Here is a 72,089-nt window from a genome sequence, read left to right on the forward strand (position 1 = left end):
CTTCAGATTTCAGATATTTTCTTGGGTCTAATTTACCTTTTTAAATTAGTAGATTAATTTTATAAATCAGTCTCTTCTAACTCAGTAAATGGCATCACTCTGCACCCAGTTGCTCAAGTCATCCTTAAGTTACTAATGGACTAGTAAATCCTTAAAAATCTCCTAGTCCATTAGTAAATTCTGTTGTCTCTACTGCATGTGCCTGTCTTTTTCTCTATCTCTATCTAAATCCATTTCTATTTCTGTATCATCTCTCTTTCCCTATCTGTTTGTAAATGTATATATCTCTATCTCGATGTCACTCTTTAGATATCCATCTATTTCTATATCTTTACCTATATCTATGTCTATGTCTATATCTATTTAAATATCTATCCCCATTTAACTCTGTCTGTATCTATATACTTCTATTTCTAAACCTTATATATCAATATCCATATGCATAATTCTATCTAAATCTATATCAATATAGCTCTCTCCCTAAATCTCTTGTCTACATCTATACTTATGCCCATACCTGTACCTACATCTACACTTATATCTGTAGCTACAGTCATCCCAAATCATCTCCATTAGAACCAGTCCAACCCAAGTCATCATTGTCTCGTATTTAGATTACTGTAATAGCTCCCAAATTTCTCTTCCATCTTCTTTTCTTGGAATCCTATAATCCTTTAAATGTGTAAATTAGTTCATTTTCTTCTCTTTCAAAACACTTCACACTAAAACAAATATCCCAATTCCTGTCCTATCAGACTTTACTTCCTACCTCATCTTCCTAAGGTCTCTCTCTCAGTCATCAGAGCCAACCACACTGGTCTTCTTTTCCAAAATACATCAATCATTTGTGTACCAGGGATTTGTACTTGCTATTTTCTATGCCTGGTATGGCCTACTTTCAAAAGTTAGCATTTTAGAATTTTCCTGTCTTTCAGACTTCAGTACAAATATCACCTCCTGAGTAAAACTACCATCTCTCACTCTATATTATATCAGAAACCCTGTGGTAATTTAAATATGGCTACACTCTCCTCCCATTGCAAAGTGGGGTCTATGTCCCAGGCTTTGAATCTGGGTAGGCTCCGTGAGGCTCACACCACGACAACATGGGAGAGTGAAGCTATGCCCTGGGTCTGGCCTTAAGAGACTGGCAATTTTCACTTCTGGGAATATTCATAAAGCGAGATGCCCTGGATGAAAGGTAACTACCTGAGACCACCACACTGTAAGAAGCCCAAGACACAAGGAGAGGTCCTGGAGGATGAAATGCCTTGTGGAGAGAAAGTCAGAGACCAAGAGACTGAGACAAGTAGATGGGGAGAAGGAGTGAGAGGAAAACTCAAGCAACTCAGAGGTTCCAGACCTGTGAATGAAAAAGCTTTTTCTGGAAGTGGATCCTCCTATCCCAACAAACAATGTGTGGATCATAGAGAAATTACCCAAATGAACCTTTCCAGAATTCCTGACCCACAAAATATTTGAAAAAAATATAACGTTTTTTAAACCACTAAGTTTTGGAGTAGTGCATTACACAGAAATAGTTAACCAGAGCACCACCCTCTACGGTCTATCATTCAACCTTTTAATTTTCCTATTTATAACTGCCTGAAATTTCCTCCCTCCCTCCCTTACCCCTCCCCTCCTCCCTCTCTGATTCCTTTGCTCCTCCTTCCTTCCCTCTCTCCTCTTTCCCTCCCTCTCTTTCTTCTTTTCCCCCTTCCTACCTTTCATTCTTTTCTTTTCCTTTGTTATTTCCTTACTATCCTAAATCTGTAGAATATACCTACAAGAGAAGGAATTTTGTGTATCTCTTTCCTCACAGCATTCCTAATACTTAGTGTGTGCCTGATAGATAGTTGGAATTAATAAATATTTATTGAAGGTTAAAAGAATGGAATAAGCCTATGTATATCATTATTCTATCTGAATGGGGTTTGGTAGTTGCACTATCAAAATTAGGACTTCTTTTAAACAATACCAAAGTAAAAGAATATAAAAATAATTCTAGGTATAAATGGGGAAGGAATACATGATATATTTTATTTTGTAGTTTTGCAGTAAGATGGGTTTCAGCAAAGCTTGAATTGGCTGGAAAATTAGATCTCTCTATAGCTCTTCGCTATTAGACTTTTTTTGGTTGTATTACTTATGGTAACCTCAGTGCTTTAATGAACTCCAAAGGAAAAAAAAACATTCACAGATTTCAAAGTTGCTCTGAACACACCCTGTGGCTCCTCAGGATCAAACATGTAGTTGGCAGAGTTCCAACCCCCTTTCCATCATCTACATGACAACATGAGCCAGGCCACATGGGAGCTGGCTCCCCAACTCTCTCTGATCCAAGGAGCTGACATAGAAATAACTTCCACTGCTCATAGATGACTCCTCATGGGGGCAGAGTTAGTACTGCTCTCCAAACACCAACCCAGGGCCATTTGAAAAACTCCTGCTGTGGATAAGATGAGCTTTCCAAGATATAAGAGCACCTTTGGCAACCTTAAACTTTGTGCTTCACACAAAGACAGAAAAGGTGGCAGAGGGTTAGAGAAAGGCTCCTGTCACCCATAAAGTAACTAAACTGAGCTAGCCACCTTAGTAGAGACCTCCCAGGGTGCCTATCAAGACTGTAACCTGCATTCCATCTCTAAGAAATGCTCTCCCTTCTCTGAGATCACAGGTGTGAGCAGCTGGCCCTATCCAGACTCCGGTAACTATGGTCTTTCAACTGGCTCATTGTGTGATGTTACTTCTAGTCTCAGGGCTTTTGCACATGCTATTCACTCTGACTGGAATTTTCTTAACATTCTTCACCCCACTCAACATCAAGGTCTTAGTGTAAATGTCACTTCCCCTGGGAAAGCTTTACTTTTCCCTTAGATTAGGTTAAGTCTCTCTTCTGCACACTTTTATTACATCTTTCACAGCAAGGAACACCTCTGTAATTAAACAGTCAATCTACTGTTTTGTATATCTTTGTGATTGATCAGTCAATCCCTTGTGTTATATATTCACTGCTGTTAGATTATAAGCTAATAAAGGCATAAATCAAGCCTTCTTTTTTTCTATTATGTGCCTGAAGACTTAGCATGATACTAGGCATAGAGCAAACATTCAGTAATTAACCATTGAATGGATGGATGAATGAATGAGTGAATGAATGAATGGATGGTTGTTGGGTGGATGGATTGTGGGCATGCTATCTTTTATTGATTTTTATCCCTTGGATTTAGAACAATGTGTGTACTTAAATTCTTAATCTCTAGTCCTCATGGACCACTGATATTAGCAGTGGTAGACTTAGCTACACCATGAGTTCTGGGCCATTATTGAATGGAGGCAGGAAGTACTTAAGAAGGCACATTTTCTCTTGCTCGTGACTTTATTACACAACTGTACTCCTTAGCAAGGACTCTAAAGTATTTGGAGCTGAATGCTTGGACTCCAAGTACATCCTGTCAGGGTGCCCAATGTGATGAAGGAAATACAGTGCACTTATTTAAAGCCTGAGCTCCTGCTGCATGATCCAAATATTGAAATATATTTAAGTATCTAGCTCAGCCACTGGTATGTGGCAGGTACTCAATAATTGGTAGTCAAAATTATCAATATGATTGCCAATTTTGAGGTACTGTTCCAGTTACCTGGGCTGACTTCTCAGTTCCCAGTCCTTATAGTTCAGTCACTTTCTTTTAAACAGGTCCAGAAATCTTCACCCTGATCCTTAGTCCTTGAACTCAAGCTTTCCTCTCCCTGACTACTTTTCTCATTTTGAGTTTGCTTCACTGACAGCAGCTATAGAGCATTTCTGCTGGAATTTCATATTCTGAAGTTCAGCTCATCTGTTATAAACCCTAACTACTTTTCAAATCATCCCTTTAGCAGAATATTTGGACTGAGATCAGAGATTATTTTGGCACTTGAATGTTACTGCTTTTTTTTCACAGCCTAAAATGTTGATATTCATCTAATATCATCTGAGCCTCTCTATGTTCCAAACATTAAGTGTCCAGAGTCTAGAGTCAGATAGGCCAATGCTTAAATACTGAATCTGCCACTGATTAGCTGTAAGAAAGTAGGAAAATTATTTAGTCCCAAGTCTCTCTTTCCTCTTTTGTGAATGTAATGCAATAATTGTGACTAACTCCTGAGACAGTTGTCAGGATGAAATGGGATGACTATTGAATGGGTCGACTGGCAAGAAATTAAAAGACTATTGGCAAGCTTGTTTTCCTCTCAGATCTGTCTGCCTTCCTCTGACCACTATTCCTTGCTTGATCTCAAGCTCTGCCCCATGTGCTGGGTGTGTCCTCACGAAGGGTTACTTGTGTATAATTTTAATTGAAAACATACATACTTTATTGGTCATCTGGCTCATTGGGAGACGGAGATTGTCTGGATGCCAATATTTTAGGTCCTATTTAGATACATTTGCTTGGATAGACCATAATAACAAATATTTTCTCTATGTTTCTGTCACAATCTGGAAAAATCTCTTAAATGAACTGCACTGAGGATTTTTCAATGAAGGAAAAACTTAAAAAATAAGCTATAAAGGAAATTATATTACTGATTTTAAAAGCTTTGCTAATAAGACTTCTGCTTCCTAGGACTATGGAGTAGAGGTAATTATCCCTAATGATCCCACTAAGTACAACTAGGTACTTTACATTATACATAAAACAAAGATAAGAGGGCTCTCTGAGAGATGGTGAGGAGAAGAAAGTCTAGCTAGGGCCCTGGGAACATGAGGAAAGACATGGTTATGAGTTTTGTGGGTTTTCTTTTTGTTTCACGTATGCTGACATGGAAGTGAGGAACCCAGCAACCTTGAAACACCAATAAGCACAGACAAAAAATAAAGCCCCTCTGAAAGTCTTCTGTCTTCTGCCAAAGGAACAGAAGAGGGGGCACCTTAGAAATTCAGAAAACTTTTAGACAATTCCAACCAAACACCATAGAAAAATCTCTGCCTTTACTCATGTCAGCAAAGGCAGAGTACGGACCCACTGGAGGCTTAATAAGGAGCCCTGACATTCCTTTGACATCCCTTCTAGGATGATGACAGAGAAGGCCAAGTACTGAGCCAGGACTTTCATCTCCATTGATTGGTAGTGAGCCTCCCTAACCTGCCCGCCAAAGGTATCTTTTGAGGCCACAGGGGAGCCTGGACTCCACTCATACCTGGAAGTAACACCTCCACATTCCATTGAGATGGTGTCAGAGGAGACCTTGTGGAAAGTCAGTAGTTTCATCATTAACCAGTTTTAACAAAGCCACCACTATCATGTTGTCAATGGAGACTTCACGGGGAGCCATAACTCTCACCTTTGTTCATCAGTATTGAGGAGGCTTGATCACTTTTGTTCAACACTGAAATACCCTGGAATTCTACATTGACCTGGCAATAATGAGGTGGTGGCTCCTTTCTCTGTCAGAACAGCGTGAAAGAAAATCACCTAACAGAAAAGGTTTAAGTAAGATTCAGAATTTTATAACTTATTACAAAAGTGTCAAAGTTTTAATAGAAAATTACTTGTAATACCAAGAACTAGAAAGGCCTCCAATTGAATAAAAAGGACAATCGAGTATGCCAACACTGAAATAACTGACACTAAAATTATCTGACAAAGATTCAAAAGCAGCCCTTGATACAAAAGTAACTTAATAATCAATTATGAACACACTTGTAACAAACAAATGAACATCAAAAAACAGAAAGAAACAGCAAAGACATAGAAGATACAAAGAATTAGCAAATGAAATTTTAAAACTGGAATATACAATTACTAAAATAAAAAGTCCAGTGAGTATGTTCAGTGGAAGAATGGAGGGGAGAGTAGAAACAATCAGTGAACTGGAAGATGGAACAAAATAAATTATCCAGTTTGAATAGCAGAGAGAAAATAGACTGAAAGAAAAATAAACATACAGAACATTAGGGACCTGTGGAACTATAAAAACAGATCTAACATTTATATCATCAGAGTCCTAGAAAAAAGAGGAATAACTGTGTGTAGCTGAAAAAGTGTATGAAGAAATAATGTATGAAAATGCACCAAATTTGATGAGACATAAACTTACAGATTCAAGGAGATAAGCAATCACTTAACAGAATAAGCCCAACAAATTCATGCCAAAACACATTATAATTAAACATTTGAAAGCTAAAGGCAGCAAAAATCTTGAAAGCAACTGGTGGCTGGAGTGTGGACAAAACCTTATCTGAAGGGAAAAAAGAATTAGAACTACAGCTAAAATAATGGAGTCAGAATGAAATGGAACATATTTTAAAGAGCTGAAACTAAAGAACTGTCAACCCAGAAACCCTGAAAAAATATCCTTCAGGAAAAAAGGAGAAATCAAGATGTTCTCACATGAAGAAAACTAGGATAAGTTTTCACTAGCAGAAATGGCTAAAGGCAGTTAAATAAACAGAAAGGAAGAGATAAAACAAGAAACCTTGGTATATCAGGAAGGAAGAAGGAATAAGGTAAAAATATAGGAAAATGCAATAGGCTGTTCTCTTCTCCTCTTGAGTCTTTTAAATTATATTTGATGGCAGAATAAAAAATTATAACGTTGTGTAATGTGGTTTTAAATGTATATAGAGGAAATATTTAAGACAATTATATTATAAACAGGGGAGAGCAAAAGGACCTAGAAAGAGTTAAGTCACTCAAACTATTCACTCAAACTATTAAAAATGGCACCATTAGACTATATAACATAATAGAGTAACCATCAAAAAAGCTATACAAAGTGAAATACTAAAAAACATCTTAGATAAATCAAAATGAATGTATAAAAAAGTTCAAGTAACTCACAGGAAAAACATGGCAGAGAAACAAAAATAAGAGAGAACAAACAGTAAAATGGTAGACTGAAGCCCTAACATACCAATAATTATATTTAATTTAAATAATGTAAATATGCCTATTAAAAGACAAGAGATTGGTAGAATAGAATATAAAACATGGCCCAACCCTATGCTACTTCCTGGAACCTCACTTCAATTATAACGATATAGGGAAGTCAAAAGTAAATGGATGTTGTGGTAGTTTGAGACTTTTGTGGACCCCAGGAAATTATATCCTTAAATTAATCCATTCCTGTGGGTGTGAATCCATTGTAGGTGTGATCCTTTGATTATGTTAATCTGGTTAAGGCCCAATTGATCAGATTACTTCAGTAAGGTATAGTGCAGGGTGGGTCTTAATTTTTATTCTTTATACATGGGATGAATATACAGAGAAAAAAGCCACAGACACAGACAGAAATCCCCAGAAGCTGAGAGAGAAAGTCCTAGGATACAGAAGCTGAAATCAAAAAACTTGGAAAAGGTCCAGAGGAGAAGACAGACAAGTTTCACCTGATGGTATCTTGATTTGGACATTTTCATGGCCTCAGAACTGTAAGGTTTTAAGTTAATAAAGACCCATTATAAAAGCCAAACCATTTCTGGTGTATTACCTTGGAAGCCTTTAGCAAACTAAAAGAGATATAAAAAGATGCATTACAAAAGCATTAATCAAAGGAAAGATGTAGTGGCTATATTAATATCAGATTAAGTAGACCTCGGAGCAAGAGAATTACCAAAGATGGAGGACAATTTATAATAATATTTTAATATTTTAAGAAATGACTGCCTACCACAAGATCTTGATATATTTCCCTACATTTTCTTCTAAAAGTACTATGGTGTGGCTTTCATATCTAGGTCCTTGATACATTTTGCGTTAGTTTTTGTATAAGGTGTGAGATAGGGGTGCTCTTTCTTTTGGATGTGGATATCTAGTTCTCCTGGCACCATTTATTGAATAGACTGTCTGATCCAGCTGGGTGGGTTTGAGCCTTGACAAAAATCATCTTACCATAAATATGAGGGTCTATTTCTGAGCTCTCAACTTATTTACATTGGTCAATGTGTCTATCTTTATGCTAGTACCATGCTGTGGCTAAATAATATGGTTTAAAGTCAGAAGTGAGAGTCCTCCAACTTTGCTCTTTTTAAGACATTTTTGGCTATTTGGAGCCCCTTACCTTTCCAAATAAATTTGATAATTGACTTTTCCATTTCTGCAAAAAAAGATGTTGGGATTTTTATTGGAATTGAATTGAGTCTATAAATCAGTTTGGGTAGATTTGACATCTTAACTATATTTAATCTCACAATCCATGAACACAGTATGCCATTCCATTTATTTAGGTCTTCTTTGGTTTCTTTTAACAATGTTTTTGAATACAGGTTCTTTATGCCCTTGGTTAAGGTTACTCCTAAATATTTGATTCTTTTACTTAATATTACATATGGATTTTTCTTTTCTGAATTCATCCTCACATTGCTCATCAGTGGTATATAGAATCACCTCTGATTTTTGCATATTAATCTTTTATCCTGCCACTTTGCTGGACTCAAATATTAGTTCTAGTAGTTTTGTTGTGGATTTTTCAGAATTTCCTATATATAGACTCGTATCACCAGCAAATAATGAAAATTTTACTTCTTCCTTTCTTATTTCGATAACTTTAGTTCTTTTTCTTGCCTAATTTCTCTAAGAAGAACTTTTAGTACAATACTGAATAAGAGTGGAGACAGTAGATGTCCTTGTTTTGTTCCCTTTCCCAGCAGGAAAGCTTTCAGTCATTCTCCACTGCATACAATTTTACCTGTGGGTTTTTCATATATGCACTTTACCATGTTGTAAAATATTCCATATATTCCTATGCCTTGGAGTGCCTTTATCGTGAAAAGATGCTATATTTTGTCAAATGCCTTTTCTGCATCAATTGAGAGGATCATATGGTTTTTATTCTTCACTTTATTAAGATGGTTTATTATACTAATTGAATTATACTAACTGAATAACCCACCCTTGAATAACTGGGATATAACCCACTTGATCATGGTGTATAATTCTTTTATGTGATTTCAGATTCAGTTTGAAAGCATTTTGTTGAGGATTCTGGCATCTCTATTTGTTAGAGAAATTGGTCTGTAATTTTCTTTCTTCATGTGATCTTTACCTGGTTTTGGTATTAGATTGCTGTTTGTTTCATGGAATGAGTTTGGGAGCATTCGTTACTGTTCAATTTGTTAGAAGAGCTTCAGTGAAATTGGTATGAGATCATCTTTGAATGATTGGTAAAATTCACTTGCGAAGTCATCTGATCCTGGGTTTTTCATCTTTGGGAGGTTTTTGATGACTGCTTTGATGTCTTTACTTGTGATTGGTTTGCTGAGATATTCTATTTCGGCAAGGGTTAGGGTAGTCCATGTATTTCTAGGAATTTGTCAATTTTGTCTATGTTTTCTAGTTTGTTGATATACATTTGTTTATAGTATCCTCTTATGATCTCTCTTATTTCTGTGAGTCCAGTGGTAATGCCCCACTTTCATTTCTTATTTATTTGCATCTTATATCTTTTTCATTGTCAGTCTAGGTAAGTGTCAATTTTGTTGATCTCCTCAAAGAACCAACTTTTGGTTTCATTGATTCTCTCTATTGTTAAACTTTCTCAATTTTATTTATTTCTGCTCTGATCTTTATTATTTCTTTCTTTCTGCTTTGTTTGGGATTAGTTAGTAGTTCTTTTTCTAGTTCCTCCAGTTGTGTAGTTAGGTCTTTGCTTTTAGCTATTTCTTCTTTTTTAATGTAACCATTGAGGGCTATAAATTTCCCTCTCAGCACTGCCTTTGCTGTATCACATAGGTTTTGATATTTTGTGCTCTTATTTTCATTTGTCTGAAGATATTTACTTATTTCTCTTGAAATTTCTTCATTGACCCACTGATTATTTAAGAGTGCATGTTTAATTTCCTTGTATTTGTGAATTTTCCCTTTTTTCATTGGTTATTGATTTCCATTATGATTAGAAAAAGTGTTTTGTATAATTTTAATCTTTTCACATCTCTTGCTACCTCTCTTGTGACCACACATATGGTCTGTTCTGAAGAAGGATCGATGAGCACTTGAAAAGAATGTATGTCCTGCTGTTAGATATAGTTATTTATCATATTATTCAAGCTCTCTGTTTCTTTATTTATGGTCTGTCCAGATGTTTCATCTAATGCTGAGAGTGGTGTTTTGAAGACTCCAACTATTATTGTAGCAATGTCTATTTCTTCCTTCAGTTTTGGCAGTCTGTGCCTCATGTATCTTCAGGCAGTCAGGTTAGATTCATTAATATGCATTGTAGTTATTTCTTCTTGATGAATTGCCCCTTTTGTTAGTACATAATGGCTTTCTTCATCCCTTATAACAATTTTGTATTTAAAATCTCTTTTGTCTGGCATTGGTTTTGCTACTCCATGTCTTTTTAAATCACTTTTTCCAATCTTTCACTTTCAATGTGGTTGTATCCTTTGTTGGAGGTGAGTCTCTTATAGACAGAAATAGATGGCTCATATGTTTTTATCCATTTTGTCAGTCTATGTCTTTTTATTGGGGAGTTCCATCCATGAACACTTGATATTATTCTGTAAAGGCATTACTTATTTCATCCATTTTATCCTTTGGTTTTCTGTTGTCAAATTGTCTGTTTACCGTTTAAGTTGCCCTTACTAATAACCTTCATTTATATATTCTTCTCCAAGTCTCTCATTGTCAGTTTTACCTTTCAGGCTGTAGCAGTCCCTTTAGTATCTCTTGCAAATCTGGTCTTTTAGTAACATACTCTCTCAGTTTCTATTTGTATGTGAAGACTTCGAATCATCATTATTTTTGAAGGACAGTTTTGCTGGATAAAGAATTCTTGGCTGGCAATTTTTTCTTTTTCTGTACCTTAAATACATCATACCACTTTCTTCTCACTTTCATGGAATCTGATGAGAGATCAGCACTTAGTCTTATTGGGATTCCCTTGTATATGATGCATTGCCTTTTTCTTGCTGCTTTCAGATTCCTTTCTTTATCACTGGTATTTATCATTGTGAATAATAGGTTTCTCAGAATAAGTCTATTAAGATTTACTCTTTTGAGGGTTCATTGTCCTTCTTGGAAATTGCTATGTATGTCTTTCATAAGGTCTGGGAAGTTTTTGGTCATAATTTCCTCAAATAATCTTTCTCCCTGTTTTACATTATCTTCCCCTTCTGGAACACTGATAATGTATATGTTTGTGCATTTCACATTGCCATTCAATTTTCTGAAATGCTACCATTTTTTTCCTTTCTTTTCTCTTCTGTTCTTCTGTCTTTTCAAGTTCAGATCTTCTGACCTTGTTTTCACTCATTCTGTACTTCATAAATTCAAGTCTGCTGTTATATGCATCTAATGTATTTTTAATCTCATCTGTTGTCTTTCATCCCCATATTCCACAACTTTTCTTTGCAGGCTTTCCAATTGTTCTTTATGTTGATCCAGTGTCTTCTTAGTATGCTTTATATCTTTAGTCAGTTTCCTTCAACTTCTTGAATTGATTTAGGCATTGATTGAGTGTCTTAAATTCTGTGTCTCATCAGGATTTTTGGTTTGTTTCTTTTGCTGGGCCATATCTTCTGTTTCTTAGTATGGTTTGTAATTTTTTCCTTTTGTGCAAGCATCTTAATACATGGGTGAATTTACTCTAATGGTCAATTTCTCTCTCTTGTCTAGTGATTTTTTTTCATGGTTCTTCTTTGACTTTTGGTAAAACTTTTTCTAAGTCTTTAACATTGCCTAGCTTAAATTACCAATATAGGGCCAGCACCTCACTAATGGGGTGTAGACCAAATCAAAGGGACAAAAGACACCTAAAAGTGGTTTTTCTCCTTGAAGTTTCCCAGCTGGCCAGAAGATAGCACTTGTCTGAGAATTTTTCCACAAAGGTGACACTTTAGCCTCAACTTGCCCATGTTCCTGGCTTGGCCAAAGTTTAGATTCACAGCTGGCTCTGCTGGCCAGTTCCACTGAACAGAAACCACTATACATCCTCTGCTGTACCCTCTCCCCCTCTCAATTGGCTGGAGTGAACCATGGCTTTTATGCAGGCTCTTCACCTTGAGGGTGGGTGATTGGTGCTCTTCCCAGCCACAGCAGGTAGTAATTCATGGTATTCATTTTGGCTTTTTTGATCTCTCTGTCCCTCACCCTCCTGCGGCTTGTACCACACTCTCCTGGTGTGCAGATCTACAAAGCAGTTCCCTCCAACAGCTTCTTGCCCTATTGTTTTCAACACCATCTTCTGGAAAGTCTTGTTGGTTAGATGACTTTTAATTAGATCAGTTGAGTTAAGGGCCTTTGATTAGATTGTGGGACCTTTTTATTGGGTGATTTCAATTAGATGACTTTGACTGGAATACTTTAGTGAGTCATGATCTAAGGTGGATCTTTGGACCACTTGGTGGAGTCTTTTATAAACTGGAGAAACAGGAAGAGCCACACAGAGAAAATAAGCCAAAGAAAAATAGAGCTGCCATATTACCCTGCCATGTGAGAGAGGACTCCAGGATAGCCTGCAGCCACTGAAAGACAGAGAAACCCCAAGAGAATGAGAGAGGTGTCAGAGGCTGGAATCATCAAAGCAGCCCAAAGCTGAAGAAACATAGCCTGGGGAGAGATGGGCCATATGCCACTTACCCACAGCTGAGCTCAGGGAGAAAGTAAGCCTAGAGGAGAAAGTAGAATCTGACTACCATTTTACCTTGCCATATGGCAGGAGTCCAGTATCTATCTCTCAGCAGTCAGCCGTTGGTGGGACAGCATCTCTGGTGATTCCTTGATTTGGGAATTTACCCTAATAAATTTTCACTATGAAAGTCAACCCATTTCTAGTATTTTTGCCCTGGAAGCCTTTAACAAACTAAAACAGAAATTGTTATAGAGAGAGTGTGGTGCTGCTATGCAAATACCAAAAATTTTGGAATTGTTTTACAAATGGGTAAGGGGAAGAATCTGGAGGAATTATGAGATGCTAGATAGAGAAAGCCTAGATTTTTTGAGAGACTGTTGGTAGAAATATGCATGGTAAAGGTACTTATAAAGAGGCCTATGGCAGTTAGGATTGCTTATGAATTAAAAAAAATAGATACTGGATTGTGTTTGTAAACTGGTCTGTTCCTCTGGGCATATTAGATTGTATTAAATTCAGAGGCTTCACTTTTACTTGATTAAATTATGATCAGGGTTTTGATTTGGCCATGCCAGTAGGACATTGAGTCCCTGACTCCTTGGTGGGCAGGGGCTCACAGAAAAAAAATAACATGGCAGAAGAGAGAGTTTTGAATTTTGATGCTAGAGCCCCAGGTAGTAAATACACAGAAGAACACAGAGGAATTAAGATGACTCCATAGACACAGCATAGGCCCTGGGAAGAGAGAGACCCTGATAGTCTACAGCTGACCTTGTGGAGAGAAAAGAGTAGCTGAGCCCAGGAAGAAATGAGCCCCTGAGAGAGAGAGATGAGCCTTGTAATGCCTACAGCTGAGACCAGAAGAAGCTGGGACCACAGACCCTAAAGAGGAAGACTGAACCCTCACAGAGGCTAGCAGTCATCTTGCTCCAATACATTGCAACAAAATTTGCTGAGGGAAGTAACTTTCTATGGCCTTGTGACTGTAAGCTTCGACCCTAAATAAATACCTTTATAAAAACCAACCGATTTCTAGTATTTTGCATCAACTCCCCTTTGGCTAATACAAGGCCTCAGAAAGAAATGATTAGCTCATTATTGGAAGCTGGAGGAAAAGGTGATCCTTGTTTTAAAGCTGCGGAGAACTTGGCAAAGTTAATTCCTAATGTTGGAAGGCAGAGTTTGAAAGTGACAAGCTTGGATATTTAGGTGAGGTGATTTCCAAACTAAATATGGAAAATATGACCTGTCTTCTCCTTGCAGCTTATAGCAAAATGCGGGAGGAAAGGGATAAGCTGACAACTGAGCTCCTGGGCACAAAGAAGCCAGAAATTGATGGTTTTGGAAATTCCAAGTTTCCAGAAAACAAGCTCCCAGAGAATAGGGTCCCATGTAAAACTTGGAAGCAACCAGCCATTGTAGTGTAAGTCAAGATTGGAAATGCTGTTATCCAGAAAGGATCTGTGGAATGTCTTACTCTTTGAAAACTTGGACCCCTGTTTCCTGCATGCTAAACCAACAAGATTTTTGCAAGATCTACATGAGCAAAACCACAGCTAGTGTGGACGAAAAGGGACAGAAAAGGGAAAGATTGAAGGAAAAGCAACTTCAAGGGCAAAACCATGGAAGCTGAGACTGGGCTTAAGACATCTTCTCAGGCCTGAAAAGGGACTCTACCCATGTGTCCAGTAAGTGTGAATTTGCCCCAGCATTTGAAGAGGGTGGGCCTTCTACCCAGTTGTTCTAGGAGTGTTCTGTCACCCCAGGCTTTAGAGAGGGTGGAACATATTTCCCTGGGGTTGGAGAAAGTTAATTCACCACCCCACTATTCTGAGATGGGATTGAGCACATGCCCCAGAGATTGTGCCTGTCACCCCAGTGTTCTTGAAGGATGAAGCCTAGAGCTTACCTGCCACCGAGATGCATGATGAGGGTGGAAGCAAAACGATGGCCATTGGGCAAGCCCTTGGAAAGGGTGGGCTTCCATGAGGTCCTGAGGAGAAGGAAACATTATTCTGTAGAGCATCCAGACTTTGAAGTATAATGGAGTGTGCAGGTTTTAGGAAATGTTTAGGATACATGATGGCTGTTTTCCTTCCAATTTCTCCTACGGAAATTGTTAGAGGTTTGCAATAATTAACAAGCTGTACCTCAGTTTCCCCTGATATGCATTGGGAAAAAGGTAAATCCCCTTCCCCGGTGTCTGAGGGCAGGGCACTTTCCCACAGGTTAGACAAAGGAACCCTGTAGAGACAGGAGTAAAGGAGACAGAGATCTTCACCATTTGCACGTCAGAGGGAGATCTTCACTACCTCTACCTGCATATCAGAGGGAAATGGAAACCTTCATATTTACATATTGGAGGAAATAAAGAAAGCCCTTAAAACTCTAGAGATCAAAAGAAACATTTGCCCCTGCAGCATTTCAAGAGACCACAAACTCCCTAATCATTATCAGGAAAATTTTCTCACCTCTAAAGCTTCCTATTGGCCCCTGTACCTCACTCGAACCCTCAACCCCTTCCCACTAACTATCATTCCCCTGCCTAAAAATGTACTGTATAAATTCAAATTCCCCCTTTCTAGGAGTGGGCTGAAGTCTGTTCTTCAGACCCCCTCCATTGAGAGAGCTTCTCAATAAATAAATTCTTTGCTTATGGTCAATCAGTCTCTGTGTCTCAGTAAAAGCTGTATTTTCTCTAACAGAAATGGAAGTGTTTATCCTGTGAGTCTCTCCTTTGTATATTAGAAAGAGATAATTTGTTTTGTAAGTTCACAGGTTATTTACCAAGACAGACTGCATGCTTATAACTGATTTTGATGTGATTCTGTACTTAGTATTGTTACTGAAATGATTGAAGGGTTTGAAATATTGTGACAGAATAAATGTAATTTGCATATGGATCGAGTATGTATTTTTTGGGTCCAGAGGGTGGAATGTCCTGACCTGAGTCTTTTGTGGACTCCAGAAAACTAAAATTAAAACATACAGTGTGTTCTCCAACCATGATGAAATCAAAGTAGAAATCAATAAGAAGAAGATAACAAAATAATCTCTTAACACTTGGAAACTAAATATACATTTTTAAATAAATCATGATTCAAACAGGGAAACTTAAGAGAAATTAACTGAATGAAAGTGAAAATACAACAATATCAAAATTTTTAGGATGCAGATTCACCAATGCTACAAGAGAAATTCATAGCACTAAGTTCATACATTAAAAAAAAGTCTCAAATCAATAAACTAAGCACATCTGAAGAATCTAGAGAAAAGAATAGCAAAATAAACCCAAATGAAACAAAAGGATGGAAATAGTAAACATAAGAACAGAAATCAGCATCATTTAAAACAAAAACGATAGATGAAATTAATGAAACAAAGAACTGGTTCTTTTGAAGACTGACAAAGAAACAGTGAATATACACAAACTACCAGTATCAGAAATGAAGCAAAGGCCTGCCACTACAGACTTGAAGACATCCAAAAGAGAATTTTAATTCTATAGAATTTAAGATTTGGCTTTACTATTTCAATTATTACACCATGACCATGACCTCTAAAACAGGAGCCCAATAAAATGAGTCATGCTGTTGTGATGAAAAGAGCCCAGGATAATGACTCCTAACCTAATTTTGGTGTATTTATATCTAGTTATCTTTCTTACTTTGGACAAACCCTTAAACTCTTTGAGTTTATAATTGGAAAAAGTTACTTGAGATTACTTTATGGTATTTTCCTTTTAACTATAATTCCCGGACTCTGTGATTCAAATTGAGTGTGTCTCATCAAGACTAGATTAAAGAGGGGTAGAGGTCAGCTAGGGTACTTTTGGCAAATTGGATATCCCAAAGATGACCACACCATTACTGATGCCATCTCACATGCTCTTCCTGCAAAGTAATGTTGACAATCCTTTCATGAGAGATGAGGGCTATGGTCCATCCTATTGATGGATCATAGATTTTTTAACTGCCTCTACTAAAAGAGCATGCCAGAATTGACACTGTGTGACTTCTGAAGCCAGGTCATGAAAGGAAGTAGAGCTTGAAGCCTTCCACCTTCACCAGCACTCCCCCTTCCCAACACCACCCCATATACACAAACTGACAGGACTTGTGCCTTAGGGGATCTGAGCGGTGGTATAAAGAGTTCTGAAGATTTCCTTCTGGAGAGATCATGTGGACACCCACATAGAGCTCAAGAAATGTGCCCGAGGAGCCTGCTGTTCCCAGATGTTGAAGCTCTCCAAGCTGAGCACCAGACATATGAGTAAGGAAAACTTCAGGAGGTTAGTTTCAGACACCATTAAACTACCTGAACCAGAACTGCAGAGTTGAACTGCTCTTGAATTTCTGACTTATAGAGAACATGAGATATATGTTTTAAGCCACTGAATTTTGGGTTTATAATAGCATAACACTGTTGCTAGAACAATGTCCACCTAAGAATTCCTAAATCATAACCAGAAATATAGCAAGATGGAGAAAATTATATTTATGAAAATGTCTTTAGAGTATATAAGTGTATGAATGTATATCTAGGTCCCACTGATAGCCACAACATTTTAATAGCATCAACATTATCAAAATATGCTATTTTACATATTTGTAAAACCTAGAGTCACAGGGATGGGATGTTAAGTGTCAAAATGTCTGCTAACTCCCTGGCACGGAGGGATTATTATCAAACATCAACTAGCAATGCATCTGAAAAGGATCTTGACCAAAAGGGGAAAATGGTAAATACAAATGAGTTTTTATAGTTAAGAGATTTTAAAGTGAATCCAGAAGTCATTCCAGAGGTTACCCTTCTGCATGTCTCAGCAGGATCTCATTGACTGCCACAGTAATCAGTGCCTGAAACAGCAGAGCTCCTGAGGGCTCTAAAGACATCCAGACACTATAAGCAGGGCAGACAAGCTCAGGAATTAAGCATTCTGTCAGTGGGCCTTACTTCGGAATTTATGTTCCCCAGTGTAAAAGAGTTAGACTCATTTATAATTTCCCTACACATGGCTCTTCTGCCTCTTTTATTTGAACTATAATTAGCACTATACCTGTTCAATATATGTCCCAGAGACTTAAATCTTTGGTCCATCCATGTGCCAGCTGAGCCCTGAAACTCAGCACTGGCTCACCAGTTCATTGCACTCAGCCAGGACAACTAACTAAGAGTTCATGATAGACAATGCCCATCCCAAGGAATAGAAAGTATCTAAAACTGCAAGCAAGATTGATCCATCCATCTGCCCCAAGGAATCTAAGCCCCTCTCAATGAGAAGGAGAGTGGGAATCACCATCCCCAAATCCTCAAGTTTGGGGGATGAATAATGGACTAAAGTAGACTTATTATTATTCTATTATAGTCATTATTATTCTAGCAATGGAAGAACTTTTATCATTGATATAAAAGCAGGGACCGCCAGAGGCTCTGAGGAGAGGGAGAGGGAAGAATAGGTGTAAAATAAGGGCATTTTTGGAGCATTGGAATTGTCCTGCATGACAAGATACAGGCCATTATAGAGTTTGTCATAACCTACAAAATTGTGTGGGACACAGTGTAAACTATAATGTAAACTGTAATCCACAGTTAGCAACAATGCTTCAATATGAGTTCATCAATTGTAACAAATGTACCACCCTAATTTGGATGTTGTTAATGTGGGGAAGTGTGGGAGGGGGAGGAGGTGGAGCATATGGGAATTCCCTGTATTTTTTATGTAACCATTTAATAAATTCTTTATTTTAAAAAAATGTCTGCCTAGCAGGCCTAAGACCAACACAGCAGGGTTAGTTAGTTTTTTATATAGTCGACTGATTGAGATTGTGAAAAGCAACAACCTTAGGGGAGTCAATCATAGAAAAGGAGCTCCCCTTACCCTGCTACAGAGTGCAAGAACCTTGAACTATCATAGCTCAACGGCATGTACAGGCAATTCAGGAGCCATGGATTTTTTTTTCAAAATTTATTTATTTTAATCCCCACCCCCCACCTGTTGTCTGTTCTCTGTGTCTATTTGCTGCATCTTCTTTGTCTGCTTCTGTTGTTGTCAGCGGCACAGGAATCTGTTTCTTTTTGTTGCATCATCTTGTTTTGTAAGCTCTCCATGTGTGCGGCACTATTCCTGGGCAGGCTACACTTTCTTTCGTGCTGGGCAGCTCTCCTTACTGGGTGCACTCTTTGCGCGTGGGACTCCCCTACATGGGAACACCCCTGCTTGGCAGGGTACTCCTTGCACATCAACACTGCGCATGCGCCAGTTGTGCACAGGTCAAGGAGGCCCGGGGTTGGAACCGCGGACCTCCCATGTGGTAGACGGACGCCCTAACCACTGGGCCAAGTCTGCCGCTAGGGGTCATGGCTTTTTTCTATGCTAAGCCTTGTAGGTAAATTCTCTCATTAGAATCTGTGAAACTCCAATGGCATTCAGAGAACTTGATTTATGCTATAGTAGTAACTTAGCAGCAGCTAAGTAAGTGAAGGGATCTCTATCGTGGCAGGTTACATTATTATTCAAAACTATTCACTTTCATCTTTGTAAGAACTTTATATCCTTTCTTTTGCCATGTACCTTGCAGTGCTTGTTTGTAAGTGGTGTGTGTTTTCCTGTCTCATAAGACTTGTTCCTGTGACTTGCTTTGGCCAGTGGAATGTGAGTGAATATGATGTGTGCCATCTTGAAGCAGAATCTTAAATATGATTGCATGATTCAGTTTAGTCTCTTGCTTCTGCTTTCTGTCCTGAGAATGGCACAATCCACATAAAGGCTACTTTTTAAGCCTGGAAATTCCATTGAGTAGAGAGATGAAGCAGAACCAGAGCTAGAGCAGAATTCTAGCTAACTTGGAGCCTATATGTGACATGAGAAATAAACTTTTCCTTTTATGGCACTGAGATTTGGGGCTTGTTTGTTATTGCAGCAAAGCTACCCAATACACTTATCTGAGGACAGTAATAGATGATCCTGTTCATCATCTAGAGATCTCAGATACCATGACCTTTTACCTTTATTCTAAAAGAAAATGTGTGTGTGTGTGTAGTATTATTGAGAAGGAGGTTTAGTCTAAATAAATTAAATAATTTTATAGTATATAATTTGGTTAGTGCTGTTGAATAAAGCTTCCTGTGGTCAGTTTGCACTTATTACATTAATGCCAGTGAAGTGCATTTAATGCACTATTCTACTTTTGACAATGTTTTTCAGGGACAGTACTATACACAACTGGAGAAAGTACCTTGCTAATTTGTTTTGGGTTGAAAAGAAGCTGAATTAATAAATTCTGATTTCAGGGGATAGAAACCTAAATCATATCAACTTGAGCAAAATAGTAATAATAACAAAGAATAAATAAATAATAAGTTACTGCTAGTGTGTGTATGCGTGTGCCCATAAAGGTTGCGGCATGGCTGAATCCAAGGTCTCAAGCAATATTATCAGTGTTCCTTTTCTTTCTCTCTCTCCTCTTCCTTCCCTCTCTCCTTCCCCTTCTGTTCTCCTTCATCATTTTCTCTTCATTATCATCTCATTTCTGCTTACCCTTGTTTGGCTCTATTCTCAGAGTCAGGAGTAGGAAAGCCACTCCATTGGAAGCCAGAGAGAGTAAGAAAAGAGCAAAAGATCACATAAAGGGAAATTAGAGTGTTACTACTGGAAGAAGGAAGAGATGCTAGGCAGGCAAAATTTAAAAATAAAATTCTATTTTATTTAAGACCACACTGAAGATAGCATAGATGTTTGCTAAATTGCCTTCAAGGAAGAGTGGGAAGAGTTAAATACAGGGCGTTTTACTGAGCAGAGTATATCAGTTTGAAACCAGTGCTGAATTGCTGAGGATCACAAAGGAGAAGGAAGGCAAGCCATCACGTCCCAGTCACTGTACAAAGACTCTCCTCCTTAAACAACTATTTTTAAATATCAGTTTGAAGAATGGCCCATAAAAACTTAGGAACTTGCATGGAAAGGTGAGAGGCAGGGGCAGAACTTGCTTTAGCACTATTTCTAGGACCTCAGGTACTAAACTTTACATTATAAGGCCTATTCAAGATCTGCTGTGGGAAAATCAGAGAGCCCTCTATGAAAAGGTGGTATCAGGTCAGGAACCTTTTCCCACTTTAATTCTTTTGGTAGTGTTTTGTGTGCAGGTTTCAGTGTCTTTGTCTTTTTTTTTTTTTTTAATCAAATATGTAAAAAGCTGGTTAAATACAGTCTCCCAGGTGTCTGTTGCAGCCTCAAGCCCCCTTTCTTTCTTCTATTGTTCTCTTAATCGTTACTTCAAAACAATTAGTTGGGTATTCATATGCAAATTTTTTAAAATGAAAAGGGGCTCTATGTAAGAGAATCTCACCACTAGTTAATTTCTACTTTTGGATCTACTGATAAGATCTGTAAAAACTGCTTCTTTTTGTATCCCTATTCCTTGGAGGCATAAAAGCCACCCAAATATTTCAAAACCTCTGCTATTGTTAAGATCTTTCCTCCACTTGGAAAGTGTTTTTTAATTGTTTCCTTCCATTGTCTGACTTGCTCTCCCTCACAGAGAAGGCTGTGTTGAAACTTTCATTATTTGTTACTGACTAGATGAGATTTGTTATTCAGCATCCCAAATGGCATTTGGAACATTATATTCAACACCAAAATAAGCTGGGAAAGGAATAATTTTCAAAAAAATAAATAGAACTTGACTGAGGATTGATTGATTGCTGGCTGGAATGGAAGCCATCATTGTAAGACATTGTAAAATATTTATTAAATATCATGACCGGAGAGAGATTGGATGAATAAATTAAATAAATATATTTTAAGCTACTGTGAAACATCAGATAATTTGTGAGGTGGAGGAGGTAGTTTTAACCTAACAATTAAAAGTTTCCTTGAAATAAGAGTTTAAAGATGTCTGCAAAGTTTCTGATGCTCTATCATCAAGAGAGGGAGTTTATTTTGCCTCCCATAGAAATGGGGATGGACTTAGTGATTTGCCTGAGCAATGAATGCAGAGTGTGGCCTTCAGCGACTTTGGCAGCTAGGTCATAAGAAGTCTTGCAGCTTTTCACTAGGCTGTAGGAACACTGGCTCTTGGCACTCCTCTGTTCTGCCGTAAGGAAGTCCAAGCAGCCTGCAGGTAGGTCTTCTTGGGTATTGGAACCAAGGTCCCTACTCTACAGGCCACACTGAGCTCTTGGCCAATGGGCAGCACCAACTTATTTCCCATGTGGGAGAGGCATTGGGAAGTGCAAGCACCAGTCAAGCCACCCCAGCTAATGTCTCATGGATCAGAGATGAGACACCAGCTGAGCCCTTTCCAAACTCTTCATCCACAAAATCATTGTTGTTTTAATCCACTACATTTTGGGAAAATTTGCTATACATCAGTATTTAATCAGAACACTGGATGCAGATTTATTTTTTTTAAATTGGTTTTGTGAAAGTGGTTCTCCTAAATGTAAAACCACCTTTGCCAAGCTGAATACATAAATACACGATCTTTTTACAGGTGGTTTAAAAACAGGAAGCCATTAAATTCAGTTTAAAAATGCTAAAAGGAGTTTTCATTAGTAAGTCTCCCCTCCCACATTTTAAATGTGGCCACTTTGGATTCTGTTCACCAGTGGAACTCTGGAGGAGTGGGGGACATGCATTGGTGAGGATAAATGTGCTGGCCAAGACTTCAATGTCCTCTGTGCAACCTACAGATGCCTCAGTGACTAATCTTCATCTGCAGATAATTCAGAAACAGGGCAGATCCCTTGGATTTGAAAATGGGAACTAAACTCATCCATCTTCTCCTGATGGCTAAGCAGGCTATTATTAGCAGGGCAGATGATTTAATAGGCTGTGGATGGAAAGGCACATGTTGATAATTAAACACTCCAGAGTTCCATTCCAAAGCAAGTGTCCTTTAACTGCATGAGTAAGGTTTGTTTGCTTTTCAACCCTTCTCCTCTGCTTCAATGACTCTGGAATATGTTCATGTATCATTACAAACTTTTTTGATGGACAGAAATGAGTGTAAAACCAAATATCACTTATTTGGGTGACAAGTTACATGTATTACCTAGCCTGAATCAGCTTTGTAAATTCATAAATATATGAATTCTAAAAAGAAATGGAACCTCTCCTTTAGAAAATGTGAATTAAGATCAAATAGATTATGTAGAGTGACACAAGACTATGTCTTAGTACTGGCTCTTCCTGGTAGCTGTTTGACCTTGAACAAGGTAGAGCTTCTTCGGTGTTTTGTTTGGATCATCTGAAAGTGAGGAATACCAGATTCTAAGGTTCCTTCAAGCATTAGAATTTGTTTATTTTACAAAATTCATTGTGAAATCAAACCTTTATAAATTGGTTGAGTTCATAGAAAACTGATTTATTTTACTTAGGCATTTATACCTATTTTTTAGCCCTCTTTATTTACCATATTGCTTTCTTTTTCTTATTGATGACTAACTATGTGCCAAGTACTGTGCTCAATGCTTTACAAGTTTAATTTGATGCTTCCTTACAATAACTCCTTGAGGTAAGATATAATTAGCCTTCTTTTACATGTGAGATGATTGGGTCTTGGTGAAGCTTAGTATCTCGCACAGGATTGCTGAAGCTCACAGTCAAATCCAAGTCTGTCTGATGCCAGAGCTCATTAATTTCTTTGCTATCCAATTGTTTATTTTAATGCCTATATTCAGCCTGAAGAGGCCTAAAAAGCAGTGGTTTTTTAAAGGAACAATTTTAAATTATCCATATACTAAGATATACTATGATAGCCTATAAAACTGGAAGCAACAAAGGCAGCAAGCTTAGTAAGAAGTGTTTTTCTACATGGGATGATATTTGCATGGATCTCTTGGGTGATTCTCCATCCTCAGCATGGAATGTGCTTTGGGATAGAATTGAGCTATGGCAAATGGAAAGATAATAAAATAGCTTTTCAGCAAAATATCCTTCCTGCTTTTTTGAGTCATGGCTGCTTGATATTAATTTTTTGTGCATGGTGGTATTTCCAGGAAAGATTTAATTTTTGGAGAACATGCCATATGGACAGTGCTGGCAGTTTTCTGTTTCTGGAGTTACAAACTTAGGTTCCCCCTTGAAAACAGACTTCCATTTTTCTGTGAGGCTCAGCAGTAGTATGACTTCTTGGTTAAGTAAGTGTGGAACAATTCCATATCTGTTCTACAGAAAAGTATTCATCTGTGGCAGGACTTTTTGTGTGAGTGAGATCCTGACTTCAGGCTGAGTTGGCCTTGTTCTTCCCTCCAAACAACCATAAAGAGTTGGAAGGGCAAGGAAATTTGCATAATTTGAGGGTTCTCCTAGACCTTATGTCATGTTAAATACATGGAACATATTTGATGGATTGAAGTGATCCTGACTGAAGCCAGTTGTCAAGAAAGACCAGAAATAGATGAGTGAAGACCCCCTGAGGCAAACATTGTCCATTCTTCCACCAGATTCTTTTGGCTTCCTTTTACCCAAAATGGCTATCATTTGCCACTCTTCGGGGAGGACAGCCCTTGGGTTATCAGAGCTGCTTTACAAGTCCTTTGTGCTTACTGCCAATGTGGAAAAGCTGACAGAGTTAGAGAGGGATTTTTTTTTCACCAGTGTAGTAAATTAAACTAGGTTAATGCTTTAATAAACACCTCTTACAATGCCCACCCAGTGGGCATGAGCTGCTTCCCTGTCCAGACAACATTCACTTTCATTCTTATAGCATGAATGTGCTGTGTATTTTTCAAACCCTATGCTTTTGTATATGATATTCATTCTTTCACTCTGTGTGGAAATACATTATTACTTACCCTCCTCAATCTGTTCCTAATAAACCAGCAATCCCACAATTTTTTTGAAAAAAATGTGGCAAAACCATGAAGATATATAAGCTACTAAAGCTGTATGCTTGAGACTCATGAAGGTAGTTTTGTTTAACTTTTGGTAAACCCCTGACTAAGCTGATTTATTTTGCATGGGTTTAGCACCAACCCTGTACTTCAGTTGGCATGGCTTCTGTGGTCCTTACTCCCAAATTATTTTTTTCTAACTACTGCCCTAACTCTTATCACCTTTTGGTTATTAAAATGGCTCTTTAGTCATCCAACATTCTTCTCTGTCTCCAGATCGGCAACCCTAGCACCAAAACCTTAGAAATGCAAAGTCTCACTGATTCTGGAGGTGTGGCCCAGGAATTTAAGTTCTAAGGAGCCCTTCATATCATTCTGTTGAAGATTAAATTTTGAGAACTACAGGTCTAAGTATTACCAGACTTTGAATCATAACCTATAATGGCAAATATTTATGATAATAATAATAAAAAAAGCCTTCCTTAAACAATCAAACATTCCCTCACAACGAAAAACATTTTCTCAAGATTTGGCTTTTAGAAATCTTATGTGCCTGAGCTATTAGGCTATTTTTTCCATATAATAAACTTTATTTTTAAAAAATTTTTAGATTATAGAAAATTTACCTTGAAAGTATAGGAGATTCCCATGTAACACACCCCTTCACCCTCTCACGTTTTCCCCTATTAATAACATCTTACATTAGCATGGTACATACATTAGTTACAAATGGTGAGCCAATACTGAGCATCACTATTAGCCAAGGTCTTCTGTGTACATTATGGTTTACATTTTGCATATACAGTTTCATAGGTTTTTACAAAATGTAAAGTGGACTGTAACCATCATTGCAGTATCATGCAGAACAATTCCAATGTCCTAAAATTGTCCTTTGTTCCACTGATTCTTCCCTCAAAACCGCAGGTAACCACTACCTTTACATCAATGGTACAAGTGTTTCTGTTACTAAAACAATAAAAAGTTTACTTTGGTCCATGGTTACATTTCTCCCTTATGTTTGTTCATTCTTCAATCTTGAAGATTTTGGAACGGTGATTCCTATACTGCTTCAGATTGAGAGGGGGCTTAGATCTTATTGTGCAGATGGAAGAAACTATTTTGCTTGTAGTTGTAGATACTTTGTTTTTCGGGATGGGGCTGTTCATCATCATCATTTTGCTAATTGTCCTGGGCAAGTATGATGAGCTGGAGAGTAAGTGCTGGCTGCAACTTCGCTGAGATTCAGGGCTTAACCAGCACACCAACAGACCGAAGATTTAAGTCTCTGGGACATATGTATATATAATGGGTATGGTGCTAATTATAAGTTCAAATAAAAGGGGTGAAGAATCATGTGTAGGGAAATTACAAATGGGTCTTCTCTGTTACCCTGGGGAAATAGGTTATCATATATTCCAAGGTAAGGCCCACTGATAAGGTGCTAATTTCATGGAGCTGTGTGCCTTGTCTGTGGTGTCCAGATGTCCCTAAAGCCTGCAGGAGAACCCCTGTTGGAGGCTTTGTTTACTGTGGCAGTTAGTGAGATCCGCTTGAGATGTGCATAAGTGTAACCTCTGGAATGACCTCCCAATTTACTTTGAAATCTCTTAGCTGTAAAAACTCTTTTGAATTTAATGTTTCCCCCTTTTGGCCAAGGTCTTTTTCCAAGTGCGTCACTGACTGGTGCTTGGTGTTAATTCCTTGGTGCCAGGGATTCTCATTTCCAGGAGTCATGTCCCATGCCAGGGGATGGGGGTGGAATGTAGTGGCTTAGAGAAAGGCCATGCTTGAGTAGTAAGACGGTTTTAAGGAGTTAACTCTTAGGCAATAGATATTATTAGGTTAAGTTTCAATTTTACTAGTGTAAGGTTCATACGTACAAGCATTAATATTGACTGCTTGTTGTATCTTTTATTAGGGCTCTTAGATATTAAATCTGCTTTTTTTCCTGGGTTATATCCATACTTCTATAGATGCAGTGGTGACTCTAGTTCAACAATTGGAGAGCAATGAGACAATGAAGAAAAATATGAGAAAAATACCCAGTAGAGGCAGGAAGATCAGGAACTCATTGGTTCATGGAAAACTCCATACTCGCACTCACTTAAAGAGATTCAGATTTATCTCATTTAGAGTAGAACCAGACTATCTGAATTGTTAAACTTTACAGGTCATCATAATGCACAGCTGGTTGTTTAAACCATTGTTTTAGCCTTTTATTTTAGTCCATTATTTGTATACTGCTAAATAACAGAGAAGACTACATGTAGCTAGACAAAAGATACACCATATTACCATGCCATTCTGACTTTTGTGTTTATCTTACCAGTCCACCTATTTTGTAAGCACCCAAAGGGCAGTTACCCTGTCTCTGATTGTCATTTTCCCATCCCCCACAGTGGCAGCTACTTATTAAGTTCTTAATAAATATAAGCCATTTGGCCAAATGAACCTTGGGTTCTTTACTGTGGCTTCAACAGCTACACAAATAAAAAATCAATACCTGTACATTATTGATTCTGTTCTGTGATAGAGAGATGAAAACAACACATGCTGGAAATTTTACTGCATCTAAACTCAGTGTCTAGGGTCTGAAGCTGATCTAGCCAAATGATAGAAACACTGAAAGGCAAACTTAGTCTCTGTTTAGTAATTTGTTTCTCTATTTATTACCTATCTTCTCTTTTGTACTCTGGCCTCTTATTAAAACATCTGTAACAGGCCACTTAGTAGGGTAAAGCTTATTTAGTGCTGCTCATAGATGTATTAGAAATGCAAAAAGAATCAAAAGAGATTTCTTTCCTACATAACTAAATTGTGTATGGAAAGTTAGGAAAGACATTCTCAAATCCCTGTCCCTCATCTTCACTTCCATCCCTTGCCACTTTGTTGTGTAATGTTAAAAAAAAAGTATTTATAATATCAGAATCATAGGAAATACAGTAAAAAACAATCATCTGAAAGTCACAAACTCCCTCCCCCAAACCCCTATCACCAAATCAAGGTAAAACCATTGACTTGCTACTAAGTTCTCAAAAATAAGAGTTTCCTATCTATCCACCCATTATAGGATTTTTCTATTAAGTCTAGATGTGTTTTGTTTGGAGAGACCCTGATTTGTTTGGAGAGATAAATTCCTCCCTCAGCATTTCTTTAATAATCCTTTTATACCTTCTTCTTATCTCTCCTTTTGCTGCTATCATTTGATAGCGCCACTTAAACAGGTCTTTGCACAAGGTTACTCAAATTAAACATTAGCTTGCTCAATAAGTCACAACACAAAACTACTGACAGTATCTAGCAAGATAAAGATCCACACACCAGAACTTTTGAGATTTCTTTTTGTTACCTTGATTGTCTCAATAGGAAGTTTTTTAGGGACCATCTTACTTGCTTTCTGTTGTGTTCTCTGATGGTAGGCTTTCTGGTGCCAACTGGATCTTGTGGCATTAATAATTGGCTAGATTTCACTGCATTTTGATGAAAGCAAATTTAATGTTTACTTGTCCTATGCTTAGGTTCAAAAGACAAACTCTACTTTTAGAGAATCATTCCTTTGGGTTAAGTAATAGCAAATATTAAAGAAAAAAGATTATTCTTTACTTCTATGCAAGGCAAAAAAGAGAACAAAACCTTCTTTGCTAACATCTAGATAAGTGTATGAGAGTAGTTTAATAGAAACGGTCCTCTTGGATGAAACTCAGATAAGGTGAGATTATTGGATGCCTAAATGGTGGTTGACAGGGCACTGTAAGGGGAAGTTAAGGTCTGATAAAGGAATATTAGAGGCTATAAGTACCAAAACTAACCTTTGATTGTTTCAATTAATGAAGGACAAACCCTGATTAACAAGCCCTGACCTATGAATCTATGACCTATGAATCTATGACCTATGACCTATGAAGATGTCATGAATCTTCTCTGTTCTTATGTTTTAGGGGACTGAGAATAAACTTTAGGGTCATATATGCCCCTGGGGAAATCCTGCTCTCTCCATTTTTACTTGTGAAATAGTGATGGTATTGATCATCATTGAGCTCAAGCTCATCATCTGTGAAAGGGTCATAACAACATACATTCAAGAGTCTTGCTGGGAAGATAAAATGGAATAATGTTGATAAAATGTCTGGTTTGTACAAACACCAAATAAATACTAATCTATCACCAGCACAGGGATCTCTTCGTAGCCATAAAAACTAGTTTTTTGCCTTTTCTTTTGCTCCAACAACACATGAAAAAAGGATCTATAATTTTGGCAGAGAATATAAAAGCTTCATAAAAGTCACTCTGTGACTGGTAGCTGAACAGTTGTCTCTGCCTATTTTCTCTCCATGTGTCCTTCCTGCACCCCCCAAAGTAAATAAGATGTTCTTGGGTTGGGCTCTGAAAAGACAGGATTGCCAATTTCCAACAATAGCACATTTAGCTACTGAAAAGTAAAGGGGAATCTACATTCTATTTTTTTATGCTATGCATACATAGATACTAAAAAATATCCCTAGCAATGTATCTGAAGGAAAACAGGTATCCCAAGATTTTACTCTACTATTAATACATAGTAGATAATACACCAATGTTATGTAGTACACTGGTATAAAATATATATAGTTTATTACAGTATTTAATAATGATAATATATTATTATACCATATTGCATTATTGTCATCATTATCATTATTATATATTAAATATATAACAGTGATGTATATTTAGTACATATTGTCTTAGAATATATAGAAAGGTGCCCTTCACAGTTTAGGAGGCAGAAAATGTGGGAGAAAATTCAGAATCAGCCTGTTCCTGGGTCATCAGTTTTCAAGTATATAGAATTCAGGGAGAAATAAAGAAGTGTTATGTATTGGTGTGTTCATGTGAATGTGTGTGTGTATAAAGAAAGGCAAGTAGAAAAATGATGATAGAAGAAAGAAGAGAGCAAATTCTGAAGGCTTCTAGTTGTTAAGGATCAATCCAAGTGCCTCCTGAAACTTTCTCGCATAGTGACAGCATAGGTGAGAGCAGAGGATATTTTCTTTTTATCTTTCAATCACTGCCTTTGTAGGGTTTAAAATAAGAATATCGATCACTGGAAGGTGATAATGGTTTCTCAGTCAAAATGTTATTTGTTGCTGGAATTCATTTCCCTGTTTCTTGATTTTTATGTCACTCTCCCCAAGTCTTCAATTTTCTGCCGATATGGCCAATGTACTGGTAAGTACTACGAAGACATGACAGTTGAAATAGTCTTGGAGGAGACCAAACCTGACTAGGCAGATACAGGATATCCTGCCAGGACTCCCCACTTATATTCCAACTCCTGTTGTTTTCTACCCTTGATATCAAAGAAAAATCTTGATTTCTAATTTCTGAGAAGATTGCAAATTAGTATAGTAGGCATCCTTCCCTGAAGCTCACCCTGGAGATACCACACAGGAGAAAGTGAGAAAACTACTTAAAAAATGTGAGAAACCATGGAGAGATAGAAAACAATCTTGACCCCTAAAAGGATCAAGTGGCAGACCAGAATGATGGGAACTCCAGAGTCATCACAGTCAGGAAAAAGATCCCAAGGGCAGTGTATTAGTTAGCCAAAGAGGTGCTGATGCAAAATACCAGAAGCCTGTTGGCTTTTATAAAGAGTGTATATTTGAGGTAGGAGCTTACAGATACCAGGCCATAAAGCGTAGATTACTTCCTTCACCAAAGTCTACTTCCACATGTCAGAACAAGATGGCCACCGACATCTGCCAGTGTTCAGGAGTCCTGGGTTCTTTTCTTCCCAAGGTTTGCTTCTCTTTCCTCTGTGTGCTTACTTCCCGAGGCTCCAGCTTAAGGTTTTAGCATCAAATTCCAACATCAAAACTCCAGCATTAAAAACCCTCCAACTCTGTCCTTTGCCATGCTTTTTATCTGTGAGTCCCCACCCACCAAGGAGTGGCCCTACTGATGTGGCCCTATCAAACTCTAATCATAATTTAATTTAATCATGTTCAGGTACAGACCAGTTTACAAACATAATCCAATATCTATTTTTTAATTTCATAACTCTATTAAACTGCTACAGGCAGTTTTAAGTTATATGAGCTTGAGGGTGAATTTTTCATACCAACTTGACTAGGTTATGGTGTCCATGTTTTCGATCAAACACAGGCCTAGCTGTTATTGTGGTGTTATTCCATAGATGGGATTAGCATCTACAATCAGATGATATTAAATAAAGGAGATCACTCTCCATAATGTGGGTGGGTCTCATCCTATCAATTTGAGGTACGTATGATAATACATATCATCAAAGATAGAAGGGAAGGTATTGGAAGAAATGAGGGCCAGTTATAAAGATCACGCAAGTAACATATAGGGGAAAAATATAAATTATAATTAAGAATTCAATAGAAAGGATAAATAGCAAAATACATTGTGATAGTGTGAAGCTGGGTGAACCACAGAAGATCATGTCCTTAGAGCTAATCCATTCCTGTGTGTATAAATCTATTATAGTTGGTTGAGTTAAGGGACCTTCATTTTGATTATATCATTTCAGTAGGGCATGAACTAGGGAGGCTTTTAATTCTTTTTGGGGGTTCCTTATAAATGGAAGAAAAATGCAGAGACACAGAACAAAGCTGCAGAGACAGAGAAACCCTGAGAGGCTAAGAAAGAATTTCAAGAGGCCAGAGGCTGGAATCGGTGAGCATATAGGGGCATGGAAAGAAGCCCCAGAAAGGCTGTAAAAGACAAGTTGAAGAGGACTAGGGATAGATGAGCCATATGCTTGATCAACCACAGCTGAGCTTGGGGAGGGGGGCGGAATTTAAACCTAGAGGGGAAGGTGGAGATGGGCAGAACTGCCGTTATGCTTTGCCATGTGCCTTATCACCCACAGTTGCAATTTGGTGAGACAACATCTCTTGATGATGGCTTGATGTAGACATTGTCACAGCTTCAGAACTGTAAGTTTTTAACCTAATAAATTCCCATTGTAAAAGCCAACTCATTTCTGGTATGTTGCACCCAGCAACTTTGAGGAAACTGAAATATACATCAAGCAAAAATTGATTAATGACCTTTAATATAGGGTTTTTGGATGTTACCAGAAGACAACAGGAAGGAATAAAGAGATGTAAAATATAAAATATTTGGGAGATATGGAGGATAGAATTAGAAGTTTCAACTATTTTATCATTTAATCTCTTAAAGGAAAAAAAAAGGACATGAATGGAAATGAAAGCATATTTTAAGAAATAAGGGTTGAGAATTTACAAAAATTAAAGGACTAGGAAAAAAATCTCAATTGAAAGGAATTATAGAGTTCCAAAAAGTTAGATAAGATAAATTCACACTTAGACATCTTCTGGCAAATATTGAGTTTAAATATGGCAAAAATGACTTTAGAATTTTCCAGATAAATAGAGTAGATAATCAGCAAAGGAACAAGAATTCATTTGACATTAAGCTTCTCAATAGCAATACAAGGAAAGTTATTGGGATAATATATTCGAGGTGTTGAACAAAAGAAGATCATACTTAGTATTTTTAAGAAGCAAAAAATTATTTAAATATGAGAGCAATATATTAATAGTTATTTTCAGGTCTCATACAGTTTATTGCATACAATATTCTTTGAGAATACTCTTCAGGGAAGTACTCAGGCAAGTGATAAATCCTCAAGTAAAATAATATGTGTGTGTGTATGCGTGCATATATGTGATATACATACAGGAAATTAGGGATGAACAAGTAATTCAGTAAAGTTTATTGTCTAAAGAGCTAAAAATATATATTTGAAGTGAGAGTGTTCTAATTTACTATTTCAGTACAGGGGAAAGATAAAATTATTATTAAGTGTAAAATTATAATTTAATGGATATTTATAAGTGATGGATAATTAATTGATGGCTAAAAATGTACATAAAGAAGAAATTATGAAGAAAAGTATACCATACTATAGTTAGCACTGGATTCCATTGTAAATGCATTATCAAGAGACTGATTAATAAACATCCATTCCAAACATTGGAAAAAACAAACAGAAGAAGAAAGCCAATGAAACAAGAAAACGTAATCATAATTTTAGCTGGAACTGGAGAAAAGCATTGGCATGTAACCTCCATGAAGGCAGGAAATTTAACCTGCTCGAGTCGCTGCTGTATCTGAGCATCTAAAACAGTACCTGGTACATCAGTTGCTTAATAAATATCTAATAAATGCATGAATAAATAAGCCAGATCAATATATAGAAAATACAATGAAAAATGTGTTTCTTTAAAAGGAAAGGTATTACTGGTAGGACTGATAGATGACAAGAAAAAAAGTGCTAGAGAAAATATGAAAATATGCAAATAAACAGATGGAAAAATACATGCACACAAGAACCTTAAAATAATTTTAAAAATAATTTAATAGTTATATAATAATGAATATGAAGCCTAGAAAGAAGAGAGAAATTTGTACAAAAATATAAAAAGCAAAAATCCAAGCAAGAGGAACAAAATCTGGTATGCACCAGTGAGTTCTAGAGAAACTGAAATGATAAATTCTTCTCCAAAGAAGCCTCAAATCCAAATAGCTTCATCTTTGATACTACCCATACTTTAAAGGAATAGATGATTCTGACCCTACAAAAAAGATTATCAGAAAACCAAAAAAATGAGAGAAGGATACTTAGGTATTTATGAGGCTAGTATAATCTTGATTTCCAAATTTGATAAGGAGAATACAAAATAAGATATCTGTAGTTTCAGTTTATCTAACAATACATAAAGGGCTAATCATATAATTATTTCATTAGGTAAAGAAAATGTATTTACTAAATTTCCAAGTCTATTTTAGATGTGGACTCAAAAAATCAGTAGTAAAATGAATTTTCTCTAACTTAATACAAGCCATAAAATTAAAACCTACAACATTTTCATATTTAATGGAAAAAGTTAAGGCACATTCCTTTAAATTTAGGAATAACACAATGATGTTTTTGTAACCACTATTGCTTGACACAATGCTGGATTTCCTGATAAATACTTCGAGAAAAAAAGAAGAAATAAGGCAGGTAAGGAATGGAAGAGATTGGAATACAGCTTAGGTTTGAAACATGATAATCATCTAAGGAGGAAAGTCAACACACTCCAAAATTTAAAATATCATATATGCCTGAGTAGTCAGTTAGGTGGCCTGATACAAGATCAGTTTATATAAACCAGTAGTGTTTCTTTTTATCAACAACAATTGTTTAGAAAAATGAATAAAACATATATCATTCAAATAACAATAAAACTATATATGAAATATCTACAAGATAATCTGACAAAAATGCAAAATATTTTAACAAAGAAAAACTTTCAACTTTATTAATTAAGGTAACTAGTACTTTAACAAATAGTGTAATTTCAATATGTTCCTGGATGATTAACTCTAACATTGCAAATAGACCAAAAATTCCAAAATTTTATCAATAGTTCCAATATAACCCTGAATTTTCAAATTAATATTGGACAAATTTGAGATATTTATTCCAAAGTTTAAAAGAAAGATGAAAGATCTAGACAGTATTTCTAAAAGGTGGGAAATCCATATATATGCAAAGATATTACACAGCCATTGTTAAAAAAAAGAATAAAACATATGAACAACATCATACCAATAGAGAAATAGATTAAAGGATAGGAAAGAGCTCTTAAAATAGGTTTAATTTATATATGATAACTTGATTCAAATCAGTGGAAGAAAACTGACTCAACTTATGGAAAAAAGAAAGCTTGATCCCTCCCTTTACCAGTCATATAAAGTACCCACAGATAGATAAAGAACTTAAATCTGAAAGAAACATTTATCAAACTCTTAAATTAGAAATAGGAGAAAATCTTTGTGGCTTGGAAAGTGATGAAGAGCAAGGTGGAAAAGCAAAAACATATGACAAAGGATTAGTGATTCTACCCATATAGCTATGGCCAACTGATTTTTTATGGGGTGCCAAGTACTTCAGATGAGGAATGAATGGTCTTTTCAACAAATAGTGCTGATTAATCTGGATATCTACATGAAAAATGATGAAGTTGGACCCCTACCTAACATCATATGCAAAAATTAACTCAAAATTGATCAAGAATCAGAATATAAGAGCTAAAGCCATAAAATTCATAAAAGAAAACAGGGAAAAACCTTCATGACCTTGGATTTGGTAATGAATTCTTAGATATGACTCCCAAACATGAGCAAGAATATAGAGAAATTAAAACCCTGATCCACTGCTTCCATGAATATAAAGTGGTGCAGCCACTTTGGAAAATGGTTGAGCAGTTCTTCAGAAAGTTTAACATAAACTTACTACACGACTTAGGAATTCCATTCCTAGGATACACCTAAGAAAAAGGAAAACATACGTTCACACAAAATCTTGTACATGAGTATTCATAGCAGTACAATTCATGTAGAACAACAAGTCAATAAGTAGAAACCCAAGCATTGATCATTTGATTAATGAAATGTAGTGTATCCATACAATGGAATAAAGGAATGAAGTACTGGTGCATGTTATTATATAACATGGATGAACCTTGAAAACATTATGCTAAGTGAGAGAAGCCAGTCACAAAAGAGCATATATTGTATAGTTCCATTTATATGACACGTCTAGAATTGACAAACAAAAAGACAAAGTAGATCAGTGGACAGACAGAAAGTAGATTAATGTTTGCCAGAAATTTAGGAGAAAGGGAAATGAAGATTGACTGATAAAGGTTACAGAGTTTCTTTATGAAGCAGATTAGTCAGCCAAAGGGTACTGATGCAAAGTACCAGAACTCTGTTGGCCTTAATAAAGGGTATTTATCTGTGTGGTAGTAGCTTGTGACACAAGATGGTGGGTGAGGTCTGCGAGGGTTCAGCCTTCCTTCCTCCTTTTAAGGCTCCATGGTCCTAGCTTCTTCCAATCTCAACTGTAGAATGGCATAAGGCTTGTCTCTCTACCAGGGGCTCATTTCTTTCTGGGCTCAGCTGCTCTGCTCTCTTCACAAGGTCAACTGTAAACTATCAGATGATTGTCTCATCTCTCCCCAGGGCTCCAGGGTAAAAATCAACTTCTCTCCTCTTCATTCTTCTTCTCCCTATGTCTACTTCCATGTGAGAGTCTGTTTTATCAGTTCACCCAGGGGGTGGGGACTCAACACTGCACACTTTAATGATATAATTGAATCAAAGCCGTAATCTTGACATAATTTAATCAAAAACATCTCAGCTGAATCCATTACAATGAAAGGCTATCTCCCTAGAAGAGCAGACCAATTGAGAAACATGATTAATTATCTTCTTTGGAATTCATAAATAATATCAAACTGCTACATGGAATGTTGAAAATGTTCTAAATTTAGTTGCGATGGTAGTTTCTCAGCCTTGTGAATATATTAAATACCTGTGAAACATATACTTTAAATGAGTGCATTTTATGATCTTTGAATTATTTCTCAATAAAGCTATTAAAAATAAAACATTTTAGCTTGCCTAAATCACTTTGAGACCTGATTTGGTCATTTAATACATTTTGTACCTGTCTCAGTTGATGGTAAATGCAAAAGTGATATGAATGTCTTTGAATCATTATCCAAGTATTGAAAAATACTGTAAACCAGAATTGAGCAGAGGACAAAGATTTTTTTGTATATTATTAGTACCCTTTCTCTAGACAGGTATTAACTCCCACCCATGTTGATTATATAGTGTAAATCATTCATCACTTATTTATGAGTACTTATTATGAGTAGGCATTATAATGGATGATGAGTTTAAAAAGATGCTGAATTCCTGCTCCCTGCCCTTAAAAAAGAAGACACACTGCTATGTCAGCCAGAAAATAAGGGGATAAATCTGAAAACAGATATCTTTTCAGATTTCTTGGTTGTAATCACTAGAAATCAACTCTACTAACTTAATGTACAAAGAAACATGTTTGAAACTTATGCAGTTGCTCACAGTACTAAAGGGAAATCTAAGTAACCAAGGTTCCCAAATGGAGAGGTGCCCCAGGAATAGTGGTCTTGCCAGTTGCCAGTGCTATAATCAATTTGCACTAACCATTTTCTATCCTGTGTCTCTCTACTCAAGATCTCAATTTCCAAGAGAGCAAGCCTAAGTTTCTTAGCTTTATTTCACACTACTACTTGGCTAGGAGAAATCAGGGCACTCTGGATGGTAAGCCACCCAAGAATGCATATCGTGGGGGAAGGAAAACCAGAAAAATTGGGCATGGATGTTGGGCAGACAAAGGTAGAAAATGGCCACCAAAATAGCTTCATGACAAGAAAATATGGAAGTGCATAGTGTTAGTAGCATAATAACACCGAGGGGTTTAGGAAGCCACTTTTTAGAAATGAAGTTTTCGTTGAAATAAGAAAAATGATCTACATAAAAAAGGGAATCAGAAGTGAAGGTAGAAAGTTGAGAAGCATTTTGGACACAAGAGTCAAGGAATATAGTTTTTTGTAAAACTATGATTCATCGAAGGAATGGGAAATTCTTTAGTCACACCAAATCAAAGGGCAATTTTTAGATGAGAGACATGAATGTGGCTGAAATGGTCACCACTCATACTGAAATGAAAGTCTTTCATGCCTTGCTGTAATGGACTCTGAACATTATTTTGGGCAAAGTCATGAGAATCAACAGAACTCAGGAGATATGATTAGATCTATGTTTTAGAAAGTCTGGGTAATGGGAGGGCTGGAAGAAGTAGGCAGACTGGTGAGGTTACTTCAGATATCTAGTTGAGGACTGAAGTCATTGAGTCAGAGAATGGCCATGAGAATGAAAAAGAGAGGTTCTATGTGAGAGATGATATAGAATAAAGAATTCTAGAGCTTGGTGAGTATTAGATATGGATTTGGTAGGTTTCAGAAAGAATAGAATGAGCAAGAATGACCCTTGATTCTATCCTAGGGAGCTTCTTGAATTTTTCAGGAAGACTTTTCAGTGTTATGTTAATTATTGTACCTCTTTAGGGCCTCTGGTTTGTGACTGTCCTGTCTTTCAGGTGACAATAGAGAGACCACAAGTCCCTCACATTTATCTATGGGCTCACAAAGTCTAGAAATCCCCTTTTCTGAAACTTTTATGCTTGCTTAGAATCCCCTAGTGTCCCCCGAGTTTAAAGAACAGAGTCTTGTTTTCTATGGCATCAAGATGTTAGTGCCTGAGGTAAATCTAGAAGTTCAAATTACCCAGAAACATTTTTTTAAAGGTAAGGTACAACACTCTTGATGTAATGCCAAAAGGGCACATTACATTGGATAGTGCAGCCTGTCCTGGCTGTGTTGGCAAGCATGGTATAACTTTGGGTCACTGCCCAAAAGATGAAATTCAAACTTGCCACTCAGAATGGAAAAGTTCTCTTTTCCATTATGAATTCACTGATCCAGGAGGGCAATTTTAACTTTCAATCAATTCAGCTAGATGACCTTTTATTGAATCAAATCACCAGGTTAGACAGGACGCTGAGAGGTCATTCAGTCTAAGCCATCAACAAGAAAGCAAGACTTCACATGAACCCATGGAGGAAAATAAATGTGCTTTTCATAAAACCTCCATTGGAGTTGTCCCTAAAGCTGCCCATTGTGCAAATCTTGTATATCCTTAAAGGTCTCCTAAAACCTAAAGTACAATTCTTCCCTTTGCATCTCAAGCCTCTTTCCTCTGGTTCTGGCCTTATTAAAAGTAAGGTAATCTACTTCTTGTCGCTCATAAACTTCTTCATATAGTTGAGAACTATTATGAATTCCTTATTTTGCCTTCTTTCCTCTAGGTTAAATAAACTCTGTTCCTTCAGCCATTCCTCAGAGGGAATATTAGTCAAACCTCTAATCATTTTAGTTGCTGTCCTCTGGACTACCTCCAAATTTTCCTCAGCACATTTTATCTTGTAGAGCTGAAAAGGAATGCAGTAGGTTAAAAATCTCAATAATTCAGACCTTGAAAATTTGAAATTTGTGATAATTCAAAAGGGAATTTGTTTAACCCATTCTTTCTCCATCAGTTACAAGTTCAAGGTAAACCAGATCAGAAGGAGGAGGGCTATAGAAAATAGTCAAAATAATCATGGGAGCTAATATCTTTTCAAGCATATCAGTGGTGCACTTTCCCACAGAGCCACTCATAGGCTACTGTTCCTGACCATTTCAGCAAGTTCCCTAAAGGCCTATGCTGAGCTGCAGTGCATAAGAGACTGAGTTGTTGTTACTGTGCCCATAGATTCTGTCCCAGTGAGTGTGCATATTGTGCCAAAGGCCTTACATTTATTAGTCTGATACTGTTCCAAAATTCTGGGCTATAGGTCACCATAATTTCTCTAAGTATTCTCAAATTATATGATTATATTTCAATTTGGTTGTTGGGCTTTTCACCAACTCAGAGCAGCTATGCTTTCATGACTCTCTAGAATAATTATTTTTTCTATGCAAAGATTGCTCATTCCACATTTAATTTAAAACTGTGTTTAATTTGCAAGACTTACTCATTCACCCATTCATCCATGGAATAAACATTTATTATTTGGTGTGGGAGATTTTGTTATGCACCCCAGAAAAACATATTCTTAGTCTTAATCCAGTGAGTAAACCAATTGCAAATAGGACCTATTGAAGATGTTATTTTCAGTTAAGGTTCAACTCAACTGAGTGCCGTGTCTTAATCTGGATTACCGAAGGTGTTATAAAGATGACCTGGAAGTCACAGAAGCAAGAAAGGGAAAGGATATCACCAAGTGACAGGAAACAGAACTACAAGCCAAGGAACCCCAAGGATGGCCTGCAGCTATTCTCCAAAACACAACAGTCTTGAGGGAGATAGTCAGTCTTGCCCATATCCAGATTTTAGATTTCTCAAAACTGAGACAATAAATTTCTATTGCTTAAGCCAAGCCTTTGTGTGGTATTTGTGATAGCAGCTCAGGAAACTAAGACACATGACTACTTGGTGCCCACAACTAGGTTAGATGCTGTCAAAGAATAAGTAGCCTTGGAAGAGAGACCAGAAATGTGAAATCCCCTTCACAAAAATCTTGAGAAATATGGAATAAGTGTCTCAACTCGATTTCTAAGTTGAGCCTGTCCTGAGAAATTTCGTTTTCCCTAAATCTGGGCATTAGGGCCTACAAAATCAATACATTTCCTAAACTTAGAAGCAAATTCATTGTCACTTTCTGCTCAGTTGGGAATGAGGAGAGAATCTTAGAAGATTAGGAGACAAACTGTTGAGGTTTGTATCCTAGTTGTGCCCCTGAATGGTCTTAAGCAAGGGACCCAGCCTCTCTGTGATTCAGTTTCCTCATGTGTGAAATGCTTATAGTAACAGTACTTACTTTATAGGGTTGTCCAAAGTATTAAATGAGCTAACATAAGTAATATGCTGAAACAAGAGCTGGTACATAGAGGTTGCTAGACAAGTACTTACATGTGCCTGAAAGCTAAATGATGTACTGAAGGTTCTTAAAATTCACAGGTTATACCAGTGCTGCTGATTGGTGAACCATATTTTGTGTAGTGTGGGCAAAGACACCTGGGTCCTACCGAAAATCCATTTTGGTGTGTCTAAAGACACAGGTTTACTTGATGCTTCTAGGGACAAAATTCTTGACTGGGTTACAATGACGTATTTCTTTATTTCTCTAAATGCTGTCTCAATTATAACCAATGTAATGCACTTGTCCGCTACTGCTTGTGCTTTACAGTTTGTAACCCTCTCGTCATTTACTCTCTTAATTCTTACCCAAACTCCTTAGTTAATGCAGAGTCAAAGAACACCCTTTGGTTAATTCACAGCCCTGGAAAAAGCTGGCACTTATGAACAGGTTAAATCAATAAAGATTTCATTTTAACAATGGTTTTCAAACTTGAGCATGCATTGAAAGAACCTGAAAGGTTTAAATCTCAGATTGCCCGGGACTCCCACCCTAGGAGGTTTTTATTCAGTAGGTCTTGGTTGAGGACCGAGAATTTACATTCCTAAAAAGGGCCCCAGTGATGCTAATGCTGATGGTATGAGAAGCACACATTGAGAATCATTGCTTTATCACAACAAGGCCTGGGTGCCTATGAAGAGTGACTGTCTTTGGAGGAGGGTAGCCAATCACATTTGATATCATCAAGTTCAGGAACAGTATAAATGCAATATACATGTAACCAAACAGATTAAGGGAGTAAAGAGGAAGAGAAATTCTATTTCATCAAAACCACAGGAGCTAAAACCAACTCAGTCTCCAAAGCCCTTATTATTTACTGTCAAAAGAGAAAGCTGCATGAAATTGAGGAAAATGATCATGTTTAAAGGTCAGACCTGGTCTTTCTGTATTTCAAAACCAGAAAAGAATGAGGCCCAGGCAATTTGCAAATTCTTCCCTGAAAAGCACCATAAAAGAATTCAAATTAACTTATCTTTAAGGGTCAAGCATCATCTCTACCTCTTCTTGGAAACTTTTTCTGATAATTTGATGGAGAGGTCACTTTTCCTCCATTGGATTTTTCTCAGTGTTCCCATGACTTTGGGAGTAGTTATAATTTTATGTTACCTGTTTACATGTGTCTAGACTTGGAACCCTTGGATGGTAATGATCATACCTTCTACTTCTGTGTTCTTTGCACATAACATTAAAATTATATATATATATATATAAGCAGAAAAGACATTTGTTTTGAAAATATTATAATAAATATTGTTCTGCATCCGATGTACTGCTGTTTTCTTTATTGAACTAAATATTCAATATAAATTATAAGGAATTGGATTTTTAACAGAACTAAGTTAGCATTGTAAATCATAAGTACAGGATATTATAATTACATAAAAATAACATATCCTCCTTGTACAATCATTCAGTACATTATTTCACTAGCATATTCATGTATGCTAAAAAAATTTAAAATATTTTTCAAATACTTTCATTTTAATTGCTCATTACCAAAAGAATGATTAAAAACTGACATATAAGATACAAATGAATAAAATCAGAAATGAATGGGGGGACATTACAACTGACCCTGCTGAAAAAAAGAGGATAGGATACTATTATCCTACTATGAAACACTGTGTGCCAACAAATGAGAAAACCTAGATGAAATGGACAAATTCCTCAAAACATACAAATAACCTACACTTACTCTAAAAGAAATAAAAGATCTCAACAAACCAATCATAAGAAAAAAAGATTAAATCAATCATCAGAAACCTTTCTACAGGATAACCAGCAAGATGGCAGCAGAGTAAGGAGCTCCTAGAATCAGCTTGTGCTACAGGGCAGCTAGTAAACACCCAGAAATATCTAAAGCACCTGTTTGGGGCTCGAGGGGACCAGAAGAGCATCCTACAATATCCTTGAAAAAATGAAAGGAGGAGACTGCCCATCTACAGGAAAGAATCATAAGTAGAGCAGCCTGGGAGCCAGGGCCCATCCTCTACTGGTGGCACAAGCCAGCTTGAGAGCTATTCTATGGCTGGAATTGGAAGTTCCACTTCCCAAAAATGGGGGAGGAAGAGACAGTCGGGCATCAAATTCAACTACTGATAAGTAAATTTGGCAGGCTAAAGTATAATCCTAAGAACAGCTAAAGTTTGAACCCAGCCAAATCAGGAAGAGGCCCATAGCCACCATTTGAACTCTACCCCTGGCATGAGGGGAAGCAGGGTGGACTGAAAATCACAGTGCTGGTAGGGACCAGCTTCTTTCCATCTAGATCAGATTGCAATTCTAGCATAAGCCCTAGTCCCACCTTAGGCAGGGAGGAAGCTGGGCGAATCTGTGTCAACCTCTCCAGGAAACTATAGGCCACATCATGGAGGCCAGTGATCATCCTACATTGGCATTGCAAGCCACCCCAGGAGCTATTCTGTGGCTGGAATTGGAAGTTCCATTTCCCCAAAACAGGGAGGAAGAGATGGTTGGCCACCAATTTCGGCTACTAATTAGTAATTTTGGCTGGCTAAAGTATAACCATAACAGCTAAAGTTTGATCCTGTCCAAGTTGGAAAGGGGCTGGTAGCCACCATTTTGACTCTGCCCCCAGCATGAAGGGAAGCCTGGTTGACTGAAAATCACAGTGACTGTAGGGACCGATTTCCTTCACCCAGATTGGCCTGCAGCCCTAGCCTAGGCTTCAGCACCACTTCAAGCAGGGGGGAAATTGGCAGGCCCTACACCAGCCCTCCAGGCAACCACAGGCACATTCAGCAGGCACAGACTGAATAGTCAAAAGTCTACTGGGGCAACTGTGGTCATCTTGGACCTGCACTGCACAGACTGCTGCACACACTTGCAGCTTCATCCCAGTCCCACGCAGGGCAGAAAGGGACATGAAGCTTCATTAGCCACTCTGGGCAACTACAGTCTAGGCCTGCAAGGCTTGGATCATTACACACAACTGAGGTGAGGCAGGCTGAAGTCTGGCTGGCAAGCATAGCCACGCCCAGTGGGGGATATGCGCAGCCCACCACTCGGGTCTAGGGCGGCTGGAACGGGTGAACTGCCCTCAGCCATGGAACGGGCGCACTCGGCCCCGCCAGGCAACCGACACCGGCTTGCTGATAGCCAGCAGGAGCTGCCTACGCTCACATCCCCCCTCCCGCACTGTCAAGCCGCAGCACAAGCCGCACCATAAAAGGCAAGGAACTAGTCCCTACCAATCACTCCCAGCCCCGTTCCCCTTTCCCGCCGGTGCCGCCCCTTCACCAACCTAGAATCTGCCTCTTCCCCCCACCAACTGCTCGCCACCGCCAATCCAATCCCCCTTTGGCCACAGCCAATCAGTCCCCTGCTCACTCCCCTGTAACCCTATATAAACACATGTACTTCCCTTAATAAATTAGACCTGCGTGCTCACCTCGTCTCCGTGGTGGTTTCTCCGCCGCGCGCCCTCCACGCCTGCGAGCCCCCGCAGGAGCCTAGGCCTCTCCTGCCCTGTAGTCCACCAGACAGGACGTACCGACCGCACACAACTGTGGATCCATCCCTACCCCTGGCAAAGGAGTAAAGTGGAAGAAGCTTCATCCATCCCTGAAGCGAGGTGGGCAGCTTGAGCTTCCACAGCCTACAGCACCAAATACAACCTTTGCTCCTACTACATACCCAGCAAGGGAGAAAGGGCAAGAAAGCCATAAATTAAAGAGAGAAACTGTATCCAGCGTAAATGGTCTAGTAAGTCAGATGCCAAGACATCAACAAAAAATTATAATCCACACCAAGAAATAGGAAGATGTGTCCCAATTAAAGGAACAAGATAAACCTACAGATAACATAAAGGAGTTGATACAACTAATCATAGATGTTCAAACAAATCTCTTAATAAATTCAATGAGATGGCTAAAGAGATTAAGGATATTATGAAGACATTGGATGAACACAAAGAATTTGAAAGCATACATAGAAAAATGGTAGATCTTATGGGAATGAAAAGGGCAATAAATGAAATTAAAAATACACTGAAATTACATAATGGCAGCTTTGAGGAGGCAGAGGAAATAACTGGTGAGCTTGAAGAAATGAGCTCTGAAAGCTAACATACAAAAGAACAGATGAAGAAAAGAATGGAAAAAATTGAACAAGGTCTCAGGAAACTAAACAACAGCAAGAAATGTGCAAACATGTGTGTCATGGGTGTTCCAGAAGGAGAAGAGAAGGGAAGGGGGCAGAAGAAATATTTGAAGAAATAATGGTAGAAAATTCCCCAACTCTATTGAGGGACATAGATATCCATGTCCAAGAAGCACAATGTACTCCCATCCCAAAAAATATGAATAGACCAACTCCAGGACACATACTAATCAGAATCCCAGATGCCAAAGACAAAGAGAGAATTCTGAGAGCAGCAAGAGAAAAGCGATGCATAGCATATCAAGGATACCCAGAAGACTAAGTGATTATTTCTCTCAGAAACCACAGAGGCAAGAAGACAGAGGTATGATATATTTAAGATACTGCAAAAGAAAAACTTCCAGCCAAGAATCTTATGTCCAGCAAGATTATCTTTCAAAAAAGAGGGTGAGTTTAGAATATTCACAGACAAACAAAAACTGAGAGTGTTTGTAACCAAGAGACCCACATTTCACAATATACTAAAGGATGTTCTACAGCCTGAAAAGAAAAGACAGGAAAGAGAGGACTGAAAGAGAGTCTAGAAATGAAGATTATATCACTAAAAGTAACTAAAAGTGTCAAAAGAGTGGTGAAAATAAAATATGACAGATAAAACCCAAATATTCAGGATTAAACTTAACCAATGATATAAAGCACTTATATTCAGAAATCTATAACTCATTGTTAAAAGAAATTTAAAAAAGACCTAATTGGAAGAACATTCCATGCTTATAGATTGGAAGACAGAATATCACTAAGATATCATTCTACTCAAATTGGTATACAGATTCAATGCAATCCCAATAAAAAATTCCACCAGCATTTTTTAAATAAATGGAAAACATGGTTATCATGTTTATTTGGAATGGTAAGGGGTCCAGAACAGCCAGGAACATCTTGAAAAGGAAAAGCAAAGTTGGAGAACTCTCATTTACAGACTTTAAATAATATTACTTAGCTACAGAAGTAAAAACAGGATGGTAGTGGCATAAAGGTAGACTCATAGTCCAATGGAAATGAATTGATGGTTTAGAAACAGACCCTCACATCTATGGTCAAGTGATTTTTTACTAGCCTCTCAAACCCACTCAGCTCAGGCAGAGCAGTCCATTCAACCAATGGTACTGAGAGAACTAGATATCCATAGCCAAAAAAGGGAAAAGGGACCCCTATCTCACACCTTATACAAAAAGTTAACTCAAAATGGATCAAAAACCTAAATATAAAAGCAAGATCCATGAAGTTTATAGAAGAAAATGTAGGAAAATATCTCCAAAACCTGGTGATAGGTGGTGGATTCTTAGAGGAGATAAGAGGAATACTGAGTTGGGCTACTGATGTTTAATGTATGTAGCAGTTTTTACTAGCTTTATTGTAAAAGTGTGGAAATGTACAATGTTGATGGTAACACATAACAGTGAGTAACCACTGATATATAATTGAGGATGTGGTTGAAAATGGTAGTCTCAGGATGTAAATGCCAATTAATATAAAGCTAGAGAATAATCTAGGGACTGAATAGCACAGTAAATCCAGAGGTGGATGAAAATTGTGGTTGATGGTACAGATGCAAGTGTGTCCTTTTTGAGCTAGAGCAAATGTACATCACTATTGCAGGTTGGTGGGAATGTGGAGAAGCTTGGGATAAATACAACTGGAGTGACCTCTGGACAGTGGTAATGGAAATAATGTACTATTCATGCAACTTTGCCAAAGATATGCTGTGTTGATAATGGGGAGCATGGGAAAAGTGTGCTAAATGTATGCTATGGACCTGGTAACAATCAGGTGATCTTATCTCATAATCTGAAACAAATGTTCCACCATGGTGTGGTGTGTTGATAGAGCTATATTGTTTGGGACTTCCACACATTTGCATGATTATTTTTTAAGTTTATAACTTCTTTCATGAAATGTATTTTAAAAGTATTAATAGGGTGGGTTAGGGTAAAAATACAACCAAGTGTAAGATAAGAACAATAATTAGTAGTAAGATTTTGAAAATATTCTTTCTTAATTTGTAACAAATGTCTCATGACAATGCAAGGTGTTGGAGTTGGCTTGACGTATGGGTCCTTTGTATGATGTTATGCATGTTTCCTTTGTAAGGTCACAATTTTTACTATAGCCTTATTGTTCATGTATGCTCACATATAAATGATATAATAATAATAGGATGGGTTAGGGGAAAATACTTTCATTAGTAATAATATTTTGAGGATGCTGTTTAATCAGTAGTTAAAAGTGTTTAATAGCAATGCAAGGTATTGGAGGTAGGGTGAGGTACAAGAACCTTGTATGATGTTGGGTATGTTTGTTTTGTTAACTCACAACTATTACTATACACTTATTGTTCATGTGTGTTTATGTATGAGCGATATACTTCAAAAATTAAAAAAAAAAAACTAAACAAAAAATACCTTCCTATAAAGAAAAGCCTAGGACCAGATCATTTTGAGAAGAATTAGTGCTGATTCTGCTCAAGCTCTTCCAAAAAACTGAAGAGGAGGGAAAAACTACTTAACATTTTATGTAACCAACATTGTCCTAATACCAAAGCCAGATAAAGATACTTCAAGAAAATTGCAGACCAATCTCTCTAATGAATATAGATGCAAAATTTCTCAACAAAATAATGCAAATCAAATTGAACAATATTTTAAAATAATTTGGCACCATGATCAAGTAGATTTTTCAATAAAAGTAAATCAATTAATGTAATTTATCACATTAACAAATCAAAGGGGAAAAACCACAGGATCTTCTTGATTAATACAGAAAAGGCATTTGACAAAATTCAGCATCTTTTCTTGATAAAAAAACACTTTAAAAGACAGGAATAGAAGGAAAGCTTACAGTGACAGTTTGAAGTTTTATGAATATCAGAAAAGACCATGTTCTTTGAAATAATTCATTTCTGTGGGGGAAGGGGAGGACACTTTGATTTCATTACATTCAGTTAACACATCTTTTGATTAGATCACTTTTTAAAGATTGCCTAAGCAATCTTTAAGCAAGCCTTTGACTGGACTACAACAGGGAGACATAACCAAAGTTAGGTCTCCACCATCTTTTGGGGTCTTATATAAACTAGGCACTGAAAGCAGACACAGACAGAGTTCAACTGCTATATTTATCCCACAATGTGAGAGAGAGCTTGAGAAGTCCTGAGAGGCTCTGAGAGGCTGGAGACTGGAATAACTGGAGCACAGAGGCATGGACAGAGGTCCCCAAGAGGCTGGGCCCATAAAATAGCTCAAGGCTGAAGAGAAAGCCCCGCCATGAGCTTGATCACTCAAAGTTGAGAAAGTGGTCTGGAAGGGAAGCCAGTGACCCAGATGGAGAGCCACTGTTTTGGTGAGACAGCGTCTCTGATGGATGATGCCTTGATTTGGGCATTTTCACAGCATCAGAACTTTAAGATTTTACCACAAATAAACTCACATATTAAAAGTCAACCCATGTGTGGTATTTTGTTCCCAGAAGCCTTACTGAAACATTTCCTCTATAAGATAAAGGGCATATATGTAAAATTGACAGCCAAAATCATACTAAATGGGGAAAGGCTGAAAGCATTCCCTCTAAGATCTGGAAAAAGACAAGGATGCCCACTGTCACCACTGTTATTCAGCATTGTGCTATAAGTTCTAGCTAGGATGATTAGGCAAGAAAAAGAAATAAAAGACATCTAAATTAGAGAAGAATGAGTAAAATACTCACGATTCACAGATGACCTGATCTGATATTTAGAAAATTCTGAAATATCTACAACAAAGATACTAGAGCTAACAAATGAGCTCAATAAAGTGACAGGATACAAGATCAACATGCAAAAATTAGTAGTGATTCTATACACTACTAATGAACAATCTGAGAAAGAAATCAAGAAAAAGTTTCCATTTATAATAGTAACTAAAAGAATCAAATATCTAGGAATTACTTTAGTCAAGGATGTAAAAGACCTGTACTCAGAAAACTGCAAGACATTGCTAAAAGAAATCAAAAAAGACCTAAATAAATGGAAGAATGTTCCATCTTTATGGACTGGAAGACTAAGTATTGCTAAAATGTCAATTCTACCCAAATTCATTTATAGATTCAACACAATTCCAATAAGAATTTCAATAGTCTACTTTAAAGGAATGGAAAAGTCAATTACCAACTTTATTTGTAAGGGAAAGGGGCCCCAAATAGCCAAAACTATTTTAAAAAGAAGAGCAAATTCAGAAGGCTCATATTTCCTGACCATAAAAAATATTACAAAGCTACAGTGGTCAAAACAACATGGTAGTCACATAAAGATTGGCATATTGATTAAGGGAATCAAATTGAGAGTTCAGAAATAGATCCTCACATCTATGGTCAATTGATCTTTGATAAGGTTACCAATTCTGCTCAGTTGGGACAAAGCAGTTTCTTTCAAAACCTAGTGCTGGGAGAACTGGATATCCATAGCCAAAAGAAGGAAAGAGGACCCTTACCTCACACCTTACACAAAAATTAACTTAAAATGGATCAAAGGCCTAAACATAAAAATCAAGACCATAAAACTCCTAGATGAAAATGTAGGAAAGCATCTTCAAGATTTGGTGGTAGAAGGTGATTTCTTAGATCTTACACACAAAGTACAAACAATGAAAGAAAAAAATAGATAAAGTAGATGTAGCAGTTTGATATTGTTTATGAATTCTAAAAATAGATATTGGATTATGTTTGTGAACCGCTCTGTCCCTCTGGGCATATTAGATTGGATTCAGAAGTTTCACTTTTACTTGATTAAATAATGATTAAGACTTTGATTGTTCCATGTCAGTAGAACATTGAGTCCCCACCCCTTGGTGGGTGGAGACTCACAGAGAAACTGCAAAGTAGAGAAAGCAGGTTGAAGTTTTGAGGTGGAGCCCAGGAAGTATATACACAGAATCAGATACAGCAGAGGTGCTGGGAAGAAAGACAAGCAGTTCACCTGATAATCTACAGCTGGCCTTGTGGAGGGAGCAGAGCAGGTGAGCCCAGAGAGAAATGAGCCTTGGGAAGAGAGGAACCCAGGAAGTCTGAACCCCTGCAGGCGTCAGCAGCCATCTTGTTCCAAAACGTGGCAACAGACTTTGGTGAGGGAAGTAACTTATGCTTTATGGTCTGGTACCTGTGGGCCCCAAATAAATATCCTTTTATAAAAGCCAACAGATTTCTGGTTTTTTGCACTAGCACTCCTTTCGCTGACTAATATACCAGACATCCTCAAAATTAAATACTTTTAGACTTCAAAAGGCTTTGTCAAGAAGGTGAAAAGGTAGTCTAGTCAATGGGAGAAAGTATTTGGACACTATATATATATCCAATAAAGGTTTAATATCTGCGATATATAAAGAAGTTCTACAACTCAATGATAGTACAAGTATAAAAATAATCTTTCATGAACTGTAACAAATGTATCATACCTAATGCATGGCATGGTATTAAGAATAGTGTGGTACATCTGTATTTTATGCATGATTTTTCTGTAAACCTACAAATTCTCTAATTAAAAAAAAATTAAACAAAGTAAGGGAATACAAAATTCAGGGTACTGATTAACTTGAGGAGGTAGGGGAATGGAATTAGGGTATAAGTAAATTTGTATATATAAGGTGACCTTGGTATTCTGAGTATTGATTTGGCTAGTTGTGTTCATGTGTGTTCATTTTCTTCTAAATAGCTAACTAAAACGTGTAGATAAATTTAAAAAGGGTCATTTATAAATGAAAGAAGACAATGTGCCATAAATCAAGGATTAAAACCCAATCAATTTTATGCAGTATGCCCATTAATGTACATTTATATCTTTTTCCCACCCACAGATAGATGTGGTGAATGAATGAATAGAATAAATATACTTTGCCCCGTATAGGTAAGTATTAGTTTCCTAGAGCTGCCATGACAAATCACAACAAACTTTGGTGGCTTAAAATAACAGAAATTTATTCTTTCACAGTTCTGGAGGTTAGAAGTACAAAATCAAGGAGACAGCAGGTCCGTGCTGTCTTCTATGAGTCTAGGGAAGAATCCTTTCTTCCCTCTTCTTAGCTTCTGGTGGTGGCTTACAATCCTTGGTGTTCCATGGTTTGTTGATGCATAATGTCAGTTTCTGTCTTTGTTTTTACATGACCTTCCCCCAGTGTGTCTTTGTCTCTGTGTCTCTTCTCCTCTTCTTATACGAATACCAGTAATATTGGATTAAGGGCTAACTCTATTCCAGAATAACCTCATCTTTTCCAATTAAATCTGCCATGACCTCATTTCTAAATATGGCCACATTTTGAGTTTCTAGGGACCAGGACTTCACTATGTCATTTTGGGGACACAGTTTAACCCATACAGGTAATTGGCATTTTTCTAAATCCAGGCTTTCTGAATAAGGCCCTGAGGCAGGAGTCTCCATGAAGAAATGGAGACCACCCACAATAGAAAGGAATGGGAGTTTTCAAACTTGGAAGCCATCTCCTGCACTTCTTGTGACATTTCAGACAATTCTGACAGTTGTCGTATTGATATTCCATAGAACCCAGCAGCACACAGATACTAGTGCAGAATTCAGATGCATCCCTGACACATGTATTTAAGATCAAAACTAAAGAGTGCAATAATTACTCAAATGGAGACAGCAAGCCCAGATGGAGAAAAGCCTGAATCTAGAATGATTTTAAAACTATTGTGCAGAATTAAAGCCATGATTAAAAGCCATGATCCTGTGGAATTAGGGAACATGGAATTGTCTGTGGTGTTCTGTTAAATGCAAAAAATTGAAAAGTTTCTAAGAAAGAGGTTATTGCCCATGGTATTATTGGATTTGGGGAAAGAAAAGGACTGCTAAGGCCACAAAGGGTACTCTCTTAAATGAGAAATCAAGGTGTGTCTTGAATAGAGGTTTGCTTTTGATATATGAATGCTATATACCAGTGACCAGTTCCCTTAAAGCAGTGATTTGTATAATGCACCTTGCCTTAGAATGCAAATGACATGAACTCTCCCTCTGCCAGGGCTGCAACAGAGCCAGGCTGGTAGAACAGAAACCAATGCCTGACATTCACGCAGCATTTAATCACACATTTACTTTGATTTACTAATGCTATTGTCTTTCCATTTTCTGTTAAGAAATTATGAGCAGGAAGTAACTCGGCCGAATGCCACGATATGTTAGATCAATTTAGGACACAATATAGATCACCGGGATTTCTTTTGTCAAATAGAACCATTAGACTTGCATATTTAAAAAGTATATATTTCTGTTTCAAGTGTGTAGTGATACATTGCTTGCCATTATGCAAAAGACCACCAAGAAAGCAAGAGGGGAGGTATGAATGGATGGCAGTGTGGGGATGATAAATACGTTGCTGCATATGCAGTTTTTATTAGGCAATGGGTATCTTGTTTTGTCAGAGAGAAGCACATTTTCCCCTTCTCTCTAGAAGGTGAGTTACCTTCATTCTCGAGGTTGTCATCCATGAACTCAGAGAGAGAGGCCATCTTCTGCCCTGTAGACAAACATGATTTAGACAAACACAACTAAAATTATATTCGAGCTATTTCTTACTATTCATATGGCCTCTTCTAAAGCCAGGCTTTGGATGAAATTGCTCTACTTGAAAAATCAAACTCAAGGCATAGTCTCTTTCCCTTATCTTCCCAGCATGCCTTTTCTACCTATGCTTACTTTTCCATGTCACATTGGGTCTGTTTTTCGGTGTCACACCGTCTTTTGCTGTACACCTCATGGACAGAACAGCTGAGTAATTATGTCAGTGTGACTGCAATTTTACCTTTGAGCCCTCTTGCTATGGCTGCACACAGGTGACTAAACCAGAAACGGTGACATTACTTGCCTGTGAGGAGATGGGCCATGTGACTCCATCAACTGGCAGTGGAACGGGAAGCTGAGCCACACTATATCAACATACAGCTTGGCAGCGGGAGTCTATGAAAGTCAGGTGAAATGGGACCCTAGGCTTTCTATCCCCAAAGAGTTTGCTTCCAGATTGCAACTGATCAGGTGAGATCTAAATAGACAGTGTGGAGCCGGAAATAGGACCCACCCAGCTGGGAACCAGCTGCATGGACTTTCATTCCTGCCTTGCCTAATCTTGGAGCACTTAAAACTTTTGAGCATCTTTTTTCTAATTTATAAAACGATGTTTCTCCGTCTCCTTCATAGAAGGCCAGTAAGAACAGGAGCTATTACTATCATTTAGTGATTTAATGAGTAGCTTTTGTGTTTTTGTGTGCCCTTGATAATCAAAAAAAGAAGAGAATAAAGTACTTAAAACAGAAGCAATTTATACAAAGGCAAGTTTGGCAACAGCAATGACAACAAATTGATCCAAAAGAAATATTTTCTGTGTTTTGACAATGTTGGCAATTTGAGTAAATCCTGCAAGGTAGTTTCATAAATTTTTATGTGATTTTAAGCATTTCTTTCAGGTTTTGATTTTGTTATTGTATTTCTAGGTTGTTGGTTTTTTTGTTTGTTTGTTTTCACACATCTAATTTATTTCCAGCGAAGATTTTTCTCCTCATTGCTATTTGTAGCCATGAAAAGATGCTTATTTAGCTTTCCTTCAAGTGATATGCTACTGTTGGACATTTTGTTATGAAAAATATCCTGTTATTGAACATATAAGGCTGCTTATATACTTATATACTTATTCAAAGAGTGCCTACTTTGGGGCAGTGATCCATGACCTGGTCAAAAAATGGAAGAAACTCTGTACAGCTACCTGAAATTGTCTTTGTCCTTGTACTTGCAGATTTACTGAGCACCTAACATGTTCCAGGCACTGAACTTGGCACTGATGGCAATGGAAGTCACCTTAACAAGCAGAATCCCTGCCTTTATGAAGCTTACAATCTAGTAGCAGGATGTAGTTTCCTGGGCTGCTCAAACAAATATCATTCAACGGACTGGCTTAAGCAATGGGAATTGGGAAACTGTCCAAATCAAGGCTCTACCAAGGCAATGCTTTCTTCCGAAAAACTGTGGCATTTTGGGGCTGCCCGCCAGTGATCTCTGCTCCTTGGATCCTCTGTCTCATGGCAATGTATGTGGCAGCCTCTCCTGGCATCTTCCTTCAATTCAGCGTTTTTGATTTCAGCTCCTGGTTGCTCTTGCTGTGGCTGCTCTCTCTTTCTGCCTGAATTTTGTTCTGTTTATGAAAGACTCCAGTAATAGGATAAAGAATGATCTGGGCTGAGGTGGGTCACAGCTTAACTGAAGGAACTGCCTCAAAATGTCTTATTTCCAATGGGTTCACACCCATGGAACTGGGTTTATTTTAAGAACCTATTTTTTCTGGGATACATACAACTCCAAACCACCACACAAAAGATAGACAATAAATAAGTAAATATATAAACAAGAGCAAAGTATGAATCTGCAACGGAAATTAAGCAACTTGATGCATCAGGGAGCAGTGAAGTGTGTGCCAATCAGACTGTGACCTAGAGAAGGAGAATGTGCAAGCCATGAGAGTATAAAGGGGCAATGTCTTCCAAGGATAGTGAATTGTGACAGCAGTTTATCTGGAAAAAGAGTGCCTCAGTTTGCCAGGGCTGCTATAACAAATACCACAGACTGGTTGGCTTAAACAATAGGAATTTGTTGTCTCACATTTCGGAGGTTAGAAGTCCAAAACAAGGTACAGCCTGCCTTCTCCAAAGTCTATAGTGGTCTCGTGGTAGCTCGCTGGCAATCCATCCATAACTCAATCTCTGCCTCGGTCACATGACAGTCAGTCTTCTTTCTCCTCCTGTGGTTTTAATGACTGTGTCCAGATTTCTTCTGCTTATAGGGACTCCAGTCATCCTGGGTGAAGGCCCACCGTGTTTCAGTGTGTCCTCATCTTAATAGGATTTTTGAAGATCCTATCTGCATATGAGCTTACACTCACAGGCCTGGGGGTTAAGACATGAACATGTCTTTGTGGGGAACATTATTCAGTCTATGCAAGGGATTTTATGGGAAAGAATGTGGGGCAAGGTTGGAAAGATAGCTTGGGAAAAATTCTTTGAGAGCTATAAATGTTGTACTGGGTGTGACCCCAAATCCTTCCACTGTGCTATAGTTGATGCTGTTCCTGCATTTCAGGGCAATGCATATCCTAAGAATGTTTCGTAAAACAGTCTCATCCAGTGTCACTCTGCTGGACTTGGCTCAAAAAATGCACTGGGTTAATAAGTTTGAACCTTTTTTTTTTTTTTTTTTGATAGGCAAAAGGAAGCTTTTCAAAAATTTTGGGGAGGGACATAGAATGAAACAACCTACCTTTTAGCCTCATCTTCCAACTTATAGGTTTATAAATCAGTCCATTCCTCTTCCGACCAAAGCATTGATTTCACAATATTGTGACTGTCATTTTCTTAGACCATAGATCTTTCTGGGAACCAATGACCCCAGGAATTGTATCTTATTGTTCTGAATCCCAAGCACCTCACATAGGCTTGGTTTCTCGTGGGTGCTCAATAATTACTTTTTGCTTGGTTGTCAGTTCATTGCTTTTAAATTTTTATTTTAAAATAATTTCACACTTTCAGAAAAATGGCAAAAAGAGTATAAACTCCTATATTCCTTTTATTGGACCCACTACTTGTTCACATTTTCCCATATTTGTTTTATCATTTTCTCTATATATATACATAGAGCAAATTATTAATATAAGCAAAGTAGTATGTTTTTCTGAACCATTTGAGACCAAATTGCAAACATCAAGCCTCTACTCATAAAAGATTTGGTATGTATTTCCTAAGAAAAAGGGCGTTACCCTATATATATATTTTTAATTAATTAATTTATTTCTCTCCCCTCCCCCCTACTCTGGTTGTCCGTTCTCTCTGTCTATTTGCTGCATCTTCTTTGTCCGCTTCTGTTGTTGTCAGCGGCATGGGAATCTGTGTTTCTTTTTGTTGCATCATCTTGTTGTGTCAGCTCTCCGTGTGGGTGGTGCCATTCTTGGGCAGGCTGCACTTTCCTTCACGCTGGGCATCTCTCCTTACGGGGCGCATTCCTTGTGCAAGGGGCTCCCCTACGCAGGAGACACCCCTGCATGGCAGGGCACTCCTTGCGCGCATCAGCACTGCGCATGGCCAGCTCCACATGGGTCATGGAGGCCCAGGGTTTGAATCACGGACCTCTCATGTGGTAGACGGATGCCCTAACCACTGGGCCAAGTCTGCCTCTGGGCATTACCCTATATAATCACGGTAAAATTATAAAAGTCTGCAAATTTAACATTAATCAGTAATCTTATCTACAGTCAATATTTAAATGTTTCCAATTTGCTCTTTGTAGCCATATTATTTTCTGATTCAGGATCCAATGTAAGAAGATGCTTTTAATGTACTTGTTATGTGTCTTGAGTCCTGTTTGATCTGGAACAGTTTTTTAGCCTTTCTTTTCCTTTCATGATATGACATTTTGTAATACTACAGGCTAGTTACAAAGTAGAGTATCCCTCAATTTTTTTGTGTCTAATATTTCCTAAAGATTAGACTTAATATATGCATTTTTGGCAGTGTTACCACTAATGCAATTTCACCTCCTCCCCAGTGCATGCTATGAGGAGGCACATAATACCAATTTGTCACGTTTTTGGTAATTTTAACTTTGATCTCTTGATTAAAGTGGTGACTATCACATTGCCTCACTTTGTTAATATTTTCCCTTTGTAATAAATTAATAATCTGTAGGGCACTACCTTAAGACCATGTTAATATTCTGTCGCCTATGAAATTTTCACAGACTAGGTTTAGCATCTACTGTTAATTCCTGCCTGATTCAATTATTATTACAATGATCACACAACAATGAATTGCTAACTGCTTCATTTCTTTTACCTTCATTAGCTGGCATTCCACTGTGCCTGTTTCTCAAATTTTTATTTATTCATTTATTATCAGTATGGGCTCATGTATTATTATTTTATACAATGGATTATAACTCATTAGTGTAATTATTTTGATGCTGAGATTGTCTCAGATTTGGCTACTGGGACTTCAAGCTGGCTTCTTTGAACTTTTTTACATGTCCTCATTAATTTTTTTTCTTTTCTTTAATAGATTTTTTATATTTTTTAAAGATACATAGCTCATACAAAATATTACATTAAAAAATATAAGAGATTCTCATATACCCCCACTCCCACCCCACCTCCTCCTCCCACATCACCAAATTCTTTCATCAGTGTGGCATATTCATTGCATTTGATGAATACATTTTGGAGTTTACATTGTAGTTTACACTCTTCCCCAGTCCATTCAGCGGGTTATGGCAGGATATATGATGCCCTGCATCTGTCCCTGCAGTATCATTCAGGGCCACTCCAAGTCCTGAAAATGCATATCACAGCTCTTCTTCCCTTTCCCTGCCCTTAGCAACTCCCATGGCCACTGTCTCCATATCAATGATACAGTTACTTCCATTGCTAGTGTCACAATAATTCTATAGTAGAATACCAGTAAATTCACTAATCCATATTTTAGTCCTCCATCCTGAGGATCCTGGGATGGCAATGTCCACTGTACCTTTGACTCGAGAGGGGGCTTAAATCTCACAGGGCCGATGGATGGAATTCTCCTGCTTGCAGTTGTATACTTTCTTGGTTCCCTGGTGTGGTAGTTGACCATCCCCTCCTCCCAGTTAGCCAACATGTGTAAGCCCAACAAACCAGAGAGTAGGTGCTTCAACTCCACTGAGGCTTGGGGCCCAGCCGGCACACAATCAGTCCAGAGATTTAAGTCTCCTGAGCATACACCAACCCCAGCACCAGCCACAGTTTCAGTAAAAGTGACAGAAGAGAAAAGTGAGCTCCATCACGCTCAGGAGCACAGATTCCAAAATAGGGCCCACTGGCAAGGCACCAACTCCAGAGCCATCTGTCATGACTGTAGGACCTGGGTGTCTATGTAGCCCTCAGGAGCACCACTACTTGGGGTTGTATCTACTTTGGCTGTCTCTGAGATCCTGCTGAGATATGCATAAATGCAATCCCTCTGATGACCTCCTGACTCATTTTGAAGTCTCTTTGCCATATAAACTCATTTGTCTTTACCATTTCCCCCTTTAATTCAATGTCTTTTTCTAATTGCATCACCAGTTGGTGCTTGATAGAAATCCCTCAGCACCAGGAAGGCTCATCCCTGGGAGTCATGGGGGGAAGGTAATACATTTACATGCTGAGTTTGGCTTAGAGAAGGGTCACATTTGAACAACATGGAGGGTCTCAGGAGGTAACTCTTAGGCACCCTGCAGCTCTAGACCTAGTTGAAATTTCAAGCACATAGACTCTTAAGCATAATCATCCATATCAAGGGTCCATCATTGGATCATCCTGGTCTTTGCCCTTGCACTTGGGGGATTGTTGCTGCTCCACTGGGCAGTGCAACAGAGTTCCTCAGAATGGGAACTAAGAACTCTTTCAGTTGTTATGTGACATTCTACCTGTTATGTCAATACCCAAAGAACATCCAAACATATCTAGGTACCCTATATCTATGCCCTGGAGAACTCCCTCCTACCCATGCATCCACCATCAATGACACCTCCCCATCAGTGCTCCTCCTCTGCCATAGTTGAGCCCCAAAACTTCTTCAGAAGTTAAGTCTAATATATGCCAAATTCACTTGATAGGGAAATGAAATATTAATGATAAGCTTAAAGATCAGAAATAGAATTCTTAATAATTTAGAAAAACTAAAATAAAGTAAAAAACAAATGTGGTATTAAAAAAATGAAAAATGTCATAATAAATTTTTTTTTATGTTTTGTCTTTCATCACTGTAATAGGTGTTGCCCTGTATGTATAGTGGCAGGGCAATCTCTTCCATTTCTTCCTCAGTGTCTACATTTTTTTTTAATGTTTTCAAAAAAGTTTTAGATCACAGTAAAGTCACATATAGTTTATAGGGTACTCCCATATATCCAACATCAAACCCTTTTCCCTCTTCTTCAGCAATGATCTTTTTACATGTGGGTGTTACATTTGCTGCAACTGATATACAGATATTGAAACATAGCTACCAACCATGGTTCCATTATTGTTTACATTTTAAACTATACACTTTTATAAATTTTTGGTAAAGTTTAAAGTGGCTTGTATCCATCATTGCACCTCCATTTCTCCCCAGTTACCCCCTCTTCCAACTATTCTATTCCTCACACTGCCTCCCCTCAGGGCCCACAGTGATGACCATGCTTCACTGCTTGAAGGATAAGATTGCTAAATACTTGCAACAACGCTGAGGGCTTAACACACCCAGTTTGTCCTTCCTGATTGGGAGCCACCCATGCTCTCAAGAGACACCTTCCCCTCTGTTTGAGAATATCAGGCCTCCCCCAGATGGGGTATAAGACCATTCTGCCCATTGTATGGGTCTATACCCACTGATATAAAACACTATGACATGATGAGCACTCACACACTTCCTTTGAGGTCTACCCCATGTGAACCCAGTGCCAGATATCCCCCATCAAACACCTTAAATCAGTAACCCTTCCTTATTATATTTTCTAAAGAGTTTTCTCAACATTATAGTTTCAACTACATACCCAACAATCTCCTGTGTTCATCTGCTCCCCTTCAACCCTCCTCCCAATTCTGAGGACTGTCTGACCCATCTTCCTAACCCTAGCCCCTCCTCAAGCCTGCAAAGACCAGCCCAATAATATCCCTATGCCCCCATCTTCTCCCTTCACTGCACAACTACTTACCTCCAGTTTATCATAGATTTTGCCCATGCGGGCATTAGTTCACTTCCCTCCTCTCTCTTCCCACCCCGCCCCCATTTCCTGTAAGCCTATCTTCCAGTCTCTGGCTCTCTGAGACAGCTTGATTTGCTTAATTCTTATCACAGAGGTCATATCGTTTTTGTCCTTCAATGTCTGGCTTGCTTCACTCAACATAAGGTCCTCAAGATTCATCCATGTTATCCCATGTGTTATTACTGTATTCCTTCTTACATCTGAGCAGTACTCCATTGCGTGTATATATTACATTTTGTTTATCCATTCATCTGTTGATGGGCATTTGGATTGATTCCAACTTTTGGCAATAATGAATAATGCCACTATGAACTTTGGTATGCAGATATTGGTTTGAGTCCTTGTTTTCAGTTTTTCTGGATATATACCCAGCAGTGGAATTTCTGAATCATATGGCAAATCTATATTGAAGAATTGCATAACTGTCCTCCACAATGGCTGGCTCCTTCTACATTCCCACCAGCAGTGAATGAGAGTTCCCTTTCCTCCACATCCTCCCCAACACTTGTAGTCCTCTATTGTTTTTCTTAATATCCACCAATCTAATGCATGTAAGATGGTATCTCATTGTAGTTTTGATTTGCATTTCCCTAATAGCTAGTGATGTTGAGCATAATTTCATGTACTTTTTAGCCATTTGTATTTCTTCTTTGGAGAAGCATCTGTTCAAATTTCTGGCCCATTTTTTAAATGGGTTGTCTTTTCATTTTTGAGATATAAGACTTCTTTTATATATGGTGGATATTAGGCTCCTATCAGATATATGGTTACCAAATATTTTCCCCTATTGGGTAGGCTGTCTTTTCATTTTCCTGATAAACTCCTTTGAGGTGCAAAGGGCTTTAATTTTTAGGAGGTCCCATTTATCTATTTTTTCTTTCACTGCTCATGCTTTGGGTGTGAAGTTCATGAAGCCATTTCCTATTATAAGTTCCTATACATGCTTCCCTACTGTAGCAGTTTGGTATTATTGATGAATTCCAAAAAGAAATATTGGATTATGTTTGTAAACTGATCTTTCCTCTGGTAATATGAAATTATATTGGATTGATTACTTAATCAAGTAAACCTCTTGTGTCAGTAGGGCATTGAGTACCCACCCCTTGGTGGATAGGGGCTCACAGATAAAAGCCATGGCAAAGGACAGAGTTGAGGGTTTTTAATGTTGGAGTTTGGACTCCTTAAGCTGGAGTCCCAGGAAGTAAGCACATAGAGAAAAGAGAAACAAGCCCTGGGAAGGCAAGAACCCAGGAAGCCTGAACCCTCACAGAGTTTGGCAGCAATCTTGTTCCAACACATGAAAATAGACTTTGATGAGGAAAGAAAGTTATGCTTTATGGCCTGGTATCTGTAAACTCCTACTCCAAATAAATACACTTTATAAAAACCAACCAATTTCTGGTATTTTGCATCAGCACCCTTTTGGCTGACTAATACAGAATTTGATATTGAGGAGTAGGGAAGTGATTTTGCAATTACCAAAATGCAGGAATGGTTTTATAAATGGGTAAGGGGTACTTCTGGAAGAATTGTGAAATGCTTGATGGAAAAGGTCTAAATTGCTTTGCAGAGACTGTTGGTAGCAATATGGAGCCTAAAGTTATTTGTTATAAGACCTTAGAAAGAAATAATTGTGAATGGATGCTGAAGAGAATTTTTATGATACTTTAGAATTAAATGATGAAACTTTTATTGGAACCTGGAGGAAAGGTGATTCATGTTTTAAAGTTGCAGAAAACTTAGCAAGATTAACTCCTGGTGTTTTATGGAAGGCAGAATTTGAAAATGGTGGGCATATAGCTGAAGAAATTTCCAAAGTAAACCTGGAGAATGTGACTTGGCTTCTGCTTGCAGCTTATAGCAAACTGCTAGATGAAATAGATATACTGAGGACTGAACTGTCAGTCACAAAGAAAACAGAAACTGATTCTGAAAATTCCAAGCCTCTGGAAATTAAACTCCCAGATGAAAGTGCCCCACTGGAGGACTTAACTAAACTTTGAACTTGCAAATCAGGATTGAAGATGCAATTATCTCAGAAAGACTTGTGGAATGTCTCTGTCTGATGGCTTGTACTGCTGCTTCTTGCATGCTAAACCAACAAGGTTTTTGAGAGAACCGTATGAACAAAACCACAGTCAGCTTGGACTAAAAGGGACATGGAAAGGAGAGACTGAAGGAGAAACAGCTTTAAGAGGAAAGTCATAGAAGCTGAGATCTAGAATTAAAATATCACTTTGGGCCAAGAGAGGAACCCCACCAATGTCTACAGAGATGAGTTTGCATCAGCAGTTGAAGAGGGTGATATTCTGGGAGAGTTTTCCTATCCCAGGGTACAGAGAGGGTGGAGCACATTCCCCAAGGATTAGGGAAGTTAAGATCAACTCCACACTAGGGCAGTTAAGGTCAGCTCCCCACAGTCTGTCCCCCAAAGGTTAGGGAAGGCCAGGTGGTTAGCTCATTGCTCTGAGTGGGGGAACCTGTATGCCAAAGGTTAGGTGGAACGTTGTCTTCACGTCACTGTTCAAGGGGGGTTAAGACTCTAACCCAAAGATTGGATAAGGTGTGGCAATCAGCCCAAGACTCTTGGAGGGAGAGGTCTGGAGCTTGGTCAACACCCAGATGCTTGATGAGGGTGGAACCAAGAAAATGGCCATTGCAAGCTGGTGGAAAGGGCGGGATGCCATATGGCCCCAAAGAGAAGAAACCATCTTCCTAAGAATGACTCTCAGACTTTGAAATCAAACTGAGGATTCCTTGCATGTGTACTGAACTGTAGAGAAATCATGACTTATGTTTCCCTCCCAATTTCTCCTTATTGTAATGAAAATGTTTATTCTTTGTCTGTCCATTTGTGTATTAGAAGCAGATGAATTGTTTTGTAAGATTCAGAGGTCTATCGCAGATGGAGATTTGTCCCAAGACAAACTCTATTTTTTTAAGTTGATTGTGATATGATTTAGTACTTGCATTGTAACTGATTGAAGGTTTTTTTTAATATTGTAATGTCCTTTTGGAATTCAGAGGGTGTAGTGCAGCAGTTTGATATTATTGATGAATTCCAAAAAGATATATTGGATTATGATTGTAATCTGAACTTTTCCTCTGGGCATATCAGATTCATAGGTTTACTTGATTAAGTAATTATGTAAACCTCGTGTGCTAGTAGGACAGATAAAAGGCATGGCAAAGGACAGAGTTAAGGGTTTTTGATGTTGGAGTTTGATGCTGAAGCCTTAAGCTGGAGGCTCAGGAAGAAAGGAACCCTAAGCCTGGAAAGAAGCAAGGCCTGGGAAGAGAGGAGCTCAGGAATCCTGAACCATTGCAGATGTTGGCAGCCATCTTGCTCCAACATGTGAAAATAGACTTATGCTTTATGGCCTGGTTTCTATAAGCTCCTACTCCAAATAAATACCCTTTATAAAAAAACAACCAATTTCTGGTATTTTGCATCAGCCCCCCTTTGGCTGACTAATACATATATATTACATGGATTGATTTTTGTGTGTGATTTTTTTGCATATCATGAATAAAACCCACTTGATCATAGCATTTAATTCTTTTAATATGCTGTTGGATTAAATGGAAAAGTATTTCATTGAGAAATTTTTCATCTGTATTCATTACCCATTCTGTCAGCCTGCACCTTTTGATTGGGAAGTTTAATCTATTAATATTCAATGTTATTACTACAAAGGCATTACTCCAGTCTTTTACCCTTTGGATTCTATATGTAGTATCTTGTTTTTTTTCCCCCTATCTTTTACCCCTTTAATTAAGTTTTCTCATAGTCTTCACATCTATACTCTCCTCCAAGTGTCTCTTTACTGTTTTTTTCCTTTCTGACAGCAGAACTCCCTTTAGTGTCTTCTGTAGTGCCATATTCTTTTTTATAAACTTTCTTAGTTTCTGTTTATCTGTGAATGTTTTAAATTCACCTTAATATTTAAAGGAAAATTGTGTTGGATTATGATTTCCTGGTTGGCAGTTTTCTCTTTCAGTATCTTAATTATGTCATCCCTCTGTCTTTTCACTTCCATGGTTCCTGATTAGAAATCTGCACAAAGTTTAACTGGGCATCCCTTGTATGTAATGTTTCACTTCTCTGTGGCTGCTGTCATAATTTTCTCTTTATCTTTGGAATTTGGCATTCTGAATAGCTCGTATCTTGGAGTCTATCTGAATTTATTCTAATGGTATCTACTATGCTTCTTGGGTCTGTATGTTCATGTCTTTCATGTGAGTTGGGAAATTTTTGGCCATGATTTTCTCAAATATTCTTTTTGCCCCTTTTCCCTTCTCTTCTCCTTCTGTATCTCCCATGATAAGTATGTTGTTGTGCCTCATGTTATCATTCATCTTCCTGAACCTCTGCTCAAGTTTTCCCTTTTTTTCTCTCTCTGTTCTTTAAGTTCCACTGCTCTATCTTCCTTTTTCTTTAATTTTTATTTTAAAAAGATACTTAGATTACATAGTGTTACATAAAATATATAGGGGATTCCCACGTGGTACATTTACCACATCTCCTACAATTTCCTACATTAACAACGTCACTCACTAGTGTGGTACATTCATTGCAATTGATGAATTCATTTTGGTACTTTGCATCAGCACCCCTTTGGCTGATTAATACACCTACATTGTCTTCCAAGGTCTTTATGGTCTTGGCTCTTATATTTAGATCTTTGATCCATCTTGAGTTGATTTTTGTATCACGTGTGAGATGATAATTCTCTCTCATTCTTTTGCATATGGATATCCAGTTCTCCAAGCACCATTTGTTGAAGAGGCCATTCTCTCCCAGTGGAGTGGGTTTTGTGGCCTTGTCAAATATCAGATGACTGTATATGTGAGGATATATATCTGAACTCTCAATTCAGTTCCAGTGGTCAGTATGTGTATCCTTGTGCCAATACCATGCTGTTTTGACCACTATAGCTTTGTAACATGTTTTAAAGTTAGGTAGCGTGATTCCTCTGATTTCATTTTTCTTTTTCAGTATGTCTTTGGCTATTCAGGGCCTCTTTCCCTTCCAAATAAATTTCATAGTTTTTTTTTTTCCAGTTCATTAAAAAATGCTGTGTTGATTTTTATTGGGATTGCATTAAATCTGTAGATCCATTTTGGTAGGATAGACATCTTAATGACATTGAGTCTTCCTATCCATGAACAGGGAATATTCTTCCATTTACTTATATCTTCTTTGACTTCCTTTAACAATGTTATGTGGTTTTCTGTGTATAAGTCTTTAACATCTTTAGTTAAATTTATTCCTGGGTATTTGATTTTTTAAAATTTACTCTTGTAAATGGTATTTTTTCTTGATTTCTCCCTTGGATTGCTCATTATTGGTGTACAGAAATGCTACTGATTTTTGCACATATATCCTATAACTGTGCAACTTTACTGAACTCATAAGTTCTAGAAGCTTTGTTATAGATTTCTCAGGGTTTTCTATGTATGGGATCAAATTGTCTGCAAATAGTGAAATTTTACCTCTTCCTTTCCAATTTAGATGCCTTTTATACCTATTTCTTGCCTCAGTGCTTGAGCAAGTACTTCTAACACAATGTTAAATAGGAGGGGTGATAGTGGGCATCTTTGTCTTGTTCCTGATCTTAGATTGAAAGATTTTAGGATTTCACCATTGTAAATGATGTTAGCTGTGGGTTTTTCATATATACCCTTAATAATGTTCAGAAAGTTTCCTTCTAGTTCTATTTTTGCATTGTTTTTATAAGGAGAGGGTGCTATATTTTGTCAAATGCTTTTTCTGCATCTATAGATATGATGATGTGATTTTTTTCTTTCAGTCTGTTTATGTGGTGTATTACGTTGATTGATTTTCGTATGTTGAACCATCCTTGCATACCAGGGATGACTGATATGTAATGTCCATCTTTGCCTCTCAAAATAGTTTTGCATTTAAAGTCTATTTTGTCTAATATTAGTATAGCTACTCCTGCCTTTTTTTGGTTATTGTTTGCTCGTAATATTGTTTTCCAGCCATTTACTTTCAATCTCCCTGAATCCCTGGGTTTAAGGAGAGTTTCTTGCAGGCCAAATATAGATGGGTCATATTTCCTTATCCATTCTGTCAATCTGTGTCTCTTGACAGGTGAGTTTAATCCATTAACATTCAGTGTTATTATGCTCAAGGAATTATTTACATTAGCCATATTTTCTTTGGATTTGTGTATGTCATATATTGTTTTTATTTCTCCTTTTGTCTTTTTGGCTGTTCTTAAACTCTCCTCCAACTCTGTCTCTCCTGTTTTTTCTTTCCTCCAGAAATCCCTTTAGTATTTCTTGAAGGGCAGTTTTCTTATTGGCAGACTCTCTTAGTTACTGTTTATCTGTGAATATTTTGAACTCTCTATCATTTTTGAATGCCAGCTTTGCTGGTTAGAGTGTTATTGGCTGGAAATTTTTTTCTTTTCATACCTTGACTATGTCATATCACTGCCTTCTTGCCTTCATGGTTTCAGACTAGAAATCAGCAAGTAATTGTATTGAGCTTCACTTGTCTGTGATGGTTCTCTTTTCTCTTTCTGCCTTTAGTATTTTTGTTTTGTCTTGAACACTGGATAATTTGACAAGTATATGTCTTAGGGTAGGCCTGTTGGGATTTATATTTTTTGGTGTGCACTGTACTTCCTGGACATGTACAATATCTTCTTCAATAGGTTTGGGAAGTTCTAAGCCATTATTTCCTCCAACACCCTTTCTGTCCTCTTCCCCTTCCCCTTCTTTTCTCCTTCTGGGATGCCTATAATGCATATGTTGTTGTATTTTGCGTTGTCATTCAAAGCCCCACATTTCTGCTGGATTTTTTTTCTATCTTTTTATCTATCACTTCTACTGTTTGATTTCAGATGTACTATCTTCCACATCACTAATTCTTTCCTCTGCTTCTTCAAATCTGCTGTTATTTGCTGAGAGTGTATTTGATTTCTTGAATTGTGCCACTCATCACCATCATATCCATTATTTTTTTAGTGTGTTTACAATTTCTTCAGTATGCTCTCCAAGTGTTTTCTTAATATCCTTAATCTCTTCCTTCACTTCATTAAGTTGGTCCATATTTGCTTGCAGAGCTTTGATTAGTTTTTAATGTTCTGGTCCTCTTCCTGGTTTTTAATTTTTTCATTGGACTGGGCCATGTGTTCTTCATTACAGGTATGATTTGTAATTTTTGTTGCTCTCTGGTCATCATTTTATCTTGGTGGGTTTGTTCTGTTGATTAGCTTCTCCTCTAGTTGGTTTTTTTAGGTGCCCTTTTTGTGTGTGTCAAGTTTTCTCTCTGAAACTTTGCTCTTTTATTCTATTTCCTTGTTGTTGTCTAAGTTACCTTGAGGGAAAATGATTAGGGCCAGGGAAAACAAAAGAGGTAAGAAAAGAAAAAGTATGATAATAGTATTGGTAGTAAATTTTAAGAGAAGAACCATATAAGACCTAGGAGAATAAATATTAAACTCATGTAAGCAGTGTAAAGTTATAGGAATAAGAAAGAGGAGTACATACAAGAAAATGGGAAACTGAATATGAAGAAGAGTATAGTATGAACTAAAAGGCTAGCATGATCAGGAGAGAGAGAAAGAGAAAAGAAAGGACAATAACATAAAAAGTTAATAAGAGAAAGAACAGAATAGAAATAAAAAGCAAGAAAAACTGGGGGCTAAACAAAGAGAGGTGGAATGTAAGAGCGACAACAGAAGGTGGAAGGTAGAAAGATGTAGGAAGGTGTAGTAGTTTGCTATGCTTATGAATTCCAAAAATCGATATTGGATTATGTTTGTAATTTGGTCTGTACTTGGGTGTGATTAAGTTATGATTAGGGCTTTGATTGGGCCACATCATTAGGGTGTTGAGTTTCCACCTCTTGGTGGGTGGGGACTCACAGATAAAGGCATGGCAAATGACAGAGTTTGGGGGTTTTTGATGTTGGAGTTTTGATGTTGGAGTTAGATGTTGAAACCTTAAGCTGGAGCCCTGGGAAGTAAGCTCACAGAGGAAAGAGAAGCCAGCCCCAGGAAGAGAGGAACCCTGAGCTCAGGAAAAAGCAAGCCCTGGGAAGGAAGGAACCTTGAACCCAGAGAGAAGCAAGATCCTGGAAGGAAGGAACCCAGGATGCCTGAACCCTCACAGCCATCGGCAGCCATCTTGCTCCAACAGGTGAAAATAGACTTTGGTAAGGGAAGTAACTTATGCCTTTTGGCCTGGTATCTGTAAGCTCCTACCCTAAATAAATACCCTTTATAAAAACCAACCAATTTCTGGTATTTTGCATCAGCACCCCTTTGGCTGACTAATACAGAAGGAAAAGAGATAGCTTTGGTATCCAAAATCATTACACACAGAAAAGAGGAAATTGAGAAAGAGGAAGCACAGCAAACAATAAACAAACCTGCAGCACCTAATTGAAAAAAGAAAAAGAAAAAAAAAGGGTGGGTGATAAAGAGAAAGGAAAGACAAGATAACAAGGAAAAAACAAAAAAACACACAAGTCCTGATTCAAGGAGTCAACCAAACAATAATAATAATTTTAAAAACCTAGACATCCCTCTTAAGCTTTTATTTGGGGAAAATAAGAGACCCAAGGGAAACCATTACAAGGACCATATCTATGCCTTCCCTGTCTCAAAGTATCAGCTAATATCCCAGTGGGTCACTACTCCAACAGGAGCTTGGAACTGAACCAGAGACCTTGCACATTCAAGGTAGAAATTCCTCCCCTAAACCAAACCCTCCCTCAGGATCAATCAGCTCCTCAAAAAAAGTCCCCCTCCAGGGGCTGGATAAACTCTTTGCAATTGAATAGACTGATTAGGAATCTGTCCTTCCCCCTTTTCCCTTTCTCACTTCCCTCTCTCCAGGCAGCAGGAAGCCAAGTGAGAGCTCCCCTCCAAGATTCAAATGGGACTCTGGTGAACCAAATCACCATAGAAAATAATGACTCTTAGTCTCTTTGAGAGAGAGCACCCATGCTTTGCTGGGAACCCTAAATATGCTCTGTCCTCCTGCCTTAGGTGTGTTACTCAGGATTAGTTAATTGCCTGGCTTCACCTTCTCCCAGACATAACCCAGAGAGTTTAGATAAATTGGACTGCCTCTCCAGATTCACCTCTCCCCTCTTCCTGGTTTCACTTAAAGCTAGCTGATATGCTCCTCAAAGCTCAAAAAGGGTGGTCCAGACAATTGTAGGACTCACTTGTAGGACTCCTCTCCACCCTTCACCAGAACTCTTCCACTCCTGGAGTTTTTCTTCTCTGGCAGTGAAGTTTGGGGAAATCCATGGCTTCTAGCCCTGGGGGAGGGGCAGAAACCCACGGTTTTACCTTGAGATATCACTCTTTTCGTCACACTCTCTCTGGATCGATGTCCAGCAGCCTCCTGCTTTGTGGGTTCCCAAAACAGTTCACTCAGGCAGGATTTTGTCCCCACTCAGACATTTTTTTGTTAGATCAATTTTATGGGTGCACTTACTATGATGCCATCTTGTCCCACCTCCTCTCCTTATTATATTTTGGGCACTTTTTATTTTTAGGAACAACAAGATATTCCAGTTTATATTGTTTTCACCTTGCTCTTCCCCAGAATTATCTATTTTCAAAGAAACCATATATCCTTTTAGTGGGGAATGATACTTAGAAACCAAGAATTAGGCCCAATGGGTTAAACTCATTCTCAGCCATTTCAAGGCTCTTCTTTTCAAGTTCAAGAATCTTTTATTCCTCACTTGCTGGTACTACATATCCATAAAATAATCTCTTTTAAACTTTTGCTCTAATTCAATGTCATCTTTCTTCTATCCCCCTTCCCCTCCCCCTTCCCCTCCCCTCCCCCTCTCCCTCTCCCTTTCCCTCGGCTATCTGGGACATGTGACTTATCATCTCTCTTCTCCACCTCAAAATCTTTTTGCCACAAACTCCCTCATGTCTACTCTACATCTTTTTAAAAAAAAAATCTTTATGTAGATTTGACCTTCCCTTTTGTTTCTGGGAGAAAAGTGCCCCTTCTCCTTTTTCGGGCTAATCCTACCATCTTCTGACTTCATTTTCTTCTTCTCCTTAAGGAAACCCTCCATTTATTACTACTTTTGCTTTTTGCATTTTTTCTATCTCTTTTTAGCCATTGTATACTTCTCTGCATATAAGTTCTTGTGTCTTATCACAATCATACAACCACTTGAGGAAAATGTCCTAATCACAACTTGTTTCACTACCAAAATGCTTAAAAGAGTAGTCTGAATTTTGGGCCTCCATTTTTGTAGCACACACACACTCCTTGGGGTCTGGTGGAGATCTCTGCCCTTTAACTAAATTTGCTGTCTCCAAAGTCATCAATGATCATAGTCACCCATTCCACCTTCCTATAGGATTCATACTTACTATAAAAAGATAATATAGGGAAAAAAGGAGAATTGGTGTTAAAAATGTTATGTTAATAAAAACTGTTAAAAATATGTATGGAAATTGGTATTGAGGGGCATAGTTTTTGCTATTTATCCCTGTGACAGCTGATTTAAATTCTCGGCATCACAGTTATTCTGCAAAATATGAAGAATGAATTCTCTCCTTTTAGGGTTGCTCTCAGGAACAACTCTAAACTGTAAAGCATCACACAAATATTACTGGTCATTATGAGATAAATTAAAACATATATCATAACTTTATCTTTGAAACTATAAAATATCACTCAAGGTCATTTGTATTAGTTAGCCAAAGGGGTGCTGATGCAAAATATCAGAAATCTGTTGCCTTTTATAAAGGGTTTTTTTTGGGGTGTGGGGTAGAACCGTACAGTTACCAGGCCATAAAGTGTAAGTTACTTCCCTCACCAGTGTACTGCAACATGTTGGAGCAAGATGGCTGCCAATGTCCACCAAGGTTCAGGCTTCCTGGATTCTTCTCTTCCCAGGGCTTAGTTCTTTCTGGGCTCTGCTCATCTACTATGTCCACAAGGCCAGCTGCAGACTTTCAGGAGAATGTCTTGTTTCTCTTCCTGGGGCCTTTTCTCTTTCCTCATGACCAAGCTCCTCTGTGTGCTTACTTCCCAGGGATTCAGCTCAAAACTACAGCCTTCCTTCTCTGCTGTGTGGTTTCTCTGTGAGTCCCCACCCACCAATGGTGTGGGGGTGCAACATCTTACTGACATGGTCCAATCAAAGCCCTAATGGTTTTTAATCAAGTGAAAGTAAAATCTCTGAATCCAACACACTCTAATATGCCTAGAGGAAATGACCAGTTTACAGACATAATCCAATATTTCTTTTTGGAATTCATCAGTAATATCAAACTGCTGCAGTCATTGTTAAATTAGATTTAAATAACATATTACTGTTAAATCTCTTCTCACCAATATTCTCTATATCCTTTATAAAGTATGCTTTCTCATTACCTTTAATTATACCTTTAATTACATAATAAATTCAGTCTTCAGCTTTCTATGCCTTCCTTTTTCTACTCTTTGTTTTGTAGACATGCTATTCTATCATTGGGTCCAAAGCCTTGCAGAAACTTCAGTCCAGTCATCTTTCCTAAGCTCATGTTCATTTCCCTATTAACAGATAGGTAAATTCATTGAGGGAGTCCTGCCAGGCTTGACTTGACTCAGATTCAACCAATATTAACTTACTTATCCTTCCCCACACATTTTGTTACTTATTTGAAAAATTTCCAAAGTTTTTCCAGACAGGATATTCGTGTATTCCTGGAAAGGGATAGACAAGGTCTCTGGAGGAAAGGAAATGGACTTTTCCTTATTTACTTCACTACCTTTTGAATTCCATTCACAGATTTATGCATGTCTTAGGAGAATTTTCACATTTTACTAGGTATCACCATTACAGATAAGCAAAACTTATCTCTAGTAAACTGTTCATGTTTTGAGAGTAGCAGAGCCTGTGTCATCAATCTTTGTAACTGCTACAAGGATTATTATAGTACTTTGTGTACAGTGGGTGTTCAAGAGATTTGAGAACATAATTCAATGAATATTTCATGATCATCTCATGTGTGTGGGTGCTGTATTAAGCATAAAGTACAGGTAGAGCCCCCCAGGCCTTTCAAAATTGTAGGAAATACAAATACAAATCACTGCCAAAATAGCAGGTATGTATCAATACCTGGAAATTACAGTAGAGTATGCTTCAGAAGGGAAGTATACCCCATGGGAATAGATTTCCTAAATGTATTTTTTTCATTAAAATAGCTTTAAAGATTGGATTCATTCAATAAATATTAAACAGTTATTCCAGGATTAAAAAGGTGACATCTATGTGGGACTTTGTTGGAATAATAAGGGTTTGCTGGTCAAATGGTGAAGAGGCAAGTTCTGGCAAACAGAAACGGAAACAAAGAAGTGAGAAACAATCTTGCATATGGGGGCATGGAAGCCAATTTGATAATGCTTACTAAGGTACATGATGGAGATGAAGAGTGAGCATGTTAGGAAGAAAGGAAAGAGAAAAGGAAGAGTGGGGGGGGAAGAAAGAAAGGGAAAAAGAAGTGACTAAATGAAAACAACCTTACCGATGTAAGTATTTCATTTCCTGTCCCTTCTCAAAGGAAGGAGAGGACAGAATTTTCTTTCTAAATGCCCATTTAGAGGAGGTTATTCAGGGTGTCCCAAGAGAAAAGAAGATTGAGGGATGCCTTGGGATGGGGGGGAAGATACAACTGAACTAGAAGGATATGAAGAGGGGTTCCTAGAAGTAAAAGACACAAGTTTTGTGGGCTGTGGGGAAGTTCCAAGAGCATTTTTATCATCACACAAAGGCTAAAGGAATTCAGAATAAAAGAGCATGAAAGACATCAGGAGATAAGACCAAGGATCTCATTTCCCTACCTTAGCAAATGCTACCATGCCAAAGGAAAGCTCAGAAGTCAAGATGTCCCCTATATTTAAGGGACTCTGAAGAATTAATAAATAACGATTCCAGCAAAGACCAGTGTAGGCCAAAATTTAGTGTTTTCTCCAAAAGGTCTTAATTGCATGAGTCACCACCCTCTGTGTATTACTCAGGGTTCTCCAGAGAAACAGAACCAACAGCAGGAGTATATATATATTGACATAATATGCATGTAAATATTAAAATTTTTATTATAGGAATTGACTCACATGAACATGGAAATTGGCAAGTCCCCACATGTTGGGGACTTGACGGTGGCCTTGAATTGCCCTGGAGAAGCTGGCTTGTGAAAACAGAGATAGAAATTCTTTCTTCTGATTGCTGAAACCATAATTTCTTCCTATAGGACTCCTAGCTGGTTGGAAGAGAGTTCTCTCATTGTTGAAGGCAATCTCCATTGC

Source organism: Dasypus novemcinctus, chromosome 1 (genome assembly GCF_030445035.2).
Source record: "Dasypus novemcinctus isolate mDasNov1 chromosome 1, mDasNov1.1.hap2, whole genome shotgun sequence".
Lineage (NCBI taxonomy): Eukaryota > Metazoa > Chordata > Mammalia > Cingulata > Dasypodidae > Dasypus > Dasypus novemcinctus.